Below are 71,689 nucleotides of genomic sequence, written 5' to 3' on the forward strand. Positions count from 1 at the left end.
GTCGTAGGTTCGAATCCAGCCAAAGTCTCACGCATGTCATGATACTGGTTTATCTGTTTAGTGATGCCAGGTATGCGACAGTAGCTGTCGAGCAGTATAATCATAATGGTCACGATAATGTTTCATTCTCAGGGGATTTATACTCAGAGTCAGATATATTGTGCTTTGTCGATATAGTGATGCTACATCTAGCCAGTACATCGACTTTCTTGCATCATAACTTCTGAACAGATTTGTCATAAATCACAAGATTGGTCTCTTCTGATTCTACGTGGCATACTAAGTCGAAATATATCACACTGTCCTGTGTCTGCCATTTTAGGCGTCGGCCATTTGGAATTTTCATAAAAACAAACTCCTCGTTCGCCGTTGCTCCTATTTTCATGGACATGTAATCAAATCATTTTCAGACCACAATCACCTTGACATGTCAAAATAGGACTGAATTACAGCTTTTTATACTTGGGTCAAATCTGACAACGCTTCCCACAGGAGAAACTGCTTGCTTATTTTATACAGTAACTGAACACAGCATTTCCCTGCAGTGAGAATAGCTCACTGGGATAAGACAGGTTCCTCTGAAGTGCAAGGTCATAGGTTCGAACCCAACCACAGTCATCAAGCATGTCATGATACTGTTTTATCTATTTAGTGAAGCCAGGTATGCCACAGTAGCTGTCTAACAGTACAATGGTAATGATAATGTTTCATTCTCAGGGGATCTATACTTAAGAACAGTCAGATTTATTGTGCTTTGTAGATATGTGTCCTCTTACCTCTAGGGGGGCGATCCCGTGTCTGACACATGTTAACTTGTGATACCAGCCGAATTGATGCCGCCATTTTGAATGAATTAATAAAACGTTTTTGTTCACTCCTCCTACAAAATGTATCAAATATTCACCAAATTTGGGACAGATTATCTTCAGACCACAATCACCTTGACATGTCAAAATAGGACTGAATTACAGCTGTTTAAACTTGGGCCAAATCAGACAACCGCTTGCCACAAGAAAAACTGCTTATATTTTTACCCAGTAACTGAACTGTGATTTGCAGCACTGAGAATCGCTCACTAGGATAAGTTGGTGTCCTGGCAACGGCAACGTCAGAGGTTTGAATCCAGCCAAAGCCGACGAGCTTGTCATGTCTCTGATTCTCTGTTTAGCGAGACTGTAAGCCACTGCAAAGGAAGCCAGGTACACCGCAGTCGCTAGTTACCTGTAGTCAAGCTACAAGCTATAGTCAATGCAATCCTCACACAAACTATCAAAATGATTTTAGATTTTCGAAACCTTTTGTCCGGTACAGCCATTCGAAATCGGCAGCAGAGCCACCAAACAGAAAGTTGTGTTGTATCTCAGCAAATCTTTGATGGATTCACGCCAAACTTGCTGCATGTACTCGGAACACTCTTCTGAGGATGTCGAAAGTTTCTTCTGGGTCATCTGACCTGCTTGGCCACCCCATTGCTGCTTGCAGCTATATTATTTAATTGTAAATGTATATGGTATTATCGGCTTGCTTCTGTGTAAGACAAGGAATTTTAGTTTGTAGCCTTCTCTAGGCTGTTAACAAGTTAGCTACTCAATGGCAGTCTCTAAGCAAGCTTGCTAATAACCGAATGCAAGCTAATGCCGGAGTTGAAAGGTTAGCTAACCTAATCCTACTAACCTTAAAGGTGACATGACATGCTGTTTTTGGATGCTTTTATATAGGCCTTAGTGGTCCCCTAATACTGTATCAGAAGTCTCTTTCCCGAAATTCAGCCTTGGTGCAGAATTACAGCCACTACTAGCAGTCCCACAATGAGCTTTCCTCAGAACGCACTGTTTTGGTGTCTGTAGCTTTAAATGCTAATGAGGAGCGGAGGGGCAGCACCATGCGCTAATGTTTACAATGGATGTATCGCAATGGCTGTAGCCCCGTTGCTGTAAGATGCCTCGAATTTGCCCATTCTCATCTGATAACCCTGGTTTGCAGAGGTACACACTCAGTCATTTCAATGAGGGGAAAGGCGGATATCGCGCGCGCCATAACAGCAACAGCAGAACGGTTATCCAAATAACAAAGAAGTGTACAACACTCACGTTACAGCATGTGTATTCACACACATACTTGATGCTATCTACCTTTCCATTAGCGACAGTAACTCAGCTGTTAGCTGCAGAGCTAATATTACAGCCACATTTTAAGGGTAGCAATTGTTAAGGATATTTAACTGGGTAGTGGAGAATAATACAAGGTTAAATATCGGACCAAGTTATTTGTAGTTTAATGTAAGTAATGATGCAATCACAAGATACACAAAGAAAACAACACAAGATGTTCGTAGTCTAGTACAATGAATCAGTCGATGATGCAACAGCAGTCTCACAGAAACAGAGTCTCAGAATAGAACAAACGAAGGCCTTCGTTGAGAAAGTGGTTGTGACAGAGATCAGAGAGAGTTCTGCCCACACCAAGTTCTGTCTCCCTGTCCTCGGGAGACAGGTCTTGTACCCCCCCCCAGAGAGGGAGGTCTGTGACAGGCGATTGGTCAGAAGACCATGGGGTGGGAATGTGGTTGTCCAATTAAATGTCCAGGGTGTTCATGGTGGCACAAGGTGGGCAGTCCAAGGATCTGGTGATGTTTGGAGAGGGAGTGGGTGGAGAAGACCCACAGGTCTACTCAGGGAGGGGGGCAGACAAGACCCACAGGTCTGAGGTAATCCAAGGGAGGGGGGCTCCAGGGAAGGGAGTAGATCGCCCCAAGGTCCTGATGGCGTGCAAGGAGATGGGAGCTGCGCCTCCAAGGAAGGGGGGGGGTCGTGTCTCCAGGAGAAGGGGTGAGGCAGACCAGGCCAGGGTCGATGATGTGTGGGGGAAGGTGGGGCAGGGTCTCCAAGGGGAAGGGGTAGATCATCCAGTGTGAAAAGGGGGGTGGGGCAGGGTCTCCAAGGGAATGCAGGTGGGGCAGGTGGGGCAGGGTCTCCAAGGGGAGGGGTAGTGTGAAAGGGGGGACAGGGGCAGGGTCTCCAAGGGAATGTGACCTCAGAACAGAGTATATCCAAAGGTGGTCAGTCTGGCTGATCTGACCCGTCCTTAAGCAGAGAAAAGTTACTGTCCCAACATTACCTTATCTCCCAAGTTGACACTTTTACTCCCAAGCGCTGAGAGGCCCTATTGTGGTCACTGCGGTCCCTGAGCATCACAAACTCGCCTCCCAAAACAGTCTGCCTGACATCGGCATTCTTGCCCACACACCGAAGTTACAATTTAGCATGATCTTACTTTACACAGATACATTTCAGCACAACCTTACTTGCACAGAAAGCATCCTGTTGCATGATCTCATATGTTCTTTATTAAATCAATTGATCACAGTTGGATACATGTTTTAATATATAGCATTACATAATATATGTGTATATGTATGTATATAAGGTAGTGATTGGTATAGCAGCATTGATTAGCAGTATGTTATCATTCCTTCACACAAGCTAGGTAACCATATACAGTAAAGCTACAAAATGATAAAGCGTTAGTTAACTTAGTTGTCCGAGGTTAGTAGCTGGACGAAGGAGAGTTAATACTGATCCAGAATTTAATTTCAGCAAGGCCAGTTTTGTATTAGCTCAAATTGGAGAAACAGTCGTGGCTGAAGTGTTTGGCACAGACAAACAAAACAAATGCGCCTACAACAGAAGTTGTGTAGGCGCATTTCCAGAGAAAATAAAATTAAGACACTGGGTCTTCAGAGGCTCGGATGAAGGAACTGTAAAAAGATTTTTGTTTTCGTTTGTACATCCAAACTGAGCAAATGTAATGCTTTGTTCGTTTGCAAGCCATGATATCTCTCGAGGATAAAAACACTGGCACGGTCGTAGCTCAGTTTCTTATGGGCGGGCCAGATTCTCTGGGTGGGCAAAGCAGAGAGAGGGGAGGTAACCTTCCTCCTTGTGACGTCACAAAGAGATTTTCAAACAGAGCAATTGAGCCTTCATTTTCTCAAAGGCGGAGAAGAACACCCAGGGCTTGGTTTACACCTATCAAAAATTCTAGCCACTGGGGGACCAAAGGCAGGCTAGGGGAACTCATATTAATGTTAAATAACCTCCTAAAGTGAAGTTTTCATGTCATGTCAACTTTAAAACGTGGGTTAGTAAAATGGAGATGATGGAAGATATGTTGGTTACGTTAGCTACTTTAAACTAGCTAACGTTACCTATCGTGGTACTTGACAGGGTCACATGTATTACTGTCACGGCTGTAGAACCCGTCAGGCTCCAAATATAAGCTAACTGCTAGCTAGCTAGCTAACGTTACAGGTAATGTAAACTACCTAACGTTATCGCTATCAAACCTAGCTAAATTAGGCGTTAGCCGGATGGTCACTTTGCACTTTTTTTTAAGGCAGCGGTTTTATTCAGTGTGTTATAGGTATGAGTTTAACGTTAACGTTAGAGCCAGAATAGTAGATGCGTTGAGGGAGCGACCGGTATCAGTGCGGCAGTGTGAGGGAAACACGCGAGGAAAAAGAAATAGACAAGACGATATAAAGTGAGTTGAAAAGTGTCCAATAAAACAGCAAGCTTTTTAAGACATGGAATGATTGTCTCTGGGAGTTTTTCCTTGTCTTCCTTGAGGGTTTAGGTTGGTTGAGGGGCAGTTCTATGGGCGTATGTGAAGCCCTCTGTGACATGCTTGCGTGTAAAAAAGGCTATACAAATAAATTTGATTTGATTCTCAAGAAAATAGAAGTACTTTTGTGCTGCACTTGAAAAACAATGTTGATGTCGATGTTGTGCTACACTGTCCTATTATCGGAATGAAGATATGTGAATTATGCTGTAGTTGCTGTTATGTCACTGTCTGGTAAAAGCAAGCATCCTTTGTATTCATTTGTACGAATCACTTTTAGTAGAACTATTCACTTCTGATTCTTGATTACGTTGTACTTGCTGTTATAGGTACTACTAAATGCACTATATGCCAATTAATTGTCATATAATCGTCTGGTAAATGAGTATAGCTACATTATTTTACAAATGTAGGATATATAAAAAGGCCCCTGCTCACAGGTCCCTCCTACCAGAATTCAGCTTCTATTTCCCTCTCAGTAAACTACTTGCCACACAACTGTTTTGTGTTTACAATCATATCCATTTTATAGATCCTGCTTCCCACAGCCTAGTTTGTGTCTTCTTACTTACAATGTACAGTGCTTGGTTTTAGTACCTGATAAGCCAAGCCTGGACCTTCCCTTTGTGAATGGCTAGTGAAAAACATCTAATAAATGATGACATTTCGATTGGTTCCATCACATTTATTTTAAACAAAAAACTATAATGATATATTTAACAAAAGGTAGAAAAAAATAAAGTGATAATTTAAATAAGAGTTTTAACAAGTCTGAGGCTTGATCATGAAAACAGGTCAGGGATGTTTATGGCAGGCATATTCCTTTGTTGGATTTTAGCACAACAGTGATGGAACCTTCTGAGGCAGCTGTCACAGCCAACCTGAGATTTTGGATAAACATTAACATTAATTTGTGGAATGATAATGAATGATCAAACATTAGGAATGGCAAAAACTGTCACTGTCACCTATAATAACATTACCACTTATACAAAGAAATACCAATGCTTCATTATAAATGTGTCTAGTAGTGAAAAAAGTATTGTATTCAATACCAGTTGACAAGCTATTACCCAGTTAGTGTCGCCATCCAGATTGTCCACATCCCCGCATAGTTGGGGTGTGTCAGATCTTATAGCCCCAAGATATGAGGGGGGGGTGGGGGGGGGGGAGGATTTCGGCAGGTATGATGAACAGTGTTGTCAAAATCCTACTCCCCCAGTAAGTTAAAAAGAAATACTGAATTGCTGCCTCAATAAATAGTTGATTCAAGTAGCAGTTGGTTTTTAGGATTGTTAAATTGGTGAGGTAGTGTGCGAGATAAAGAGAACTCATACACATTAGCCTACTGCAATGCATACAAGGTGAAAATAATGGGGCATTTAGTTGTATTAAACATAGGGATATAGGGTGTGGAAGAAAATACATTTGCTATGTGCTTATGCTGATCACAATAGCCATTTCCTTATCACCTGTTCATACAGCCAACTCCAGAATTACTGGCAAATTGGCAAATATAAGTGAACGATTTGTTAAAAAATTCTAATATTATATACACAGTAATATTTAGGAATTTACCAGCAGTCAGATGTTTTTAAATCCGAAGACATTATCCTACGTAATCAGTTGTGAAACGTCGCATTTGCACTACAATGCATTTCACAATGCATTTTAGAAACAGTATAATAAAACTGAATTCCCTGAAATGTTCAAATAGAGCTGTGTTTATCTATGTTTAATACAACTAAATGCCCCATTATTTTCACCTTGTATACATTGCAGTAGGCTAATGTGTATGAGTTCTCTTTATCTTGCACGCTACCTCACCAATTTAACAATCCTAAAAACCAACTGCTACTTGAATCAACTATTTAATGAGGCAGCAATTCAGTATTTATTTTTAACTTACTGGGGGAGTAGGATTTTGACAACACTGTTCATCATACCTGCCGAAATCCTCCCCCCCCCATATCTTGGGACTATAAGATCTGACACCCCCCCCCCCCCCCCAAATTATTTTGGTGGCTCCTCATGCCCTGTAGAGTGTGCCACAAAAAACTCTTGATACTAGTTGCATAAATGTAAAAGTTAAAAGGGGAGTAGGATTTTGGCAACACTTTTTCATACCTGCCGAAATCCTCCCCCCCTCATATCTTGGGATTATAAAATGACACACCCCAAAATTATTTTGGTGGCTCCTCATGCCCTGTAGAGTGTGCCATAAAAAGCTTTTGATACTAGTTGCATAAATGTAAAAGTTAGAAGGGGAGTAGGATTTTGGCAACACTGTTTTTCATACCTGCCGAAATCCCCACCCCCCACCCCCATATCTTGGGGCTATAAGATCTGACACACCCCAACTATGCGGGGATGTGGACAATCTGGATGGCGACACTAACTGGGTAATAGCTTGTCAACTGGTATTGAATACAATACTTTTTTCACTACTAGACACATTTATAATGAAGCATTGGTATTTCTTTGAATAAGTGGTAATGTTATTATAGGTGACAGTGACAGTTTTTGCCATTCCTAATGTTTGATCATTCATTATCATTCCACAAATTAATCTTAATGTTTATCCAAAATCTCAGGTTGGCTGTGACAGCTGCCTCAGAAGGTTCCATCACTGTTGTGCTAAAATCCAACTGAGAGGAATATGCCTGCCGTAAACATCCCTGACCTGTTTTCATGATCAAGCCTCAGACTTGTTAAAACTCTTATTTAAATGATCACTTCATTTTTTTCTACCTTTTGTTAAATATATCATTATAGTTTTTTGTTTAAAATAAATGTGATGGAACCAATCGAAATGTCATCATTTATTAGATGTTTTTCACTAGCCATTCACAAAGGGAAGGTCCAGGCTTGGCTTATCAGGTACTAAAACCAAGCACTGTACATTGCAAGTAAGAAGACACAAACTAGGCTGTGGGAAGCAGGATCTATAAAATGGATATGATTGTAAACACAAAACAGTTGTGTGGCAAGTAGTTTACTGAGAGGGAAATAGAAGTTGAATTCTGGTAGGAGGGACCTGTGAGCAGGGGCCTATTTATTTAGCCTACATTTGTAAAATAATGTAGCTATAGTCATTTACCAGCTGATTATATGACAATTAATTGGCATATAGTGCATTTAGTGCAGCTCCAAAGTACGTCTATTTTCTTGAGACAATCATTCAGATTTTACGAGTAGCACGACATACAAATCGTATAGGCTCTCAAGTGCAGCACAACATCACCTATATTTTGATGAAACATGAATTAAATAGCCTACTGACAGTTTCCTCAAAGCCTAAGACGAGGGAACCTATAGGCTTGTAAAAATCGCCTCGGTTCGTCAAACTACAAAGTACGTCTATTTTCTTGAGACAATCATTCGGATTTTACGAGTAGCACGACATACAAATCGCATAGGCTCTCAAGTGCAGCACAACATAACTTATATTTTGATGAAACATGAATTAAATAGCCTACTGACAGTTTCCTCAACCTAGGCTTGTAAAAATCGCCTCGGTTCGTCAAACTACAACTAGCAATACGCTAGGAAGGCAGTGCGCGTTGACGCGTAGGGGAGTGGGATTCTGCGGGGGAGTGAGAATTCGGTCCAACACCGGTATCAAAGCATGAAAGACAACAATGGCTTCGCATCAGGTCCGTAACGGAAACACATGAGGCCCCCCCACAGAATAAGCCTGAGAGCCCCCTCTAAGAACGCTCTAGAACGCTCTTAGAACGCTACTTAGAAGCTCTTAGCGTTAAGAGCTTCTTAACGAATCTTGGAAACCCGGCCAATGTCAGTTATGTAATATATTTTATAATTAAGCACTTTTTCTACTTTCTCTTTTTTTTGTAGTTTCACTCCATTTCAATGTTGTCAGCTTGATAGGAAGTCAATAAAGGAGCAAGGCTAATTTTCCTGGCTCTTGGAAAGGAGGCTCGCTGTAGGAAGCACAACACAGACAGAGCAGTACAGCTGTCAAAGTATAATATCATATTTGGGTGTGCTTTGCCTTCGGCAAGGGCTCAACCTTTGCTCTCTCACATATATATTATTATTTTTATTTATTTTTTGCCCCCCTAAAACTCAGTCAATATTTGGCCTACATAGACAACGTAGGTGTCAAAAGTTTCGTCTTGGTAGCGATTGAGTTGCTTCTATTGGAATTTACGTTCCATTGCATGGTTTAGGCTTAAGGCTTTTTGTGGCAAAAAGTGAAGCTAACGGTGGCTAATTTGCTAGCCACAGTCACTGACGTTACTAACGTCACTGCGTCACTAACGTCACGAAAACACGCGTGACTACCTTTGGCAGAACATTCGTTTCGCATCTGTTAACTTGGGGGATAGCTAGGCTAACTATAGCTTTACTGCAAGGCAGCTGCAGAAACGCCACAAGAAAAGAGGCCAGGGTGATAACTATTTACTCATTTTACTTTGTGATATGACACACAATTGTGATGTGTAATGTACAATATAAGCTGATATTATTAAGGAAGTACATCTACTTTCGGAAACAGTAGTCTACTATTTCACTGAAGTATTAGCATCATGACATTAGCCTGTGTTGCCCAGGCAACACATACTACAGTGGTCTATGATGTAGCGTTATCTGTTTTCAATCGTTAAAATAAACATTCCTCACATCTACATTTTCGTTGTAGGATTTATTCTGACATTAGAAAACGATTTGTTGGTGAAATTACCATTACCTGTGGTTTCAAACCAGTGTAGCTCACTGCAACGCTGTAGCTTACGCGAGACACACTACAAAAACATCTACACTACACAGCTGTTTAGGAAGTCAAACGGCGACAGAACATGTTCGGCACTCCCCTTACTTAAATCAAAAGTCTATCTAACTACTAACCTGAACTTCATTGCCACAGCCTAAACGTTGTCAATCTGTTCATGAAAATAATTAATTTCAGCTTAAACCGTACAACGGAACGTTAAATCCAATTCAACCAACGCAATCGCTAACAAGACGAACACAGCAGTAGTCTAGTACCATCTGCTAACTGAAAATATGCCCCCCAAAACGTAAATAAGCTTGACATTTATTTAGTGGAAAATCGCTCATTCATAAAAAGCTCACTGGTAGCGATCATTGTCAGTAACAACGCAAAATGCGATATAGCCCTGTGTGGAGAAGCTGCCCCGGTAAATTGTACAATTTACGATTTTGCGATTTTACACTAAATAAATGTCAAGCTTATTTACGTTTTGGGGGGCATATTTTCAGTTAGCAGATGGTACTGTTTGAATCGCGATTCCATCTTCTACTACCGGGTAACGTCGTAGAATAATCTTCAAAGGGGGTTCTTTATTAATGAATGAATGCAATGAGTAGGCTAAATGCCTGAAAATATCATGAGAAGGGAAAAACTTAAAATGACGTTTAAGTCATAGAGATTAGGTCAATTTTTACACCGGTCTGCCAAATTTATTCGTTTTGATTCAACGATGAGGCTGCCTCTTGCAGGGGAAATGAGAAGACATCTATTTCATTCTACACTTCACTCGTATTTTCAGTTGTAAATGAGCAGCAAAAAAAAAAGCTTTTAAATCTATGTAATCTTTATAAATAATAAGTATGCATTTTTATATAAAATATACAGAAATATCAGTTGTAAAAATGTCATTCAAAAACGGACCCCTGTGCAACCGACACAAGCAAGCACACCCTACAATTTCCCCAGAAATTGTACCCTCTCTAGTCTCATGTAGGTTAGTGCATGTGCACCAGCAGATACTATTTTAAAAGAAATGTTTGCATTAAAATAATGTATCATGACAGTTTGTATGATTTGGTCATTTATTATCACACTAGCATTTAATTATCACGGCAAACAATTACACTGCACTAAACTGTGTGGAAATGTAAAGTGAAAATAAGTATGATGACTTCCATTTACATTTAGCAGACGCTCTTATCCAGAGTGACTTACAGTAAGTACAGGGACATTCCCCCGAGGCAAGTAGGGTGAAGTGCCTTGCCCAAGGACACAACGTCAGTTGGCATGACCGGGAATCGAACTGGCAACCTTCGGATTACTAGCCCGACTCCCTCACCACTCAGCCAACTGACTTGAGCGAATATCATTCACGTCTTACTAAAACAGCGGCCACGCGAAAGGGAATGGGGAAACTGTTTCCTCTACTAAAAAATACAATGCGGGTCACGTGAAAAAAGGATCCAAAGACTCGTAGAAAGACCGAGTCGGGAAATGAACGAATCATTCGTTTCCTCTAGCTACCAGTACAGAGCCTATGCAGGTCACGTGAAAAATGATCCAAAGACTCGTAGAAAGACCGAGTCGGGAAATGAACGAATCATTTCTGTTTACTTGGACGAGCCTATGCAACAGTCCCGATGTGCGGCCACGAGAAAATGAACGAATAACTCTTTGAGAGGACTCGTTACTCCCGAGTCCTTGTAAGGATTCGTTCAAAATGAACGAATCGTTCACGAACGACACATCACTAGCTACGTGGTACAGTAATGTTAGCTATAGCAAACAGTACAATACCTGTCTCTTCTGGCAGATGAGTGCATCCTTCACTGGCTGGTCGAAAAAGACTTGTAATTTTGGGAAGTTTGGCATTTAATTCAGAAATTTTCTGTTTTGAATGCCGCTTTTGGGCACCGCTTTTAAATGTGCCTTTCATTTTTCCTACTCTACGCTACAGTTAGCTAACGCTACCTATTTGCAGTGGGCTCGCCGGTCTGTGTGACCATCTGACCTACTTCGTCATGTCACTTACCTAGCTAACAAAGAAAGCACAATTAAATATACTTGTCTTTATTTTTATATCAACTCTGGAAACACAGACAAGACAATAAGACATCCCATGTAATTCAAATTGGATAAAAAAAAATAAAAAAAACGGGGGGCCTGCCGCGCGAGGCCCCCCATCCCTGCGAGGCCCCCCCGCGGTGCGGGGGCTGCGGGGGTAATCTCTACGGGCCTGCTTCGCATGAAGGTGATGTCAAACGAGTTTGACCTGCTTTGCCAAATTTTCTTCAACGATTTGATTCGTGACTTTGCCTTCAAAAAACTAGACGAGTGGACTTAAACTAGTCCCACACTGATTATGGAGCCTATGTTCTTTTCAGTAGGCGGCCCCAGCCTGATAATTAAATTGTTCAATTGAGTTGTTTGTATATATGTGTTCGCTGGGCTGTGTGTGTGCACGCTAGACTGCATGTTCCAATTTATTTGACATTGTGGCTGGCTAGGGGTGCGTGTTACAATGTATTAAAATCAGTGGCGATTTCTTTAAGACTGCAAGGGAAGCTCAGCGTCCCATAACATTTCAAAAAATTAATGTTCAAATATTTACTATTGTGTTAACATTTTAAATGCGTTAGAACACGTTCATATCGAAGACGAGTTATTTCGGAATCAGCTACATATATTAGCAGGTCGACTGACTGATTTCCTTCTCATACATTCCCGTAGCGTCACAGTGCATTTCCCTGTTGAAGTTCAGCTTCCATGGACTTCAATGGGGCTGCTTTTAACAGTTTTTTTCAGTGCTTCGAAACTATACGGTCGATGAAGGCTGAGATTATGTCCCGCCTCGGACACTCAGCGCGTCTGGGGGTGAATGGAGGAGTGGGCTGGCCTGGACGCTGAGCTTCTGTGTGATGATTGGAGGGTCTGTCGAAAGACTGCGTCTCCTTTTGATTGACAGTAATTTTGTACTACAAAAAGTCACCGCAGCTGCAGCAACCTATTTCTTGGTATTTGCTTGGCGAAATTGCTAACCAATTTTCATCATACATTTCAGTTTAACCTAATTTCCACATTTCCTCCTTGTTTTGTTAGATCGTTCGTTCATTCATTCAGTAGGCTAGGCTAGTGTCGTAGGGGTGAACTAGCCAGTGAATAGCCAAATAAATAAATAATTTTTAGGATGTAGGCCGAAAATGATATTTTTGTCTGTCATAATTTAATTACCAATCCCTCCCTCTCTAATATATATTGATAAAAATCATAGTAATAAGAATAGCCTATATATTTACAAATATTTTGCGTGGGGGGGGGGGGGGGGGGCTCGGGGAGGCTTCTGCCCCGGGCCCCAGATGACCTTAACCTGGCCCTGACTGTAATTGCCATTAGATGGACTTATAATAGTTAAGTAAGTGAATGAATGTCAATGGGAGTCCTTGGCCTTGTTGAAGAGGCCAGTAGCAGATGGAAAGAAACTGTTCTTATGGCGTGAGGTTTTGGTCTTGATGGACCAGAGCCTTCTGTCAGAGGGGAGTAGCTGGAACAGGGAGTGACCAGGGTGGGAGGGGTCGGCCACAATCTTCCTTGCACGCCTCAGGGTCCTCGAGGTGTGCAGGTCCTCGAGGGTAGGCAGATTGCAGCCGATCACCTTCTCAGCAGTGCGGATGATACGCTGCAGTCTGCTGTTGTCCTTGGCAGTGGCAGCAGCGTACCAGATGGTGATGGAAGAGGTGAGGATGGACTCAATGATGGCTGTGTAGAAGTGCACCATTATTGTCTTTGGCAGGTTGAATTTCTTCAGCTGTCGTAGGAAGTACATCCTCTGTTGTACTTTTTTGGTGAGGGAGCTGATGTTCAGTTCCCACTTGAGGTCCTGGGAGAGGATAGTGCCCAGGAAGCGGAAGGACTCCACAGTGTTGACTGGGGAGTCGCACAGGGTGATGGGGGTGAGTGGGGCTGTATTCTTCCTGAAGTCCACAACCATCTCCACTGTCTTAAGACCATTGAGCTCTAAGTTGTTCTGGCTAGACCAGGTCACCAGGTTGTCAGCTTCCCACCCATTGTCAGACTCATCCCCGTCAGAGATGAGCCCAATGAGGGTGGTGTCAGCCGCAAACTTCAGAAGTTTAAAAGACGGATGACTGGAGGTGCAGCTGTTGGTGTACAGGGAGAAGAGCAGAGGGGAAAGGACGCAGCCCTGAGGAGATCCGGTGCTGATGGACCGGGAGTCAGAGGTCCAGGTGTGACCGGAGGAGGAATGACCGGGAAGGCGATGCTCGGTACAGCTCCGCGCTGCAAGAGAAGCCAAGCCGTGTGTCCCTGAACCCCATTTGTCTCTGGTCCATATTAAAATTGGTCAGTGCAGAGGCTGCTGTTGGAGTTTATCCGAAGCTTTCCATCAGCGTGGCTCTTCACAAAATCAATCCACCTATTTTTCCTTTCCTCATCAATAGGGAAATTAAATAGCGTTGCAGCGCAGCTGAAGTTCTTGCATCCAGGGAAGTTGCGGGTGGAGGGAGACATCCTGAAGCTAGCTAGCTAGCTGATGTAGGCTACAATAACAGTACAGCAGGAGGAGCCATTCAGTGATCTGACGTAGATGGGTCAAAATGACGTAGATAGGTCATTTTTTGGCTCCGCCCATTAAAACCTGATCTGAAAACGTAAGAGAAACTCTTCTACGGTCTAACTCCACATTTCAGTGCGACAACATTTTTGCGCTTTGCACATGCTTTCAGGAACTAATTTCACACGTATATAATGTACTGAGAAGCAAATCATTGAATTTGCTTTACAGGATCTTTAAATCTTAGAAGAAAAAGAAACACTGTCTGAACATTTCTGATCCAGTCAGTAGCCTAACAGAAACAGTATGGCACGGTCAGCCATAGTGTTCCTACTATATGTGTATCACCGAGGGGCATCATATCTTTTGTGATGAACGCTGTTACTGCTTGAGTAATTTAGTAGTACATAAATATGGAGTTAGGCTTTGAAACATTTCGATCAGTGATCCTGTCGGGTGTTATTTGGCTTATTTGACACAATGGTGTTCAGAATTTTAGCTATGCATCGTACATGGCTCTGTGGGGTTTCTTTTAGGGCCGAATTAGGTTGGTAGTGTTGCCCCGTGAGGTAGCAACGTTAGCCAGGCAGGTTTTGCACAATACTTGACACTGCGCAGCATCTTTTTTAAAGGCAAAATTGGCAAAGTGTCTGTAGTGTCAGGTTCTGTCGAGCCTGAGGCCATTGTACAGGTCAAGGTGTAACGTGCAAAGTTGATCCTTCGTCTGCAAACTGCGTTACTCTTGCGTGTCACGTGACCGAAGTAAAATCGCAGCCTTTGCGATTAGAAAAATCTTGTTTTGTCACATCGCATTATTATCGCAAATGCAATTAATCATTCAGCCCTAATTCCACAGATGACTTCCCAGTGAGTCAGTTCCAAACAACACATTTAGCAAATGACTACACAAAATTCTCTGCATTGATGAGTCTTTTGTGTTCTCATGGAAGACACTGCCATATTAGAATGCTTTTCTCAAAACACCCTCACTTGAGTAAACACCTGTTGCTTTTGAATTAGCAATCATAGATTTAGCAATAAAAGGGCCAACGGTGGGCTCTCCTTTTTTGAAGTACAATGTGTGTAGAAGACTTATTTTCGTTTTCTATTGTTTCTTCTACATTTACAAATCCAACTGTGTTTGCTGAGGTGTATCACTGTCAGAAAATAAGTCCTAAATTGAGTCTGAAGTAAAACTGAAACAAATATAGAGTTAGTGTTTACCACTCATCAGTGTTTTACATTAACTATGTACATCAGTGTTCATTTTGGTTTTTAGAAATGTGCATTCATTTTATGGTGAGAAGATAGTTTGAGAAGTTGTTTTGAATGCCGTGTTTGCATTTGCAAAAGATTTGTGGAAATTGGGATTCTGTGTGCATGTATATAGGCCACGGTATATTTATAGAAAGTAACAGTGAGCAATTTAATTGCTCATTGTTGACAATGAGCAGCCTCTCCAAAGTATTTTGAACAAAGACAGTTTCTGTTCACTGTATGATTAAATGGTTGGTTTTCACTATCCTAATGTTTTATAATCACACCGATTCATTGTAGCCTGGGCTATTTTGATGTTTCAACCTTGACTCTACTGCTGTTCAACCCGTCGAGGTATCGTTCTGACTACAGGGCATGCGCACCGTCAGGATTGATCAAAGACTAGTGCAGAATAATCCCAAAATATGATCAGGTTGTTGTAGTCTACAGTAAACCATCCACGTTAGTGTTTACAGTAATTGCCGCTTTGTGCGGTATACGGACAAGGAATAGAAGCCATACGATGAAGAAACGTTACGTGGACGTCAACAGGATACGCAAAATGAAAAAGATCAAATTTACAGAGAAAATTTCTGAAAGGTAGGGTAACTAATTAGCCGTTACACCATATTTGTTGCTGAAATGCTCGATCTTCATCACCATCATCTGTCTACATCTTCTATTTCAAATTGCCCTATGTTTTAGATTAGTCTACATTGTATAAAAGACTCGAGGCTAGACTAGAGGGTGCAGTCTAAATTTGACGCCCACCTGCATTGTTTACGTTGATGTGTTATCGACTGTCAACATCCACTTCTAGATGAATGCGCGCAATAGCCTACATCATTTTTGAGAATTCTACATTGTACAATTGATTTATATTCTTAATATTGACTAATGATGATTCATGCTGATAAATAAACCCATTCCTCCCAATGTTGTGATTAAGATGCATCCTTATTAGGGCTACTGTTAATTTTAAGGTAACCGTATAATATTTTTGCCTATTATGGCAATACAATTTACGTAATAATATGAGGGCCGATATCGTTTTATTAGCCTACAAAATAGCCTATATGACGATATGTGAGGCACTATGGTTGTCTAGACGTAACGGCAATCGGTTCCCAGAGACAAAGCGTTACGGCAATGGCGTGCTTTCAAGGGCCTATAGTTTTTTCTTTGAAAATGCATGATCGAGTCCTTTTGTGCACGTTACACATTTGGATATTTGCAAAGATTGAATTATTGGCCAATTAGGTCTACAATTGCGTGGCATAGCCTACTTTTGTGCTTGTGGAAAGGGAGGGGGGTGTGGAAGGGGGAGGTTTAACTAGCTCTTACATTTAAGGTTTTCTTACATGCCTTCTTCCTATTCTATAAGGAGCGTGTGCTTTCATTATTTAAGATGCGCATAAAAGACATTCAGAGACACTCTCAATGGCATATGAGCCGTTGTCATGGTTACCAAACAAGTGGGGTATGATAGTAGCCCCACAGATAGCCTAGCGCTGGAACAAAGGAGTTGTTGAAACAATAGCCTTTAGCTGTGTCAAAGGGGAAGAAAATGTGGTCTGAAATTAAAATTTTCAACGTAATGACCCTAGCCTAGTCCTTTGGCCCAATTCACATTAAATTGTTCTCTTTATACAACATCACGTATTTTATTCTTTGTTTCGCAGCGCCTACACATTTATGAAGTTCATGATTGTGTGGACTTTAGTGCTCCTGGCAGATTTCATTCTTGAATTCCGGTTGGAGTATCTTTGGCCTTGCTGGTTATTCTTAGGGAGCGTCTACAGTACTTTCCACTGTCATGGCCTGGTAAGAACATCAGAGCTTCTGATTATTTGAAAATAAAAACATGAAAATACAGAAGTCAATAATGTTAAGCCTCAGTCCATTTTCACTGAAGCAAATTCACTCTTTGTTGCAGGTTATATGCGTTGCATTTGTCTGTGCTGCCTTTACCCTGGATGTCTTTTGTTTTATTTTTGTTCCTCTAAATTGGCTTTTCTTTGCGGCGAGCACCTACGTCTTGTTCAATTACATATGGCACACTGGTGGGTATACTACGGTTCACTGTTGGATTATTTTTATTTGGTGTAATATATATATATTTTTTTTAAGTTCTTTTTTTTAACGTATCCTATAGGAGCAAATGGTTCCTTTGATTGTATGGAACAAAGGTCCCAAAGGAACAAAGGTCAACCCAATATGTTATGTCTATTGTATGTGACCTGAAAATGTTCCTATCGATACTGATTCTATACAGCTCTAATTAACCCTGAGTGAATTTGTTTGGTTCATAATATCAGGCCAAGATAATGTTAAATTGTGAAATGGATTATTTTTCTCAGAAAAAGGCATCTGTATGTCAACGGTGTCCCTGTGGATTCTCCTTGTGTATACCGAGGCTTCACTCAGACTTAAAGACCTAAAGAACTCCCACGCCAACCTGTCTCATCTCTTTGCTGCACACTGGTAGGTCGATTCAGCACAAAGTGCTCACAGAGGAGGCTCCCTCAAGCAGAACTGAAACAGACTTGGTTGGTTGCAGATCCTTTCAAGTGTCAGGGCAATTGTAAAATTATTCTGCTCTGAATTGAGTGGTATTACAGTAAACAGAGACCTACAAGATGTTAGATTAAATCACCAAGTAGTCTACTGGTAGAATCTATAGAGATACTCTTGTACTTTATTGCTTGTTGTGAATGAGTTGAAATAGTCAGTTTTTTAATTTTGTACAATTATGTAATATATGTATTGTGTTTCAATACTAATGTTTCAAATAATTGTTTGTAGTGAGCACTTGTAACTGTCTTCTCACTGTTTGTTTGACCCTCAGCATTGGGTATCCTGTTGTCTACCTGGGGTTTGATGCCACCTGCTATTTCAGAAGCATCTTTAAGATGAGGACACAGAAAGCGGTCCAAAATGAAAATGACTTCCACGTGCACCTCCTTCAACAGTCTCTGCCTCCTGGGTTGCAGTTTTACCCCAAGTCTGTCACCGATAGCAACGGCAGTAAGTATAGACAAGCCCAGACATGACTGTTTACTCCTATTGATATTAGGAAACAATTAGGATTATCACTGAACAATAACGCATATCTTTTGCAGAATTCTTTTTCTAGTTATTAAAATAGGATCTGTAAATCTTCATTGTGTATGATTAATATATTTTTTTAATAAAGATTTAGAATAATATTTAGAACCACCTACTTAGGTTAGACAGCAACATGGAGAAAAATGCTGAGAGCAGAACCAAGTATTCCAATGCAACTGTACTTGACGCAAATGGCAAATAAACTAGAATTTAGAACATTTAGTGATATTGCACTTACCTAAAGCATCATGTGTTGACATTTCTGTTATTCTAACAGATGTTAATACTGTTATTATGGGTCGTAAAATTAGTTTTTTTTTCTTTTCACAGACCTGAAGTGGAGGCCCAAACCTGAGTCCACCCAATATCAATGTCAAAACGACACTGTGACCACTGATGAAAGACACACAGTGGACTGCCTTCAAATCCACAGCGAAAGCCACGGAGCGCACAAAAGTGTGGAGACCAGGCCAGGTGACTTAAACCATCCATCACCGTCATCCAAAATCAACTGCAGTGAGTCAAGAGAACCCACTTCAGAAGGAGCAGAGACCTTAGTAAACCCCAAAAATCTACCTCAGGATGAGCAGGGCAGCAAAGCGCCCTGGCCCTCTAAGAGCTCTCCGCCCAAAGCGCGTTGGACCCCTGCTAACACGTCTGCAGGGCCCACAGGCAAGGGTGACAAGAAGCAGAGGCACAGCTCCTCCAAAACAGTCAGTCCCATTCGGGACACAACCGACAAGAATGTCAACGCCAACCACAATCCCCACCTTGAGCAGATCACCAAGTAGGTTACTGTAGAGCTTACATTGGCTAAATGCCACTGATCTGTAAATGTGCTTCTTTCTTTCATCTCCTTTTTTTTCCATTTCTTTCATCTCCTTTTTTTCATATCTCTTTTTCTCTTCATTTCTCATTTTATGTCTCTCTCTCTCTCTCACTTTGTAGACTGGAGCAAGAGTTCAGAAGGTTGAAGGCGGAGCTACAGGCCAGCAGGCAGAATGAGCAGGAGCTACGCAGCCACGTCTGCAACCTGACCAACAGTGAGAGGAGCCTGAGGCCAGAGGTGTCTCTTCTCAGACAGTCTAATGACCTGCTCCAGAGCAAGTGAGTGTTCCTGCCTGCTGGTTACTAAGTAGTACTGTCATGTAAATCCCTGTCATGATCATCATGTGTCTAGTTCTAGTTTCTCCCGTCAAGACAGACAACTTCTTTTTCCAAGTTGTATATTATTACATTCAAAACCCATTGGAAAAATGCATCTTTCAGGCACAGTTGTCCCAAGGGTATGCTCTGCATACGCTATGCAACAAATGCTTAGACTAGCTTGTAATGTGTGCATCAGGATTCTGTGTGTGACCAAGACCAAGCAGAGAGACAAACAGACCAGCGCAGTGCTGGAGAAGAAGACCAGAGCTGAGACAGAGGCAAGGCTCTCTGTTGAGAAAATTCTAGCTGAACTTCAGGCTCAAAAACTGGAGGAGGCAGCTAGCTGTGCCCGTAACATGACAAACAGGTACAGTAGCAGTCTCATTCTCCTTCTATTGTTTGTTTCATGTAAAACTGTTCATCACAACACTCTGTATTGTTCTGTTTTGTGCCTTGCTAATATTTGTCAATACAAAATACAAGACTAAAAGTCTAATTACACAATTTGATAAATGTATGCTTTTAAGTCATAATCCACAGTTTTAGTAATTTACAGTTCGGTAAGGTGGTGCTGTTTCAATAGTTGTTAATCATGACCAGGCAACCATACTCTAGGTTTACTGTCAATTCTGTAGAGACTGATATGTTTCAGTGAAGATGAATGACATGCAATGTTGTTTTTTCTGTGTGACCTACCCACCTTGACTTTAAAGAAGTCCCCCTCTACTCAAAAGCTTTTCTCCATCTTCTACACCAGGCAGGAACACGCAGAGAGCCTAATGTTAAAGAAAAAAGCTAAAGATCTAGAGACAGAGTACAAACAACTACAACTGGAGTTTCAAGGGAAAGAGGGTCGTGTAATAGCTCTAGAGCAAGAAGTGGAGGTATTTTCTATATACTTTATACACATGAGTGGATTATTTGATAATGTTCGTGTTTGAATTTGTGACAGTGTTGTGTGGACCTTTTGTGCGATGCTTGTTGAAGTGGTACTGATTTGTCTGCAGTTTCAGAGATGCCCTAATGTAAATGTGAGAATTTTTGTTTGTCACCAATTTGAGAATGCTGTTTGTGGAATTGAATTCTGAGTAAGGGAATGCCGCTGATGGCCGTGATTTAGAATATTTTTATTTTTGTGTCATGTCAAGGCATCCTGAAGGTGGCACTTTCAGGGTTCCCACACATCCTGGAAAACAGTTTACCAATTTTCCAGTCATGAAAAACACATGTAAAATATGAGTAAAGAAAACATCTTGGAAAATCTTATTTTACGTTTTCTGAGAATGAACCACTAGAGTCAGAGTTTCAGAGTTTCTTAAAATAGATAACATAACCACCTGAAAGGGTTGAGTTCAGGGGCGTTGTTAGACATACAACTCTACTGGGGCACAGGCCCCTATTCATATCCATTTTTTTTCTTCCAAGCATGCTGCGCACAATGCACTACTCGGCTATAGAAACTCCCCTTGCTTAACCCACTATACAACAGTTCAGGGACAGCTTTCGCAGAGACATCAATAGTTAATGCGAGCGCACACGTTTTTTCGCCTTCATTTGAGCACAAATACTGTTTTTTTAGAGCTTCATGTAATAGTTTTTATGTTTTTGTCAAAATAAGATGATCGGTAGGCCTATCATTTAGAAACTTTCTTTAGTTTTGTAATTATTTCTTAGCCTACCTCAATTCTGACTTGTGTGCCGAGTGGCTATTTGGCAAGCTCAGAAGAGCATGCTGACATGGAATTCTGCGTGCATCGGTTTGTGTTTTCGATTAAACTGCTTTGATTTTACAAGCGTTGATTGGGATACTGCATTGACTTTTTCCGGGATTATCAATCTAAATTAATGCACAGACTAAAAGTAAATTGTTAAAACTCAAACTTGAGATTTTACTGGGGCACTGCAGATTTATAATGGGGCACGTGCCCCAGTAAAAAGGGTCTAACGACGCCCCTGGTTGAGTTATGTTCAGGAACATGCTAACAATGGATCACAATGGATCAATCTGTCATCGTTTCTAAGCATGTAATAGATGATTTCATAGATACGTTACAGCCATCGACTGCACATCTTTTAAATCAGACTTCCACAGAGAAGAACACAAGGGTATGGTGCGATTCCTCTCTGTCACACCAGCTAGGCCATCGCTGGAAATGTCTTGAAAAAGTCCTGGAAAGCGATCTTTAGAAAAGAGTGGGAACCCTGACTTTGTCGTTGCATCTGTCTGTATAGTATGCAGATTGTTTTTGTAAGTATGAGGTATTGCATAATTTAATGTCTTTGTTATCCTCTTTCACTGTGGTGATGTTTACCCCATAATGCATGCAGAATCAAAAGCCAAGCCTTTCATAAAACAGTGAACGTCTTTCACACAAGTACTTTTCAGTTTTAACAAGGAGAAAAATACACTTCCCTCTACCACCTTGTTGTCCATTAATCTTGTGAGACAGCTGGATATGCGAGATCAGGACCATGTGAAAATCCATCTTGCCAACATCCAATTAATCCGTTTGTGCCCAAACCACAGTGGGCTGAAGGACCAGTCAGCATCCTATGAGGAACTACTGGCACCTGCAAGTGTTTTTGAAGTTAGCTAGTGAGACAGATGATTCATCCAAGTATTTTGTGAAAATGCCAGCCCTTTTCCAAGGACGACTTCCCAGATAGTTATGTGTCACAAATAGGGTTGCAAAGGGGCGGAAAGTTTCCGGTAAATTTCCGGAAAGTTTCCACGGGAATTTTGGCTCGTGCCAAAGTATTTTTTTTTGTAAAAGCATATAACAGGGAACTTCAATGTAGTTGAGAACAAGACTATGCACGCCTAGCTCAGCTGGACCCTGAATGCAGCTGTTTGGGAACATTGTCTGCCAGAAACATAAACCTAAACGTAAAACGTTCTGTTGTTTTTGAACGTCTTTGTCATCAGTGTTGCGTCTGAACATTTCAGCCCTATGCCTGGCAAGTGTGAGAGCGCCGAATTGCGTAGAGGCCAAGAGCGGTATTGCAGACAGAGATTTCAATTATAGCTTGCAACATATTGAGACATTTTTGGAGATGTGAACTTAGTTAAAACTTTTTTACTATGAACTGAAGTATTTCATGTAGAAAGTGAACTTTCCCAACACTGTTTGTCATTACCTAGCATATTGATATTGACAAACATTTCTAGTTTATTCCCGTTAATTCCCATATATTCCCGTTAATTCCCGTGGAAAGTTTCCAACTTTGAATATTCCCGGAATTCTGCAACCCTAGTCACAAACCATCTGGTGAGTGAAATTAATTGTCCATCCTCAAAGATAATTAATTTGTATTTTTATGAAAATCTCCCTGACTGAAACACAGAATGCCCCCTGAGAAAGTTTTAATAATGTGGTCATTGTTTTTTGAATGGCTGGCATACCACTAATCCACCATCACTGTTGAAAACTGTTTTGTGGCGCTTTGGTTCCTAAATTAGATCAATTAAAACAATTCAATTTAAGTTACTAAAGTTAGTTCAGTTATGTTTGACATAAATACAGTAGAAGTTTGGGGAACCAAAGCGCAACCTCTGAGGCACTGATCTCTCCTCTGTCAGTTGTCTGTTATCTATAGCTGTCTTCACTCTGTTCTGGTCTCAGGCGATGGTAAGGTTCCGCTGTGTGGAGCAGGAGACCGAGGTGTTGCTGTCTGCCCTCGCCGCCCTGCAGGAGAAGGCTCAGCACCTGGAGTACAACTTGAGCGCTGAGACTCGCATCAAACTGGACTTGTTCTCAGCTCTAGGAGATGCGCGCAGGCAGCTAGAGATAGCACAAGGTCCCCAGTCCTCTCACCCATTTTTTAAAACTGTTAATTTAGTGTTCTGTATGAACTGTTTTACTTGACTATACATTGTAGCACACTCTCTGTTTGTCCAGTAAAAAAACATTGAATATAAAACACAAAAGAGTTGAGAGAAAACATTCTATTAACAAATGTCTCTGCCTTACAGGGAGAGTGATGAAGCAGGACAAGGAGATTGGAGAGATGAAACAGAAAATTGCGGAAGTCATGGCTGTCAGTCCAGGCATGTCATACTTGACCCCTCGCCCGGCTGTGCCACAGTACCTCACCAAGTTCCTCAACTCTGAGCACTACATGCTAAACCCACGAGCGCTCATGTACCAGTGTTTGAAGAAGTGAACCATCCCCTAGTCAGAAGCCCCTGGAGGACATCATGGCAGTCCTTGGCAGGTCCATCTGGAGCAGAGAGGACGACACTAAGAACTTCCCTGACGATGTCACAGAGCTCAACCTCCAGCAAACAGCCTTAAACATTCATAGTACATCTTCACAAATCTATGCTTTGGCAAACAAAATGCCTTTGGCTGCACAGCTGGTGATGAATTAAAGAGATATCCTAAATTGATGTTGAAAATCTTATATTGAGTTCCCTTGACATGAGGGAAGACAATTTCATTGTCCTTTTGGATTTCCAGTGAAGAGTAGTAGATACTATGCTGGTGGTGTGTAATGGGTGAAATAAGACTATGTTCAACTTACATTAAACAATGTGAACTAGGCCTGGTGGAACCCCTATCTCTTGGCAGCTGTCTGTTCTAATGTTGTATTAAGTTTATAACTGTATTAATTGGCTGTTACGTTGTATAAACAGCTTTTATTCAACCTACAGTATGATCTGCAAGTTGCCCAACCCTTGGCTCAGTCCACTGACCTTAAGGTCCTTTGGACAGTCATTTTACAGACAGAACAAACCGCCCCAAGTACCTGCCATCTTCAGTGATCTGAAAGGATGCTGTGGTGTTTTAATGGTAGATGTTACATTTGTCCATAGAACAGTTATAGATACTTTGGCCATTGTGAATAACATGGGCATAATAAGGAACTGAGTGGACCAAAAGTACTAGATGTGCAGCATTTGAGAATTTCTCAAAAATTGAATTTTTGTGCCTATTACTTTCAAAATGGGAAGTAAACACTATTTAACGTAAGACAGTAATGTGTTTGAATTGAAGTGCTATGTACTGTTTTTGTAGTCTTTTTTAAAGCAGTGTAAATAAATAAATAACACCCTGAATTGTTTATAAATTGGGGAATTCAAGAAATAGATGTTGCAATTTTGGTATCTTTTTGTTTAGATTTAATGTTTACAGGATGTTTTTTACGATTTTTTTTAGGTTTTATGTAATTTTCACATGAAAATGTACTGCTTACATTTACAAGTTAATGTGTTTGACTCAGCATGACTTAAATGTTCAATAATATAATTCCTATTTCTTTGAGCACAATATGTGTGACCTAAAGTTGTGCAGTGCGTAACATACTAGTTACAAGGGCTAAAGTTTCTTGCTGAAAATATTTTGAGTCAGCAAATTAATAAATAATTTTAATGAATCGCCTCAAAATGTTGTCAGTTTTATGTAAAATAATACAGGCCAGTTGACAGATTTTTGGAGGCACTTTCTGTACTCAATTAAAGCACTTACCATGTATTTTATGGCACCAAAGTCCATTGGAAAGTCTAACATTAAGTACTATAAGTTTGTTCTTAATAGACAATACATCAAACACCATTTCAATGCATCTCTATAATTCAGCTGTGGACCAGACTGCTCTTAATGACTCAAGGACATATAGTACGACGTATAGAACGAGTACAACTCATTCAAGGTTTGAGGTAGTAACAACAGCCTCAAACCATTCCACAACTGCTAGAGGTTTTTGCTCGGTGTACATCACTTCAGCACTTGTTTCTCTGGGCTGACTGTATTTAAATGCCGTTGGTTTGATGCTGGTTTGTTACCAGACTGTTGATGACTTTCAGTTTAGTCAACCAAGTATTATTGTGCCAGAGTAACAAACGCTGTCCTTTCGTCTAAGAATAAACAAATACATCTAACGATAAAACCTCAAGTTCAGAATTTAAGCAAAATGTGTGCCCAACTCCTGGTTAACACCAAGGACTTTATGTGAAATATAGTGCCTGACAGACTAAATTTGGTTCAACGGGCAGAACTATTCCATAATTTATCGGGTTTAATTTATCGACCACATTTTCTTATCAGACCGATAACATTAAAAATAAACATTTATCAGCCGATACCAATATGGCTGCCGATATATTGTGCATCCCTACTTCAGTATCATAAACGTTTCAGGTGTTACCTGGTGTCCCACAGGGCTCTGTCCTTGGACCCCTCCTCTTCTCCCTGTACACCACCTCACTTGGACCAATCATCACCTCCCATGGCTTTTCCTACCACTGCTACGCTGACGACATGCAGCTGTCCCTGTTGTTCCCTGTGGTGAGTCAGGTGGCTGAGCGGTTAGGGAGTCGGACTAGTAATCCGAAGGTCGCCAGTTCGATTCCCGGTCATGCCAACTGACGTTGTGTCCTTGGGCAAGGCACTTCACCCTACTTGCCTCGGGGGAATGTCCCTGTACTTACTGTAAGTCGCTCTGGATAAGAGCGTCTGCTACATGACTAAATGTAAATGTAATGTTCCCCCCAACTGATCCGGGGATTCAGCTAGAATCAAGGCCTGCCTCACTGACATCTCAGCCTGGATGACCAAGCACCACCTCCAGCTCAACCTTGCCAAAACAGAAATTCTCATCATCCCGGCAAAACCCTCCATCTCCCACGATCTCTCAATCACCCTGGGATTGGCGATGTTGACCCCTTCATCCTCTGCCCGGAACCTTGGGGTTACCATGGATGACAAGCTCACCTTCACGGCCCACATTGCTGCAGTCTCCCGGTCATGTAGATTCACCCTCTAAAACATCCGGAAGATCAGGAAATACCTGTCTGAGCATTCCACCCAGCTGCTAGTCCAAGCACTTGTCCTCTCCAAGTTGGACTACTGCAACTCTCTTCTTGCCGGTCTCCCAGGATGCGCAACCCGCCCTCTCCAGAGGATTCAGAACGCAGCAGCCCGCCAGAGGCCTGTTCCATAAAGCGAGTTTACCGAATAAGCCAGACTTATGTCAGTTAGTCAGACTAATTTCTAGTTCATTCGGTTCCATAACGCTATCTCAACGTAGTTCGAACTCGGTTACTATGGCAACTTAGGCTGCGAAACTAGTCTGGTCCGGGGCAGGCTAAACTGTCAGGCTTAGCGTGACTTGGTGCTTAACCAGACCTTCCTGTAACACTGACCCAACGGGAAAACGATGATTTACCACGGATATTCTCATTTTCTTATTCTCATCAGTTCAATATGTTCAACATTGATAGAAAATCAACTTAAATACCCTACAACATTTAGCCTAATGCATTAAACGATGATGAACAATGATTTGATACACGCCACGTTAAACGTAGCCTATGGCTTGCCTAGTTTGTGATTTCAAATGTTTAGGCATCAGGCATAGGCCTATCTCAATCTAAATGATCTGAGTATAATTAGCATAGCTGTATAGTTGTTAACAGTAGTATACAATTGCAAAACAAACCTAAATCCATAGGCTACATCTATATCCTCTATTTTCCCGACACAACCATGTTAAAAAGTTAGGCTATTGGGTAATGTATTGATTAATAGTAGGCTATTTATTTAAAACAATGTCAAAAAAGTAAATTTACATGTGTTTAGAGGGTGTCTGTTTTTTAATCAACGAAGTAACTAAAGGTCTAAAAAAGGACCGTGTGCATTGCTTTTGCCGTGGTGGATGCTTAAGAATAGGGTGCACGCGCAATTAGCTTGACTACTTAAATCTGACTTGAATTAGTAGGACTGCTTGAGCTGAAATTGGCCTTTAAGGAACCGCTTTACATTTACATTTAACAGACGCTCTTATCCAGAGCGACTTACAGTAAGTACAGGGACATTCCCCAGAGGCAAGTAGGGTGAAGTGCCTTGCCCAAGGACACAACGTCATTTGGCACAGCTGGGAATCGAACTGGCAACCTTCAGATTACTAGCCCGACTCCCTCACCGCTCAGCCATCTGACTCCCTTTAGCCTCGCTTGACTTGTTAAGCTAATTCAAGTCTGGTTTGGGACTGTAAGTCCAACTTATTTGAGCGGCCTTTATGGAACAGGCCCCTGATCTTCAACATACCCAGACGCTCCCATGTTTCAAAGTTAGGTAAAAAACCTTTTTGTTTAGTCAGTTCTATGACTGCTAAAGTGTGTGTATGTACTTTTAATGTAAACCTGAAGCGTGTGTCTGTATATGTGTCATACATAAATTTAACCTTTTGCTGCCTAAGCCAACATTCCAAACATTCCATATGCTGTTGAAATATGATATTCATATTAATATGCAAATTTTATGAATTTTCATATTAAATCATACACCTTAACTGTTGACACCATATTGAAGAACAGAACTAGGGGATTTTTATGATGTGAATAAATATATGATTACTTAAGGCAAATCATATTTTATCAAGGTGATTTCAGGCAGCCATTTTTTACAAAAACTTCTCCATCCACCATACCTCATCAGACAACTTCATTTTTAACCACTTTAATTACAAGATGGAGGAAAACTTTGAGCAGGTGGAATATCCACACATCTGTGGGCAATGTGGAACAGAAGATAGATTAGAAATATCATATTTTGATTAAAAGTTATGACCATTCTAGTGACTACATGGAAACACGTGGAAACATGGGGGAAACCTACATTTCTCTGCCCCAAAAGTAGCTAGCGCTATGGCTGGATACTCCTCTCGATAACTAAAAAACGTTGGAGTTTCTTCCACAATCGACCGAATTGGCCAAACAAGGCATGTACATTTAGCTTACAGTGTATATAATCTAGCTAGTTAATGTTGTTTTTCTAAGTTTTTTAGAAATCTGCTCAAATCGAGGCTAAACAGTGCTACTAACGTCATTACTGCCTGTCCTGCCGGACACGGCAGAACGCGAGTTTTTTTCTGGAAAAAACTCGCATCACTCCCACAAACAAATTCTTCGTATGTAAAAAGTTTAGACTTTTAATTGACAATATTGACAACACATATTAATAAACTTGTCTTTACTCAGAATATCGTCTCAGATTTCAATTCGAAGCTGTAAATCTAACACTGTAGGCAATCTCCCATGGTCTCCGCTCTGGCTCCGCCTCGAAAAACAATGGCTGCCGTTGCAGACGATACATTTATTTCCCCCTCCCAGTAACCCCTTAACCAATGATATGTACTTTGAGCTTAACTTGTCATGAGTATCTGGCAGTTTTCAGAAATAAAATCGGTGATTGGACGGCAAAGATATTAAGGCGGGTCTTATGGGTCTTTTTTGACCCATATTTGAATGGGCCGGCTAGATAGGGTTAAATTACAAATAAAGCTTCTATATGTCCATGGAGGCCCGACTTGATTCTACAAATAAAGTAAACCTGTTACTGTATATTGTTACTGTTATTGTTACTGTTACTAGTTTGAGACGACGGGGGACGGGGCATTCTTATTCGTATAAGAATAACATATTTTAGAGTTTCTCTTCCCTGGAGCAGATTTCATGTTCCAACCGAAGGGGGCTGGCGCTATCTTAGTGTCTGCTCTGCTAAATTACTGCACTAGTCCACACTTGACCGGTGGGCACCTCGTTCTAATATTACTGTAACTGTTAGTTGCTCCTGGCATTCTCTAACCCCTGCTCTCCTCTCTCTGTCCCGAATCCACACATCCCCTGTGGTGTGGGGGGTTTGAGCTGTCAGCACCTGCCGGGTCATCAGTCTGCCAATGTTGGACCTGGTCGCCAGTGGACATCGATCTGTGACGGTCTGCCAAAGCTGGATCTAGTTGCCAAATGGGCACCAGTCTCCCTGACGGACAACAGTGAGTCCCGTGAGTAAACAGTGAGTTTATTTGAATAGGTGTTTCAACACCCATTGACACTTCCCTGTTGTATGACTATGTTTAGCCTGTGTTCTGCAGCTCTCTTTCACTGACCGTCTCTGGAGGAGAGAATCCCTCACTGAATTGCTCCTCCTAAGGTTTCTTCAATTTTTTCTCCTCTAGTGAGTTTTTCTGGGAATTTTTCCTTGTCTTCCTTGAGGGTTTAGGTTGGTTGAGGGGCAGATCTATGGGCGTATGTGAAGCCCTCTGTGACATTGCTTGTAAAAGGGCTATACAAATACATTTTTATTTGATATTACCCCGCTCTTCATCTCCCTCCACTGGCTACCCATCACGGCCCGCATCAGATTCAAGAACCTGGTACTGACCATCCGAGCGGTGAACGGGACTGCACCTGACTACATCCAGTCTCTCCTCCAACCTTACACCTTCACTCGCCACCTTCGGTCTTCTTCTGACAACCATCTGGTGGTCCCACCTCTCAAGAGTGCCCACTCCCAACCCAAGCTCTTCTCCTGTCTGGCCCCCCAATGGTGGAATCATCTCCCCACCTCCATCAGAGACATTGTCTCTCCACCTTCAAGAAAAAGGCTAAAGACGCACTTGCTCCGGAAGTACAACGGTACTTAGGAAAGATTTGTTGGATCAGATGTTAGTTTATTTCCTCCAGGAACACTTATTGAGGGACTTGTTGGTTAGTTGTAACTGATTGAACTACTGTGCTTGCTGTGAATTATATTATTGTTGCTTGCTTTCCTCCAGGTACACTCTAGCACTTTCGAAGTTCATGTTGTTTAATTTGTAATGTTTAACTACATGCTCTTCTGGTTTTTCCCATTGGCACTTATTTGCTTTTTACAATGTATGCTTCACTGTCGATTTGAAAGACAATTGGACTGTCCTGAACTATCCCTCCCCCCCCCCTCTCAACACAGTGACGGCACTCTCCATTCACGAGGGTGAAGTTAACAGACTCTTCAAGAGGCAGAACCCACGCAAAGCAGCTGGGCCAGACACTGTCTCTCCGGCCATCCTCAAGCACTGTGTTGACCAGCTGTCTCCGGTGTTCACCTACATCTTTAACACCTGGAGACATGCCATTTGCCAGTCTGTCTCAAGTCCTCCACCATCATCCCTGTGCCCAAAAAGTAATGACTACAGACTCATCACCCTGACCTCTGTGGTAATGACGTCTTTTGAGCGCCTGGTGCTGGCACACCTTAAATCCATCACAGACTCTCTACTGGACCCCGTGCAGTTTGCCTACAAAGCCAACAGGTGTAACAGGTCTGTGGACGACGCATTTAACATGGTCCTCCACTTCACCCTACAGCACCTGGACTCCCAAGCATCCTACGCTAGGATCCTGGTTGTGGACTTCAGCTCTGCCTTCAACACCATCATTCCCACCCTGCTTCAGGACAAGCTCTCCCAGCTGAATGTGACCGACTCCACCTGCAGGTGGATCACAGACTTCCTGTCTGACAGGAAGCAGTGCGTTAAGCTGGGAACACAAGTCTCTGACTCCCGGTCCATCAGCACCGGATCTCCTCAGGGCTGTCCTTTCTCCTCTGCTCTTCTCCCTGTACACCAACAGCCGTACCTCCAGTCATCCGTCTGTCAAACTTCTGAAGTTTGCGGAGGACACCACCCTCATTGGGCTCATCTCTGACGGGGACGAGTCTGATTACAGGTGGGAAGCTGGCGACCTGGTGTAGCCAGAACAACTTAGAGCTCAATGCTCTTAAGACAGTGGAGATGGTTGTGGACTTCAGGAAGAATACAGCCCCACTCACCCTTATCACCCTGTGTGACTCCCCAGTCAACACTGTGGAGTCCTTCCACTTCCTGGGCACTATCCTCTCCCAGGACCTCAAGGGGGAGCTGAACATCAGCTCCCTCACCAAAAAAGCACAACAGAGGATGTACTTTCAACGGCAGCTGAAAAAATTCAACCTACTAAAGACAATGATGGTGCATTTCTACACAGCCATCATTGAGTCCATCCTCACCTCCTCCATCAACATCTGGTATGCTGCTGCCACTGCCAAGGACAAGAGCAGACTGCAGCGTATCATCTGCACTGCTGAAAAGGTGATCGGCTGCAATCTGCCTGCCCTCGAGGACCTGTACACCTCGAGGACCCTGAGGCGAGCGAGGAAGATTGTGGCCGACCCCTCCCACCCTGGCCACTCCCTGTTCCAGCTACTCCCCTCCGGCAGAATGCAGCGGTCCATCAGGACCAAAACCTCACGCCATAAGAACAGTTTCTTTCCATCCGCTGTTGGCCTCTTCAACAAGGCCAATGGCTCACACTGACTTTAACCACTATCTTCACAATGACACCTTGCCACATTGCAATTTGCATTTTTTGTACTATCTGTATTTTTAGATTGTAAATTATGGCTACTTTATATTTTATTCTAAATCCCCTTAGTATTAGCTAGACTTTGTTCCTTTTGTATAGTTAGACCACATATTTAAGCTTTAAGATTCCTATATGTTTAATATATGCACCTTCCTGCAAAAGTAAATTCCTTGTTTATGCAAACTTTCATGGTGATTAAATCCCTTTCTGATTCTGATGTTTTGGCTACTCGCAATGTTTTTGGCGTTGTTTATGATCATTGACCTATGCACTTTTTGTATAGCTCTCACTTGGACGTCGCTTTAGATAAAAGCATCTGCTAACTGAATAAATGTAGGTGTTTTATTTGTTTATTTCAGGTGTAGTAAAAAAACTATAGGGGAGAGATGCTGCAGGAGAAGATGCAGCAAAGGTCCAGCATTACTAACAGTAAACGAGACACACGCGGTAGAGCCCAGCGATACATAACCTATGTACAAGTGACTATGAATTTAAAGAAGGTACAATGGATCAACAGCATATGACCCACTGACTTTCAATACAAGTTTGAACCTAACTGGAACATCTTGGATACACACACCCATCCAAAAATGTAGAAACAAAAGGTACAGCAATTTGAAAGGTACATAATTGAAACTTTATAGTAGTGCAAACTATCATCGAGTTGTGCCTCGATTTAGGGGAAAGTGGGTAATCAGAGTGGATGGCCCATATGGAAGAGTACTGTAGTGGATCTGTGATGAAAAGTAATGCCAATAAGACAAGCATTCCAACCCATTAATTTGATCACTTATTTGAAGTAAAAAAAACAAAAAACATTTTAAATCACCGATGTTGGCACAAGAACACAGAAATAACTATTAGGTGTGTGGTTAATCTTTGGATTATGTAGACTATGGTAAAATAATGCACCGCATATTTACAGTGGAAGGCCAATTCATTTCTCGAAATTCAGGCCATTATGCCAAGAGTATACTCCACCATTTATGGCACTGACATATTTTTTAGCTGTATTCCTATTCCTGTAAGAGCAGATATGAGAACTCTCATTTACACTGAAAAGCACACTGACTAAAATAACAGCCATCATGCTGAAAGTGTCCCCTTATGATAGACCATACTGTTCTGATACAGTATGATTGTTCTAGTGTTCCGACTCATCATGGATTTGCCCCTGTTCAGTAGCTATGGTGGTTTGGGTATGGATGTGGTGATTAGTTAGCTCAGATGTACAGAAAGAACATAGTAGAATAAGAAATTTGACAGTAGCATATCGACACCTTTCATTCATCAAAATCAGACGCCTCACAACACCATCAACACACTTGCATACGCAAGGACACGGACTTCGCTCACATACAGACAAAACTATTCAACAGATTAAAACATTCTTAATACTGACTGATATATGGCCTGCCTCTAAAGTTACGACTGGGTTAGTTTCCTCTTCTAAAACAGGAGCAGATGGCTACACTGGAAACAAATGCAGTAGTACAAACAGGACAGCCACCTAGTGGCTGAGTCAGAAATCTGGTCTAGGAGAAGATCAAGCTTTCCCCAAATCCTTTGAGGGCAGCAACAGTCTTGCTTGAGAGAGGGGGGGGGCATCCTCTGCTAGGAGGAGACTGTGACTGGGTTCAGGGAACCATTACGACTATAGAACTTGGTGAAAGCCTCTTCCAGAACTGAAGCCAGTTGCGGCTGATCCCCCTGGGTGTGGAAACAGAGAGAGAACATCAAGAACACGTGCGTTGTGCTTGTGGCCGTGGTGTGATGTTCCTCCCCTTACCTCACTGATGAACCCCAGCTGCACCAGCTCCACGGTCAGCTCCTGCACGTTCTCGTCTGTAGGGGAAGAGGCAGAGACGTGAGCTACACCACCAGTCCTCCACCCCTACCAGGAGACATATCGTGGGGATTACTTACTTGGTAACAAATCACAACTCAAATGCCTGTTTAACTTGTCCTCAAGTTTCAGCAACAATGTCAGCTAAAGAGATGAGAGAAATTAAGGTTGGACACAAAAAAAGCTACAAACTCCCTTTAAGCAAAAGCATTCAGATTTGTGAGACAGTCTTACGTGATGTTTGGCCCCCTCATCAACAGGTTCTATATTGCACTGCATCTGCATTACCTGCAGAGGAAGGAGGTCAACAGAAGTACTTCAGAGTTCCAACCGTAATATTAGGGCTGAACGATTTCGGAAAATAAGATCATTGCGATTAATTTGAAATTGCGATTTAATATGCGATTATTATGATTTATTATTAATATAGATATATACTAGCTTACTGATCTCCAGTCAGCAACATAACACACAAAACTAAGGAGAACATACCGCCTGTAGCCTACCTCATCGAAAATATTTTGGTAAATCAAAGCTAAACTAGCCCTTTCATGCATGAATTATGACAACCTTAGTTTGGATTTTTTCCCCATGTGTTTTTAGTCCTCTTTAGGCATACAAAAATGCAGATGAACATTATTTATTTTATACACACATTTTTTATAGTAGTATAGTTTTTGTCCACTCAGGTGGACAACATGCGTGCGGGTGGTAAAAAATAAGAAACTGAAGAAATATGGATTAACCAAACCAATGAGAAAAATAATATATTATGCTGTTAAAACTACTGTGTCACATATTATACCATCTTTCTCAATGAAATGCATCCTTGCCATGCATGGTTCCCGTGCTCCAACACACCTGATTCAAATGAATGGTCGTTATCAGGCTTCTGCTGAGCTAGATAACAACTCAATCATTTGAATCAAGTGTGAGAAACATCTAAAACAGGGGTCTCCAACCCTGCTCCTGGGGAGCTACCTGCCTGTAGGTTTTAGCCCCAACAATCTAGCACACCTGAATCTAATAATTAGCTGGGTGATCAGGGAACTAGTGTAGAATAAAGTCAAATGAGTGTTGTTGGAGCAAAAACCAACAGACAGGTCAAAAAAACACAAATCATTGTAACAGCCCAAAAGGTTGTTGCAGATGAAGTGTTTTCAAGAACATCAAAGTTGCAGTACTAGAATAAATTGTGGTTGATTTAAAGCCAGTGACTGCCACTGTCCAATTTAGTGGACAGATGATCAATTGTAATTTCCTCCCAAAATAAAAGCAATACTTCGAAGATTTTACAATAGTATTGCTCCTTAGTAGTTACTTTATGTTACCACATTTATTTACCTACGATGGTCTACTTCTATAGAAGGATTGGCAAGATATTTATGCCCTAGCTAGCGTTTTTGAAAATCCGTCGGCCATCTTGGAATTTCGAAAATTTTGTTTCACTTAGAACAACTGGCCAATGGGTAGCAGTCTATGGGATGACGCAAAAGCGTCCACTAGAGTGGCTGATGTGCAAGTAAACCACCAAAACCCATGCATATACAAGAAACAGAATTTTGAATAGCTGTCCACTTTAGGGACCACTATGCGTGAAAGGGCTAGAAACGTAAGCTTTAGTTGCACTTTCTTAACTAAAGCTAGCTACCTAGCTACTGTTTCGGAAAAATAACACGCGCTGTGGATACAGTCGGAAATATTTAGAACTCACGCATCTAAAGGTTAAATCTTAAAAGAAAAAGAGACACTGTCTGAACATTTCTGATCCAGTCAGTAGCCTAACAGAAACAGTATGGCACCGTCAGCCATAGTGATCCTACTGTATGTGTATCACCGAGGGGCATCATATATTTCGTGATGAACGCTTACTGCTTGAGTAATTTTGTAGTAAGATACATTGAGTTAGGCTTTGAAACATTTCGATCAGTGATCCTGTCGGGTGTTATTTGGCTTATTTGACACACCGGTGTTCAGAATGTTAGCTATACATACATGGCTTGTGGTGTTTTTTTTAGGGCCGAATTAGGTTGGTGGTGTTGCCCCGTGAGGTAGCAACGTTAGCCAGGCAGGTTTTGCACAATACTTGACACTGCGCAGCATCTTTTTTTAAAGGCAATATTGGCAAAGTGACTGTAGTCTCAGGTTCTGTCGAGCCTGAGGCCATGATCGTACAGGTCAAGGTACAGTGTAGCGTGCAAAGTTGATCCTTCGTCTGCAAACTGCGTTACTCTCGCGTGTCACGTGACCAAAGTAAAATCGCAGCCTTTGCGATAACAACATCGCGTTCTGTCCCATCGCGATATTAATCGCAAATGCAATTAATCGTTCAGCCCTACGTAATATTATCAATTAAATATGTATTCTAAATAATAATTTTAATTATTTCATTAATTGAAACCCCCCCATCCAACTTCCCCCCTCTGTCCCTGCTGGCTGCAGGTCCTACCTTCCTGGTCTCCAGCTCTGCAGGCTCTGGGGTGGGCGTCTTCACGGAAGGGGGCAAGATGGGGGAGGTGACTGCCTCCTGCTGGGGCTGCTGGGGACAGGGCACCCCGAAGGCTGTCAGGGGGTATATCCCATTCCTGACAGCAGGGAAGAGAATGTGCTCAGGGAGGTCTCTATTTACAGTACACATGCTTTGCTGTATGCACAGCGTCACAGGTAACCTACACTGATGCACTCTAAAAACAATTATCCATACCTCACATCCTCCAGAAACTTGTCCAGCTCAAGAGCAGGAAACTGGGAGAGCCTAAGGCAGAGGAAAATATTGACATGCATAACAATCAGTGTCCTATCAGCAGTGGATGCACAACACGCATTGCAAAGCAGCTGCCCTCACCCTCCACCCCCACAGTGAATTCATGATGTCCTCCAAGAATTAGTTGGAAGAAATCTGCCTGTTTCAAAAACCAACAGCCGGACATCCAACACTCACTTCAGCTGAACTCCTTCCTTGCACTCCACAATCACAAGGTTGGGATCCATGTTCTTGGTCATCTCCTCTAAAGCGTTCTCTGGAATCATGTCTGCAAGATACACATTGTCTTTAATAACGTGTTTGTGTGGGCTGGGACAGTGAGAATGAGAGTGAGAGAAAGAGTGAGTGAGTGTGTGTGTGTAGTTCCTCACGCTGGTGGCTGACGATGCAGTGAGCGGCCAGCAGCTTGAGTAGGGGCACCTCGAACAGGGCTTGGTGGAACAGCAGCTCTCTGGGTGTGGGCCGCTGGAGGGGGGCTGCCTCCAGACACTTCTGAATGAACTCCTGCAGGACAGACACACAATGAACTGGATTGTGTGTGTATGTGAATGTGTGTGTAGCCAAAAATGGCAAAACACTTATGCTCCACGCACCCTCTGTAGAGGGTCCTCCAAAGACTGAATGGCACTGTTGATGGCTTCTTGAGACACGTAGGAAGACTCGCCATTACTCTGGATCTCCAGCACGGCCATCTGACGACACACAACGCAGACATGAAAATGGGGCCTTCACAGCATGACAACACACGCCCCAACACAACGGACACAGCTTAATTTGACACCGGATTGACTTTAGTTAAACTTTTAACTAGGTGGAAGTGAGTCCATGGTCCTCCTGTCAGGGAACTCTCCACTCACCTCTAAGGCACACATCCCAAAGGAGTAGATGTCCACGGCTGTGGTGACATCAGCCACCGCTGGGGAGAACACAAACAGTCGTTAATGCCATGTCTCACCGTGTCCATAGCCACCTCAGCAGAGCGGGGGACTCTTACCTCCGTACTCTGGAGCGAAGAAGTGTAGGCTCTTCTGCTCCTCCCGGCATGTCTTCACATGGTTGTTGATGGTGTCGGGGGCCACTGTAGAAATCAACAGTTCACAGTACAGTTAGGGAATGTAGGGCCTGGATACTTGGCTTGGCCAATAAAGTTGGCCTTATTTAGTTTTCAGCTTTGTTGCTATATTAATGCAAGAGAGAGCATGAGGAAGGTGGAAGAGGGAGAGAGTGCAGCAAAGGGCCTGGGCTGGAACCTGGGTCGCTGGGGCCAGCCTACTTGGTGTGCGTTTTTATTGGGTGAGCCAGGGGGACCCCCAACAGTACAGACTAGGGTGTGTGTGTGTGTGTTTGTGTGGGCCTGGGGGCAGCTGTGTATGAGATATTGAAGGTCTTAGAGGTTATGGCTAGCTGAGTTATAGGCTAACACCAACACTGTCTTTTTTCCCTTAACCAGTGCTTCCTCTATGTTGATTTTCTAAATTTCTGCCGCCACACTATCAAAAATAGGGCGGTACAAAAGGCTATCAGCAGTGATTGTTAGAGTGCATGTCGGAGAATAGCACGGACAGTTCATTAAAGCCTGTTATTTTATTAGTCTATAGTTCTTGCAAATTTAAATTAAGTTAACTGGTGATTTTCGTTGTTTGTATTCTTCACCTGCTAGCTAAATTGCACGTGGCTGTTGATTCGATAGCGATTGCTGAACACCCTTGCTCACGTTTGTATTTTAGGTGCATTATTATGCTGAAGTAGTTACACTGCATTAAGATAATGTAATTAATAGTGGGTTTATTGTTATTATTTGCTACAGAATCAGGGCTGGACATTAAAATGTTTGCTCACCAGCCACTGTGGCTAGTGGTTTTCCAAAGTTACTAGCCACTGAGCAATTTCATTAGCCAAAAATTGTCTATATTACCAAATGTTCTAGCCTCTCTGGAGTAAATATAAAAAAATGTTAGACAAGCTTTCTTCCAACTTACCTTCTCCGTCACGTGTGTTCGCGCGTCTATAGCTGTGTTCAACTTCATGCAGCCATAACATAACACTGCTTAACACTTATGGGGGTTTACATTGTCCCCTCAGTTCAAATGCCAACTGAGGGTTACCTGATCCAATCTTGATAAGGCCATTGTGCTGGATGAAAATGGTGTCACAGGTCAGGTTGCCATGGATGATAGGAGGGTCACAAGAGTGCAGGTAACTGGAGGGGACAAGAGGAAGCAAGTGTGATCAGAAAAAAGAATGACAATATCGGAAAGAGAGTGATCCTGTGTACTGAGCACAGTGTATGTGTGTAACTGACCTGAGAGCAGACAGAATCTGGGTGCACCATCGCTTCCATGCCTGACAACAGAACAGATTTGTTTTTAAACAACCATGATCCACACCAAGGTCTAAAATACAATTGAAAGGGGGTATGTTTGAGCTCTCAAAGTTTTGCTGCCCTAACGGCCGCTTAATCGGCAGGTAATTGCATTTGAAAACATTGCGCAAGATTAGAATTTATTATTATTATTAATTAATTTGTTGGTCCTCCATTCTTTCGCGTCAATTTCCCTTGTATCCTCTGTGAAAAACAAAATGAGTGTTACGATACCTTCTCATTCATTGTCTTGTGATTTTTCTTGGTCTTTTTCAGAAACTGTTTTAGACTTCCTGAGGACATATATTCCGTGATGAAAATGACCTGCAATACACCATACAATTATAATAAAACCTTCCTCTGTATTTTCATTTCTAGAATTAACAATGTTAGTAGTGAAGAATTTTCCTTACCCTGGCTCTATTTTCCTTCACATCAGCCCAGTACTTATGAAACTTCACAATGTTCAGGTGCTCCAACTGAATCAAGTTGTCGAAAACGGCTTTGACCTTCTCCTAAAAGTGTTAAACAGAAGGATAAATTATGTTTTTGAGGAAAGATACTACTTCATTGATCAGGAAGTAGTCCCTTATCCATGTAATTGGGACTTAAGATCAACACTTGAATCTTAAGGGCAACTTTGCTCTCCAGTCTACAGAAAAGTATAGTATTACCGGATGTTTCATTATTTAATTTAATTAAGATCATTATATCCAAGTCGTCCTTTCATTTGAGTGGACATGTAAGTGGGTTTCTTCTGAAGCTGAACAGGCAGAATGTGCAATAGTTTGTTACCCTCTACTATGTAAGATAAGAGCGTCTGCTAAATGTACTATATTGTAGTTAATAGGTACTTGATGTCCATCCATTGTAAACAAATGTCTTCTTGGTTGGGAGGGGGAGGGCATTAAAAGATCTACCGTTCTCTTATTCAAAGTTTAGTCTGTGAACTGTTGTTAAACTGCGCCACCATGTTGATTTGTAGAACAGCTGGACGACTAGCCTGTCTGAGCCAGCCACGCTGACGGCTTAGAGACTATCTCTCAGAGAAAGGTTAACCAAGAACCACGGGCCAAAACATGGTTTCAACATCTACTGCATAAAGATCATGCAACAATCTTTTAATCAGGTTCCTCCTTCTGCTGCTAAGAACAATTTTAGTGAAACACTTGCACAAAGGGTGTGCTTTGTTAAGGGTTTGGCAGCATCTGATCCAAACAACTTAGAAACTTAAAGACTTAAACTTAAAGACAGAATTTGAACATGAATAACATCAGACAGGCCAAAAAGGTATTACAATAATCAATGTAATTGCAAAGAAATTTAATTATTACATTGTGTTTCCCTCCAACTGTGAAATTTATTGTTTTCTTAAAGAGCTTGGCATTTCCATGCATTTTACTGATGTCAAAACTTAAGACGGCGTTTTAGGGGCCATTGTAGGTAAAAAAAAAAAATAATAATTACAGAGACGGGCTACGAATATTCGAGAAAAGAAACCTCAAGTATTTTTTTTTGGGGGGGGGGGGGGGGGTCAAATCACTTTGCATGGTCAACCTCATCAAACCACAGATGCCGCCGCTTGCCATGGGCTACCTTGCCTGCAAAAATGGATGACCTTATCAATGCTTTTCTATTGGTTTTAGCAATAAGGAAATACTCACGATTTTTGCCCAGAATCACCACACTGTCATAAGCATCTGGACTTTGAAGAGACATTACCGAAATGCGTAATTAAATGAAATGGGCCTATTCAGAAGGAAACAACCTAGTACAACTGATTTGGATGAGGTCTATACGTTTTGAGCTAATTTGTGACTTTATAATCTCTGAGAATCTTTGAGTTTTTTTCTCGCTATTTTACAACTTTTTTCTCTGAATATTACCCCCCCTTTATTTATTTTTTTACAATGGACCTAATACGCAGTCGTACTCTATCTGCACATTGCAAATGTGCACTATATGAAACCCTAACCCACAAAGGACATCTATCATTCCAGCAATCTGTGTGTGCGCCATCAATTTTATCACAGGCACTGTGCACTAGTGTATTCCATGTAAAAACTGTGTAGCCTTATGTCATCTAATGTGTATTAACATCACAGTGAAGAGGGTTAGAGAAGGGAAGTTTTTAAATATAGAAACATTACAGAGCATATTATTGTTCTTTATTCATATTATTGCAATTATCTATGTGGACACACCTCCTGCAGTTTGAAGTTCTTTCTCTCTGAAAACATAACCTCGTTCCACACCACCTCCACGCCCTCTTCAGTGTCCATGGCCAAGTACGCATTGTCAATGCCTGGGACATTGCGCTGATTCACCTAAAACAAATAGAGCAAATGCTGTAATGTTCTGCTTTTGAATGTGAGATGCAAATCTTGTAGATAAGCTCAATTACTCTTTATCCAAAGGTGTGTAATAGGTCTAGTGTACCTCCTCTCTGCGTTTCTGCCAGCGTCCACATGGGCTTTCCTCCAGAATCTCTGACTCATCTTCACTTTCCTCTTCCTCATCTTCAGTCGCTGCAGTTGGGGGAGGTTGTGTCAACGTGGATGCTGGGGGGGAAATGGATGACACACTCTGCGTGGTAGAGGCAGCAGCCCCTGACTCCGGTATCCCCTCCTGTACGGAGTCCACAGCCTGCTTTCCTTCTCCCTCTGACATAGCTTACTTTCAGGCTAGACTGCCTGCTGCAAAATGAAAATGTGTAGGATATGTTAAGGTACAAATCTGAAGCGTAAAAAAGTACCATTGTCAGTAGTTCAACTACGCTTGCTAACTACTACCCACTGCATTATAACACATTACATAACAGTTTGATAAAATATTTCAAATAGTGCGTCGTAGAATTACATGGCTTGTGTCAGCTGAGGAATTGCATTTTAATTGTATAACATCACATTCCTTTGATGTGAATGCTTTAAAACATGTCATTAGCCACCAAGGAAACACACAATTTGAAGTCGTAAAAATGAATGTGCACTTACATCTGCTTAATACATCTAGCAAAGAGGTCCACCTGGGATTGTTGTTAGCTAGTTAGCTAGCTCTAGCTTGCTGAGCCAAGACTCTTAGATTCTAGCTAGCTACTAGGGCCTGATCGTCTGGCTAGATAGCTAACTAGACTAGCTGTTCAGCTCTCGTGTCAAATGTAATGCACCTCTCTAAATTGTAATGTGTTGCCAGGTCCGCCACCAAGGACTTGACGCGTTAAAAACAACTATGTTGTTATCCTTTGTCGACGAGGTGAAACTGACTTTGACTGGAAAATTACAGATTGCCTGCTGTAATGATGGTGTAAGCTAACCACCTAGCCAACAAAAGAGTGCCTCTTTTAGGAACTCTTACAACTAACCATAGCTAGCACATACAGCTACTTGCTAACAATTGGTATCATTGTGGTGTCATTTAAATTAAATGCTGACAAGGTAAATTAGACTCTATAGCTAAATGAAGTCCTCTCCAACAAATGTAGCCAATTTGGTTGTTAAATCGTCTTTATCCTCGAAGAGCGGCAGAGATGTCGCTGCGCCAGCTCTGCAAGCCAGGGCGGCGTTGAATTCGCATCAACCACACTACTGTTGATATACAACTGCGACACTTTATCCGAAATTATTGAAATGTTACTTGTACTAGTGATATTATATACATCACCCTAACCATGTAATCCCAAAAACACAGCCAGAATGTTGCCAGCGATGTAGTTCTAAATCTAACCGTTTCTACACCTGCGCGACAATGGCGGTCAGCATATCACAGCACACTGAGCACAGCATGCACTCGATAGGGAAATTTCGTTTTGCGTCAAATAGTGATGGGTCGTTCGCGAACGATCCGGCTCTAAGAGCCGGCTCTTGAAGGTGAACGTCGGGAGCTGGCTCGCATATCTGAAGAGCCGACTCTATTTTTAATAGATTAATACAGCCTATGAAAACTAACTAAATAATTATGATATAATGAATTTTAATTGTATTTAAAATAATTGACTAATTCAAAGAACAACAAAAAAATACTTGTAGGCTTAAAGGCGCACACGATCATCCTCACATTCTGTTCCTGTCAATCCTGCATGAGGGAGGGCCGAGCCAACTCACACAGTCAGAGAGTAGTCAAAACTTGGAGGAGAGCCACGACAAATCAATGCATTTTTTAAGATATGTGTTTACGGTCGAGTATGATTTCATTTCATAATTTAATTCAAATGGTTTTTTCACACCTATCATAGTCAAATTCATAGTTAAAACATGTATTTTTTAAAGAGCCGTTCGGGAGCCAAAAGAGCCGGCTCTTTTTTGTGAGCTGAGCCATACGAGCCGGCTCATGAAAAAGAGCCGGAATGCCCATCACTAGCGTCAAACATCACGCCAAAACGCTGAGCAAAATGGGTAATTCAACACACGGAGGGCACCCCAAGAGACACGAAGTATTTAGCCTACTTGCTACTGGTGAGGATAGTTTGTCTACAGAGGAAATTAAATCACTAACAAACCAGAACAAGTTTCAAGTTTCTACTTGAAACGGGGGTCCTGCAACATTGTAGCAGATAATGTCTAATATAGAGAGAACCATATATATATACAGGGCTCTCAAGTTTTGAAGACAGGCAAGAGTGACCCCCCCCCCCCCCCCCCCCAATTAATGAATGAATTACTTTTTACCTGACATCTTTGAAAGACATATGCAGTGATTAATGCATCCATGGCCAGGATATAATTATAAAATATGACATGATTTTAAAAGTGACCTATAACATAAACTATGCAATACATGTATTTAGTGCTAATAAAATTATTAAGCCTATTTGGAGAGATGTTTATAATGTGACAATATGTCAGTCATTGTGTGATAACGAAAATATGACTAGGCCTAGAATACTTGTTCTGAGCAGGTGTTGTCAGTGAACAGGCTGTAAAACTGTTGGCTAAGTTACAGACACATGAAAAACTGATGCTAATTATCTGTGAAACATTTTCTAACAGCAGTCAAGTTGTCATTGTTTGTGTCAAACAAGTTGTGAATTTGTTGTAACATTAAAACAGGAGATCATGACTTAGCCTACTCTGTGCTCAAAGTGATGCTCGAGCTCCAGTGGTTTCCTGTGGTTGAACGAAACTTTCGGAAGATGTCATGAATCACGTGAACAATTCCAGGATATGCTTTTTTCATTGGTTGTTGAGTTAAATCTTACCCAGATACAATAGTGCTATTTTCTGATTGGCTATTGTGTAGCCCCTTTCAGTTTTTTGATCAGTTGAGCGCTGCGGCATATTAAATATATTATAAATAGTTTTTCCGCGTGAGAAATACAATGTGTGGCGGGAGTGCGTGACAAAGGACCGAAATGAGTGACTGTCACGCTCAATGCGTGACACTTGAGAGCCCTGTATATATAAAGACTAGATGTCTTACGACGGAGACTAGAACGTCCGCACATGGCGTCCATCTTGCTACAGTCAACTCGCTCACCCATAACATTGTGTTGATGCTACATGTACTTTTTAAATGACCGTAACTTGCTCAACTTTCACCCGATTTTGAAACGGTTTGGTTTGTTATCAACGTCAGAGATGTCGTTATGCCACTGCATACTTATGAAAATGTATGTTTTTTTTTATTTTAAATAACATACATTTGGAGTTGAACGTCCGCACATTGCGTATAACAGCAAGCACAGCCAGCAAGGTGCCTCAGCGAGAGACACCTGACCCAGCTGAGTTTCTTGCTGACCATGGGCCCGTTCTCCGTACATCGCTTATTACATCCGAGATCAAATGACACATCCAAGATGACATCATCTTGCTTATCATGATCTGGCTAATTCGGTTCTTCGAACACACTTGTTGTTTATGACAGAGAATGTCTAATATAGAGAGAACCATAGATATATATATCTATGGAGAGAACTGCCACTCTCGGGAAACTTCCGGGTTCTGAACTGGTTGCAGTTCCACTCTAGTTCCATATGAGGGCGCTAACGGTCGAGTGCAGAATGAATGGAGGTCTATGGAGCTATACCCCTCAAAATCCACTTTTCTCAGGATATAATTTTTTGTCTAGTAATTTGAATTCTGAATTCTAAAGGGGAGGCAAAAAAAAAAAAACACACCGCTGGGTGATAGATTTTTTAAAAGTCGCCTTACTGTTCTAAAAAGCCTTTTAAAATGTAATTGACGTCATACACATTGTACGGCCTGAGATACTGCTTGACGGCAAGCTCTGGTTACTTCCACTTTTCTCTCGAGGCATCGACAACACAGCTGACAGGTTGGGCTCTCCCTGTCAATACACATGCTAGAAAGAGTTTTGGTTTGCTAATGTTGTTGCTAATGTTGCTAATACTCTGACATTCTGGTTCTGCTTCGGATGCCATCAAGCGGGATCTCTGGTCGTAGTCAGTCCTTCACTAACCAATCAACATTCATTAGCAGAATGCTAGCGTGTTATGGGCAACAACGACTTGCCCTGTAAGAAATCGAAAGGACATAAGTACTCGTTCATTCAACTTTCGACCTGTAATCCATGTTGAACATGCAAAAAGTACAATCAAATCTGAGATTTCTCAACGACAATCAGGTGAAAGAGACAAATTTAGCCGTTTAGCTCCATAGACTCCCATTCATTCTGCACTCGACCGCGATCACTCCCAGGGGAACTCTGGTGGAACTGCAACAAAATTAGGTACAATGGGGCTTAATAGGGAGTGGCCAGGCTCTCTTTAAACAGGCTCTCGTTGGTCTAAAAGGGGGTATGTATCGATAGTAGAAACCTTGATCATCAACGCTGCTATTGGCTGCTCACATAAGTCTATGGCTGCTCACCGTGGCCAAAATGAGCGCCCTGTTTTTTCCGCAACAGAGCAACAGCTTGCTCGAAGGTTACTCTGAATTTGAAGAATTTATCAGAATGCCAGGGAACACCTCAAAGTCTGCAAAATCCAAGAAAGAGGGCTGGCAAAAAGTAGCAGACCAAATTAAATGTAGAGGAGTGACGCGTTTTATCGCTTATTATAGAAAGCTAGGCCTATGTTTTTTTTATTTTCATACTTTCATATTTTCATTTATCATCTTTAATGTCATATGATGTGGATGTGGTTTCAACAAATTTATCATGTAAATGACACCCTCACAAAAAAACGATAGGCTATCCTCTCAAAAAGTACAGGCTAGCATTATATCGCGCTGTGCTTAAGGAGCCTATCTATCACGCAATGAACAATTAATTCGGTTTCATGTTAAATTCTGCTAATTATTCTTGCACCTTCTGCAACAAGTTCCTGTAGTAAAAACGGACAAGACATGTCTGTGACAGACTTCCTGTATCACCTCTGCTTGTAAAGCCTCAATCTAATCGCGTTTACATAAAATAAACCTGCTCCCGAGCAGGTTTAAGCTTACGGACCTGTTGCTATGACAGCAAGTCCAGGATGAGCTTCGAAGAACCGAACAATCCAAGATAATCACAAATCGTCAACAATCAAATCCAGCTAAGTTAGCGACGTACGGAGAACGAGCCCCTGATCGACACTCCAAGTGTATTATACCTGGGAGAAGTCCGTCTTTTGCAGCCGACATGCGCAGTTGAGCATTCTTGACAGTGGTGTGACGTAGGGTGATAATTGGTCTATATATCCATAGACGCCCCATTGTCTATGGGGGGTGGATAGGTATGGGGGGAGATTAGTGTATGGGAGGTGATTTATGGGGGGTGATTAGTGCCCTCACACACTCGGACAACATACACTGCGTACTAGTTTTGCCCACAATGTGCTTGTCGTCTCAGCCTTTTTATCATTGGTTCTCAATGGGGGTGATGGCGGCGACGTAGTACGTGAGGGAACTTTGATAGCGGCGACGTATATGGCGACGTTATCTTTGTAAACGTTACATTAGTGCGTGACGTGTAGGCCTATGGGGTATGGGGGGTGATTAGTGTATGGGGGGTGATTAGTGCCCTCACACACTCGTCAACATACACTGCGTACTAGCTTTGCCCACAATGTGCGTGTCGTCTCAGCCTTTTTATCATTGGTTCTCAATGGGGGTGATGGCGGCGACGTAGTACGTGAGGGAACTTTGATAGCGGCGACGTATATGGCGACGTTATCTTTGTAAACGTTACATTAGTGCGTGTGACGTGTAGCCCGTCTGACAATCATGGAGGCCGCTACGCCAAGCGTCTGCAATGATGGACGCCCCTACGCCAAGCGTCTGCAATGATGGACGCCGCTACGCCAAGCGTCTGACAATCACGGACGCCGCTACGCCAAGCGTCTGCAATCACGGACGCCGCTACGCCAAGCGTCTGACATTATGTGGTAAGTTAGCTATGCTATTATGTGGTAAGTTAGCTATAACCGGTCTCAAGTTGGCAACTGTATGCTAAGTGGCTAGCTAGCTATCAATGGGAGAAAAACCTGAAAGTACATGATCAAGTGTGGCTATTTCAGCTAGCTAGTGTTGGGCTGTATTTGCAGACCTGAATTAGACTCCGAAATGACCATAGAAAATTGTGTTGTGTGTAAATATAGTTTGAAGCAAGTTTTCATGTCATGTTTGGTATCAATTTCGTATTTTATACATCACATGATAGTAATCAACAGTAATGTTTTCAGTGTTTTAAAATGTAGATAGCCTAGAGTTTTTTCATGCAGAGGCCCAAAATGTGTTTACATATTCTCTTGTCTTGCAAAGGCATATTTGGCTTACTGCAGCCAAGTACCGGTGATTGACCATTTGAATTTGTATGTGTCAGGCAATTGTTTCTTCATATAGCCGGCGTCGCTATTTTAGTATGCAGGATGGGTTTACAAAAGGAGAAGCTAAACCAATCACTGAGTTTGATTAGCCTCCTATACTTGCTCAGGTTAGGTGCGCTATGTTTATTTGCATTTAAAATACCTTTGTTAATGTTTGCTCTGAAGGTAGCGTTTGTTTCTGTATTGATTTTGTTACATTGTCATAATGTATTGATTATCTTACTATTTTGATAATAAACTATGTTTTTGCATTTAAAGTTACTTGTCCTTGTGCCTGCTTTCAATGTTTGGACAATATTATTTGCTGGAGTCCTAAGTCACTATCAAGAGAGAGCCTTTTTATGTGTCCCTGACAAACAAGAGGTGAATATGAGTTGTATGTGCTGGTTTTAAAATGTAATACCATTTCATGTACTAAATGTACATTTTACTAAATGTAAAAGTTAGTGAGGATGAGGATGACTCAGTCCATGCCAAACTTCTTCAGTCTCCTCAGGAAGAACAGGTGTTTCCGGGCAGCTTTAACTACCGTGTGAGCAGACCAGGTGAGATCATTGCTGATGTTCACCCCGAGGAACCTGACGCAGCTGACCTGCTTGCAGCTGACCTGAAGCAGCATGCTCCTCCTCCTGCCGCCTCCTACAGTCCACAATAATCTCCTTAGTCTTGCTGACATTGAAATTGTCCTGGCACCATGATGTCAGGGTATCAACCTCCTCTCTGTAGGTTGACTCGTCACTGTCAGAGATGAGGCCCACAATGGTAGTGTCGTCAGCAAACTTAACGAGCAGGTTGGAACTGTGCGTTGCAAGGAGAGCAGGATAGGGCTGAGCACACAGCCCTGGAGGGTGCCTGTGTTGGTGATCAATGTGGATGAGGTGCGGCCACTGATTCTCACCACCTGTGGCCTCCCCGTCAGGAAGTTGAAGATGCACTTGCAAAGGGAGGTGCTTAGTCCCAGGTCCACAAGCTTGGAGACGAGTCTGGAGGGGATGATGGTGAATGCTGAGCTGTAGTCAATGTACAGCATCCTCACATACATATTCTTTTATCCAGGTGGGAGAGAGCGGTGTGCATAGTCAGGGTGATGGCATCGTCTGTAGACCTGTTGGACCGGTATACAAACTGCATAGGGTCCAGGGTGGGAAACAGCGATGAGCAAATTAATGTTTTGACTAGCCGCTTGAGGCACTTCATGATGACAGAGGTCAGTGCTATCGGGCAATAGTCGTTCATGCAGGTGACCTTGGTGTTTTTGGGCACAGGGACGATGGTGGTCCTCTTGAAGCAAGTGGGGAGTACAGACAGGCTGAGGGAGAGGTTAAAGATGTCTCAGCTAAATATAAAAAGGTTAAAATCAGACTATTATTGTTATTAACAATTGTTATTGTTGATTTATTTGTTGTTACTTTTAGAACATACAATAATAGCATTTATAGGCCTACAATTACTTAAATGTGTAGGCATCATTATTTGAATACAAAAAACTGAAACAAGTCAGGAGTGGTTATAGTTGTTTGATTCAATATTGAAGAATTACATGAATTAGAATATTTGGGTTTGGGTATTGTGTGCCGTGTTATATGGGTCTTGATCTGGTCTGGGTCCCCAGGAGGTATAGATGTACATTCATAGAATGGTCATATTTTAATGGAAAATTCATGAGTCATAAGCCTCTTAGACATTGTATTCATTGATATTAGCAGACACTTATACAAAGTGACATACAAATATGGGGTTTAGTGCTAGTTGGCACAGCAAGTAAACTAACAATTTAGTGTAATTGAGAAGGATATATCGATACACATTTGTACTTTTCTCCAAACTATCATATTCGATAACACAGGCAAACTGACAACTTCGATTGGGGACTGGGATGTGAGGAAAGGCAAAAACCAATGACAGCTAGCCTGCCTAGCCAGCCAGTTGCACAGTTTGCTGAAGGCTTTTAAAATTATTGTTACAAAGTAAAAACGAATGGGTGAAACTTCTTTGTTAGTTACAACTTTTAATTGACAAAATTGACAACAGATGTAAAAAAAAACTTGACTTTAATCGAAGGATCGCCTTACATGGTCACTTCCGGTCTCACGAGATGATAATACCGATATGGCATAATGGTGAGCTAGCTGCTTATCTTCCTAGCTATCCACATAATGTCAGACGCTTGGCGTAGCGGCGTCCGTGATTGCAGACGCTTGGCGTAGCGGCGTCCGTGATTGTCAGGCGTAGCGACGGTTGTATGTTGTTCTGGTGTGTGAGGGCAATAATCATCCCCCATACATAACGGGCTACACGTCACACGCACTAATGTAACGTTTACAAAGATAACGTCGCCATATACGTCGCCGCTATCAAAGTTCCCTCACGTACTACGTCGCCACGTCGCCGCCATCACCCCCATTGAGAACCAATGATAAAAAGGCTGAGACGACACGCACATTGTGGGCAAAGCTAGTACGCAGTGTATGTTGTTCGAGTGTGTGAGGGCACAAATCACCCCCCATACTGGAGTAGGGCACTAATCACCCCCCATAGCCGTAAGGTTTTTTTATACTTTCGAACATGCGTCGCCGCGACGTCGCCGCCGGTAGAAGTTCCTTACATATGGAACGCCGATTGTGCCAAAACGTTTGAATTCTCGTTCGTGTACAGACGTTACATTTTAACGTCTGTACACGGCCATTTTTTACGTCTGTACACGTTTTGACGTCTGTACACGTTTGGACCATCTATGCTTCCATGCTATAGACAAGTTTACGCGCCAAATCCCAGGGGGCCGCCATAACTCTACACAAATGCCATAACTCTACCCAGTCAAAGGAATAAACACACAGGAACATCATGAACATTCAATGGTCTTGCCAGTTATCCTGGCAAAACATGTAGCATAATGTTCTTTATTTATTGCCAGGACACGGTCCAAGTAGCCTAGACATACATAACATTGAAAGCTAATTCGTTTGGAATTTCTAGGCTATTGATGTTACATGTTGATGTTCAGCCTATTCAATTTAACAACTTCAGAAGGACAAGACAGGCAGTACACTGTTATCCTTATTTAAGTGGCTTGTCACTGCCTGAAGTGCCTACTTATCTATCTATTCTTCCTATGAACCCGGTTATGACAGCTTTAAACATTTACATTTAGTCATTTAGCAGACGCTCTTATCCAGAGCGACTTACAGTAAGTACAGGGACATTCCCCCGAGGCAAGCAGGATGAAGTGCCTTGCCCAAGGACACAACGTCAGTTGGCATGACCGGGAATCGAACTGGGAACCTTCGGATTACTAGCCCGACTCCCTCACCGCTCAGCCACCTGACTCCCTAACCCTAACTGGTTGGCTACACACCTCATGCCGGGCTTTTACAGATGTGTGTATTGGCACTTTGAAAGGTTTGAATTATTATATCCACATATCAATGTATAATTATTAAATCCACTGCAACAATAGGACAAAGGAACACCAACAAAATGTGAATAGCCTACAAACAATAAGCATACTACTGTAGTATAACTAACAGGCTAGAGGCGATTCTAGGTTTTAAAACTGGTGGTCGTAGCACTCTATCCACTTGATCAGGTGCTTTCTCGAGTGTTTGCAACCAACTACCGCACACGTCGTTCCCGAACCACTTTTCTTCATGTTGTAAATTGTATATCCTCTTTGTCACTGCGATATCAGTGCTTTGTCGGCACAACGGAGCTAGCTAGCAAAACAAACCCAGCCCGCCAGAACGGAAGTGGATTGCATCGAAGGGAGGAGTTTAGGAGGTAGAGCGGAAACGGCTCAAAAACTTGTCTATTGGTTGGGACCAACATAGCCACCCCCCATTTTGACCTAGTGTCTGCGCTAGGCTGTACGTAGTTCTACTGTGATCATGTGGGCTCTTTCGTAGCTATTATTTAGTATTTGGGACAGTCCATTTGTGTGGGGAAGAAAAATTGTGCGGTTTATCCTGTATCACACTTCAGTCCAGTAGGTGGCGATGATGCACCTATACCTTGTTTGCTAACCGCCATTAATAGAACCAAAGAAGAAGACGAACACGTTGTGTGTGACTTTGAATTCTGGTGGAGGCAAATAGCAGAAAATGAGACCACAAACTTTCGGAACTTTAGAAGCATGTACCCGACATTTGTCTTCAGATGACCAGGATTCTATACAGACTGTAGGGATGGGCGAACGATGCCTTGTGAAGCTTTGGTGGTTTCTTCCGGATTGTGCCGGCCCAAAGAGCCGAACTATCGGCGCATTGAAAATGAACAGCGTCATATAGAAGCCGTTTAAATTGGCTGAATGAGGTGTAGTGGTTGTCTCCGACGGTAGACTACCCTACGTTATTTAATATTTTAATTAAGGCTACATGTGTTTAACCAGCTACACCACCGAAAAAGCCGTTACTTATCGATGCGGGTGGACGGAATTTATACGATACGGTTTTTATATCAATTAAACTAGATTACACAGATTTTTTCTTATTCTTAACATTTGTGATATGTAGGCCTATTGTGAACTATGGGACTTTATTTTTACTAATTATTATTACTGTTGACAATGTTGACGAATCATCAACATTTGTTTTCTGTGCACTGTATAGACCTACCTAGTCCTATCATGTTACGTTTCATTTCAATAAAATAACACAACACTCAAGTGCACGGATTTATAATTATTACAATACGGATTTGGCTAAATAATAATGACTGATGGAAGAAACTCGAGCGATGCCTGGTGCTGCTTCTCTGGCAATGTGAGATTTGTCTTTAACAAGAAGCAGTGGCTTCGTTCCTTCTATGGCTCTGGTTCAGGAGCCGAGTGCACCAGCTGGGCGTAAAAAAGTTGGTCTTAACTCCTACGTCGGTCTTAGTTACGTCCGACTTTGTGATTTGAATTTACACCGAGTGCACCAAGCTTGACAGGCCACGGTCGTAGCTACGCCTGGTTTTAAGATGCGCGTCCTTGTGAAAATGCGAAAGCGTCGATCGTTGCCAAGCAACACATTTAAGAGCCTATCCAAAGCGCACTTAGCTAGCCTATCTCCCTTCAAAACTATGGAGGACTAAAAGTGCCACAATGAATTAAATAAATACACCATTAAATAAATAAATACACCATTAAATATTTACTTAAATGTGTCATGAATTAATTAAAATACCAATTAATTTAATGTAAAATACATATAATTATTTCACTATTTAAGTATTTCATGCTACATTTCATGCTACATTTCACAACGAGTTGTGTTGCAGTGCTTCATTAATTGTGTTATCTGTGAAACTCGCCTATCAAAGTCAGTGGGTGGGGCTAGCGCGAATCTAGTTTGATCCATTGCGTTGGTCTGAAGTAGAGTGCCTGGATAGAGACGATGGAGGATCTTCATGAACTTTCTAGGGAGTTGGTGAGAGACATTTTAGACTTAGCTGACGATGTGGAAGCAGGACCTGCTGACCCAGAGCATGTAGCGAGTAAAGCAGAGGAACTTCTTGAAGTTATTGGGTGTGCTCACGCCTTCGGCGAGCACAACCATTGTTCTCTCACATATATATTATTGTTTATTTTCGCCCCCCTAAGGATCAGTCAATATTTGGACTACATAGACAACGCCTGTGTCAAAATGATGTCTTTGTCTCGATTGCGTTGCTTGTATTTTTATTTACGTTCCGTTGCACGGTTTAGGAGGTTACAATGTTTGTGTGGCAAAAAGTGCCTTTAGTCAACGAAGGGTAATCAGTGCTAGCTACGTCACCACCTCAGCACACGTTAGCAACGACGCATGGATTGATGTGCTGTTGCACAGCGAGTATCGTATCGTGCCGTGGTGTACTACTACTAGCAGCATACATGTACATTTAAGCAAATCAAGACTTGCATGTACAGTAAGTAATGTCACATTAAAGAATGTATTTAAACTCAAGCTTGTGTGGTGCGTCGCTGGCTTCAGTGCCACAGCCTAAACTTTATGTCAAAAGAAACGCAATGGATCAGACTAGATTCGACTAGCCCCACCCACTGACTTTGATGGGCGAGTTTGACAGATAACACAATTAATGAAGCACTGCAACACAACTCGTTGTGAAATGTAGCATGAAATGTAGCATGAAATACTTAAATAGTGAAATAATTATATATGTATTTTACATTAAATGAATTGGTATTTTAATTAATTCATGACACATTTAAGAACACATTTATGTATGTAATGTCTATTTTAATTAATTAATGACACATTTAAGTAATTATTTAATGGTGTATTTATTTATTTAATGGTGTATTTATTTATTTAATGGTGTATTTATTTAATTCATTGTGGCACTTTTAGTCCTCCATACAAAACAAGCCATGGATTTAAAAAAGAAAGAAAAGGAAAATACATTTTACTGATAGAGAAATTAGAAAACTTCTAGAGTTGTTTACTCTGAATAGAAGCGTGCTCACGGGGAAATTTAATAATATCAACACAAACAAACAGAAACAATCAGCTTGGAAATCGATCACCAATAAAATTAACAGTGGATTTGTGCGATAACGAACAACTTTTTCTCGCCTTAATGTCCTTTCCATATGTTGCCTATAAACAAGACGCGCTGCATGTGCGATCAAACTGTTGTACATTATAATTACCATGGATATTAGTCCGATTTTCCAACTTACGCCTGCTCCCCACTAGGCGTAAAATGTACACCCAGGTGCAGCACATAAAGGGCTTAAGTCTAACTGGTGCACTAGTCGTAACTTTGTTAGTCGTAACTTTCAGTTCTACGTCGGACGTAGCGTTACACCCAGGCGTACGCCCAGCTGGTGCACTCGGCTCCTGACTTCTCATCAACACACTTAGTGCTAACTAACTCTTAAATAATGAGCAACTTCAAATTTACGCCGCTAAACTAAACCTTATAAGACTTTGAATATTGCGTTACTGAATGCGGTTATGTTACTGAAGCCAGCAATCTTAAACAGTTGTTTAACAAGCTTTGTTGTAGTTAACCTACCACTCGTCATCACACTTGTAGTGCTAGCTAACTCTTTAATAATGAGCAAGCTCAAATTAACGCTGTTAAACTAGACCTTATAAGGCTTTGAATATTGCGTTACTGAATGCGGTTATGTTACTGAAGCCAGCATCTCAAAGACTTGTTTAACAAGCTTTGTTGTAGTTAGCCTACCACTAATATATTTTGTCATGCTAACAGGTTGGAGATCATGGCGACGAGCGTTCGCTGGAGCAGAGGGCGACTGCTTCAATCTGAAGTGGTTGATGAAATGCTTTTGCTCAGCGAGTTAATTCGGGAAGCCAACGATCAGCAACAACAACGTGGTAATGTACTCGTCATATTTAAACATGATCTGAAGAAGCAAGATTAAAAACATGATGCCTCTAACATTTCTCTTGAACTGCAGTTGCTCCTGGTTTCACCGTACCTCGAATGGGAGGACAGACTGGAATCAGAAGAATCAGAATGGGATTTATTCGCCATGAAAGTTTGCACAGACAAGGAATTTGCTTTGGCTGGAAGGTGCATACAATAAATATAGGGACCTAAAATTTAAACATGTGGACTATCTATACTAAGGGTACATAAACTCGCAGTACTAAGTGGAATTAGAATTAAATAAAATATACAATAAAATAAAATATAAGTTGCCGTAGAGGAAGGCCGGTTTACCAAATCGCCCAAGAGCAGTTGCAGATGTTGTTGTCCTAACTTCTCTGCTAAACAGATTGCGGAGATCATGGGTGTCTCAAGAAGAACAGTGAACCGACGGTTAAGGTATGTGTCAATTGAAGGACTAGTTCAGGAGAGATCTAAATAATGTCACCCCTTTCTCACTGAGCCATACACAATTTTTCTTTTCTTTACAAAGCACATGAAACACTTCAGAATGACCCTTTCTATACATTTCATAAAGAAATTGATATACTGTGATAGCTAGAACTCTTTCATATCCCATATCTTTGGAGAAAAAAACTGTCATGCGCATGTACCACATAGCTGCCTTGTCACTGTTCCTTAAACACATTGTTTTGTTCAGAGTTACTATAAGGGATGAATGTAAAAAATGTATCTAAGTTCTAATATGTATACATTGTCTTCCATAGACAGTACATACAATTTCTCTTTTAGAGGTCGCTACACAGACCAGATGATGCACTTGATCTGAAGGTGCTGCTATTCGGAGTATGTCCCACAGGCTTCGGAGGAGAACATATCGAGTGGCAGGGTCAAATTCGCTGTGGCATCTTGATGGCAACCACAAGCTCATAAAGTAGCTTGTTTTACTGGGATTCGTTAATTTGCCCTAACTGTCCCTAGCAAATGACAAGCTGATTTTATCAGAATCAGAATGGGATTTATTCGCCATGAAAGTTTGCACAGACAAGGAATTTGCTTTGGCAGGAAGGTGCATACAATAAACATATACCTAAAATTTAAATACGTGGACTATCTATACTAAGGGTACATAAACTAGCAGTACTAAGTGGGATAGAATTAAATATACAATAAAATAAAATATAAGTTGCTGTAAATTACAATATAAAAATACAAAAATACAAATATTACAAAAAATACAAATCTACAAGATACCATTATTGTAATGCAGTGCAAAAAGCAGTGTGTTTTAAGCAAGAAGTCATTAGAGTCAGTGTGGTCCCTTGGCCTTATTGAAGAGGCCAACAGCGGAAGGGAAGAAACTGTTTTTGTGGCGTGAGGTATTGGTCCTGATGGACCGCAGCCTTCTGCCGGAGGGGAGTGACTGAAACAGGGAGTGACCAGGGTGGGAGGAGTCGGCCACAATCTTCCTCGCTCGCCTCAGGGTCCTCGAGGTGTGCAGGTCCTCGAGGTGTGCAGGTCCTCGAGGGTAGGCAGATTGCAGCCAATCACCTTCTCAGCAGTGCGGATGATACGCTGCAGTCTGCTCTTGTCCTTGGCAGTGGCAGCAGCATACCAGACGGTGATGGAGGAGGTGAGGATGGACTCAATGATGGCTGAGTAGAAGTGCACCATCATTGTCTTTGGCAGGTTGAACTTCTTCAGCTGCCGACGGAAGTACATCCTCTGTTGTGCTTCCTTGATGAGGGAGCTGATGTTCAGTTCCCACTTGAGGTCCTGGGAGAGGATAGTGCCCAGGAAGCGGAAGGACTCCACAGTGTTGACTGGGGAGTCACACAGGGGGATGGGGGTGAGTGGGGCTGTGTTCCTCCTGAAGTCCACAACCATCTCCACTGTCTTAAGAGCATTGAGCTCTAAGTTGTTCTGGCTGCACCAGGTCACCAGGTTGGCCGCTTCCCACCTATAATCAGACTCGTCTCCACCAGAGATGAGCCCAATAAGGGTGGTGTCGTCCGCAAACTTCAGGAGTTTGACGGACGGATGACTGGAGGTGCAACGGTTGGTGTACAGGGAGAAGAGCAGAGTAGAAAGGACGCAGCCCTGAGGTGATCCGGTGCTGATGGACCGGGAGTCAGAGACTTGTGTTCCCAGCTTAACGCACTGCTTCCTGTCAGACAGGAAGTCTGTGATCCACCTGCAGGTGGAATCAGGCACGTTCAGCTGGGAGAGCTTGTCCTGAAGCAGGGCGGGGATGATGGTATTGAAGGCAGAGCTGAAGTCCACAAACAGGATCCTGGCATAGGATGCTGGGGAGTCCAGGTGCTGTAGGGTGAAGTGGAGGGCCATGTTAACTGCATCGTCCACAGATCTGTTGGCTCTGTAGGCAAACTGCAGGGGGTCCAGTAGAGGGTCAGTGATGGATTTAAGGTGTGCCAGCACCAGGCGCTCGAAAGACTTCATTACCACAGAGGTCAGGGCGACGGGTCTGTAGTCATTATGTCCTGTTGGCCTTGGCTTTTTGGGCACAGGGATGATGGTGGAGGACTTGAGACAGGCTGGCACATGGCATGTCTCAAGGGAGGTGTTAAAGATGTAGGTAAACACCGGAGACAGCTGGTCAGCGCAGTGCTTCAGGGTGGCTGGAGAGACAGAGTCCGGCCCAGCTGCTTTGCGGGGATTCTGCCTCTTGAAAAGTCTGTTAACTTCACCCTCCTGAATGGAGAGAGTCGTCACTGTAGAGGGGGGGAGGTGGGAGGCCTCCTGGGTGGGAAGGGGTAGTTCAGAACTGTCCAATTGTCTTTCAAATCTGCAGTAGAACTCATTCAGGTCGTTGGCCAGGCGGGAGTCGTTAGTGGAGTGGGGGGCTCTGGGCTTGTAGTTGGTAATCTGCCTGAGCCCTCTCCAGACAGAAGCAGAGTCGTTTGCAGAGAATTGTTGTTTTAGTCTCTCTGAGTACAGTCGTTTAGCCTCCCTCACCGCCTTGCTAAACCTGTTCTTCGACTCCTTGAAACTGTCTTTGTCCCCACTCCTAAACGCGGCCTCTTTCTCTGACCTCAACCTTCTGAGTTTAGCTGTAAACCAGGGTTTGTCGTTGTTGTAGCTTACCCTGGTGCGTGTTGGTATACAGCAGTCCTCACAGAAGCTGATGTATGATGTCACAGCCTCTGTGAGCTCATCCAGACTATTGGTAGCAGTCGTGAACATGTCCCAGTCAGTGCAGTCCAAGCACGCCCGCAGATCCTCCATAGCTTCACTGGTCCACTGTTTTGATGTCCTCACAGCAGGCTTACAGCACTTTAGCTTCTGCCTGTATGCAGGAATCAGGTGGACCATGGCGTGGTCAGAGTGACCCAGTGCTGCTCGGGGGACCGCATGGTATGCTTTGCTGATTGTAGAGTAGCAGTGATCCAAGGTGTTTCCTTCTCTGGTAGGGCATTTGATGAATTGTCTATATTTTGGGAGTTCTTGAGTGAGATTGCCTTTGTTAAAGTCGCCTAGCACAATAACCAAGGAATCCGGATTTTCATGCTCCACACTCAGTATCTGGCTGGCGAGCACACGTTGAGCCTCGTTGACGCTAGCCTGCGGAGGCATGTAGACGCCAACCAGAATGAATGATGCAAACTCTCGTGGCGAGTAAAAAGATCTACAGTTAATAAAAAATGATTCCAGATCAGGAGAACAGTGCTGCAGAATCACTGTCACATCTTCACACCAGCCACTGTTAATGTAAAAACAAATACCACCGCCTTTCGTTTTGCCAGAGAGCACAGGGTCACGATCCGCTCTCAGCAGTTTGAAACCTGCTAGCTGTAGCGCAGAGTCTGGGATCAGTTCACTCAGCCATGTCTCCGTAAAGCACAAAACGGAAGATGAATGGAAGTCTCTGTTTTTCCACACCAGTAGCTGAAGTTCATCCAGTTTGTTGCTCAGTGAACGCACGTTGGAGAGAAATATCCCCGGTAACGCTGTGCGTGCCCCACGCCGACGGAGTCGCACCAGAGCACCGGCTCGTTTGCCTCTCCTACGGCGTTTCGCTGCTAGGACAAAGCCGAGGGTGGCTTTGACTATAATTCCCACTAATTCTGCCGCTGGAAGCAGAAAAGTGGGAAATAAATCCACAGGAGTTGTAGTCCTGATGTTTAGAAGTACTTCTCTAGTTAGAGAACCCCGGAAATCTTGGCAGAACACTGAATTAACAGACAAAACAAGACAAAAAAGAGCGCACCTAATGACCGAGGCAGCCATCATCGGCGCCATCTTGGATTTCTTTTTGAGTTTTGAATTTAAAATAAGATTTTCAGCTTCACATGAATGCAATAGAGGTTAGGACTTTTCTTTCTGTTAAACGCCCAACATGTTGCACAGAAATGTATACAAATCATTTTAGCTGCATTCAAGCCATTCATATTTTTTTTGTTATTTATAAAATAAGATGTGCAAGTGAAATCTTTTATTTTCCCTTCCTTCATCTCTTAGGTGGAGGATTGTAATCCATGGAGGAATCGATGGGTTCAGCCGACTGGTGGTTTTCCTGAAGGCTTCTAACAACAACAGAAGTGACATTGTAATGGACCTGTTTTCGGAAGCAGTCGCCCAGTTTGGTGTCCCATCCAGAGTCAGATGTGACTATGGAGGGGAAAACAACGCCATTTGTCTCTTCATGGATGTCTTCCGAAGATCAACCCGAGGGAGCATAATCAATGCATTGAAAGACTGTGGGGCGATGTCTGGAGAGGCGTGACAAAAAAAAACAAGGTCCTACGTAGTGTGGTCAGGTCTGTTGAGTTTATCATCGACAGGAAGTTCCCAGCCCTACAGGACACCTACCACACACGATGCCTCAGGAAAGCAGGCAGGATTCTAAAAGACTGCTACCACCCATCTTTCAGTCTCTACCCCGCTGCCTTCTGAACAACAGTTTCTATCCAAGGGCCAGCAGGCTTCTGAATGAACATTTAAATGGACTTTTCTCACTAGCCACCTTACATTGATGCATTTCTCACTAGTCACTTTACACACTGTCACTTTCAGCTACTGGTTGCACTATCAGCAATATTACACTAACTGTACTTGTCTTAGGTTAGTATAGGTCTAAGGTTAGTATAGGTCATTATCTGTATTAGAGGTCTAAAATATTGTATACTATTTTGTATATTTAGGAGGTTTATAATTTATTATCATTTTTCTTTTAGCTTATCATAGATGTAATCTATCTATCTAAGTACTTATTATGTTATGCCAGGTTGCTTTGCATTGTCTTGTCCCAAAAATGTCAGTGCCCAGTCTGACGTGTTCTGTGTACCTGACAATAAGACTTGAAACGGATGTTTACCACTCCTTGTTTACATATCTATATAGAAAATGAAGGAATCATTATTGCCAACAACGAAAGGCATCTTTGGGCTCTTCACTTCGTTTACCAGCCTAGTATAAAACGTGACCTGAGGACTGCCAGATACATGTCACCATATCATTTTTGTGCAAGGCTGTCTGACACAACGGTTGCAACATCACACTGGTATCCAAGGTATATTTGGAGCAGCCAGTTCCAGGGGGTGGCTGACCAGGGGGCGGTTGCACTTGCCTTTGACTGGCTACAAAGAGTTGTGGTTCCCCTAAACCAATTTCAACCAAGTGACGAACAGTTGGAACACCTCAGGCTACACACAAAACCTTTGGGTGGAGATAGAGACAGTTTGGGAACTGATCAGGTCCTCAATGTCAAGTCTTAAATACAGTGCACACACATAATTTAACTGTTGTAATCACATTGTCAATAGGCCTGGACTGAGTAAGCAGTCTCAATCACATCAATGTAATAAAGATGAGCAGACCAAATACAATTTTGTGTGTTTAATGTTATTGCATTATGTAACTGAAAATAGGATACATGTAGGACAAACAATATTCAGCCCTCCCAACGGATCAGCAGATCACATACATAACAAATTCTAAGATGAGTATCACGCCTTTGAAATCCATACATTTAAACAGAACAAAACACGTGTTCATGTAAAATAAAATTAATTTATGACTACATTTAGCCCTCCCCAAACTGATCCGCAGAACCTATTCTAACCTATTCCAAGCTACACCTTTTAAAGTTGTCATAAGTCTGGCCCACAGGTAAGTATAGCACCAGCGCGCATGTGTTTGCCTTTGGGAACCTGGCCAGTCCATCTTCTGGGTAGAGAAAGGCGAGCTCTGGCTGTACCGGAAATATGTAATATATACATGTTATAATCATAATAATAATAATTAAGCCTCTATAGTGCGTCGACTAATTAATTCCTAGTCAAGTCAATATATTTTACTGTAGCCTTGTTTTGTGGGGTGTTCGGCCTCCGACATAAAAACAAAAAAAAAGCAGAGAACTGATGTTTAAATATACAGTGCATTATGTACACTGCATAATATACTAACCCCCTTGGGTTAGAATATATTTCATAAACAACGTGTTGAACTTTATGTATAAATATATGTGACTGTAGCCTACACATAAGCCTACAATTTGTTTTTCTAGTCAACTAGACAAGCATTTCATGGCAAACTATTCAGTGTCATTCATTTTACGAAAATGATGCACCTCGACTGGGGAACAGGGATGAATGCAACCATAGCCTATAATGACTCCAAGCACAGAGCATGCAAGGAGATGAGGCAATGCAACATAGCGGCATGGAGATTAAATCTGATCACATTTGTTACATACTGTATTTGTTCTTACAGCCAATATGGCCCAGTTTCCCAGACATGGATTAAGCCTAGGCATTTTTCTCTTACTTTTGGACTAGGACCACAGGTTTAATCCATGTCTGGGAAACTGGGCCATTAATAATGTGCGCTCCTTGCTCAGGTTTAATTAATGGCACTCTGTTCCTTGCTCCAATAATTTACAACTCCGTTCAAACATGCTCTGATTAATGCTGGGTACACACCACAAGATAATCGGGCTGTTAGTCCTATTTTAGTCGCGGTCCCAGTTGATAGTGCACATTTTCCTCTGCAGGAGGATGACGGGGTTATATCGCCTGATGACAGTCTGTTGAAAGGTCGGCTGAAAAACTCTGAGACACTGCGTGATCTGGAGTCTGTTTGGTCACCTGTCTGAGGAGAGGGGTGCTGAGCTGTCTGCTGTTGTTAATGGCTATCCTTCTTTATTTGGTGATACACCTAGTAGAACACACTTGATGGAGCATGACATTGATGTGGGCGAGCCACAGCCAATCCGTCAGCGTTTCTATCGCGTGTCTGAGGAGAAGCGTAAGGTGATGGACGTTGAGATAAAGTATATGCTTGAAAACGGGGGCGCTGGGCGTCTCCTTGCCTCATTGTAAACAAATCTGATAAGAGTCCCAGATTTTGCACCGACTACCGTAAGGTTAATGGAGTCACCAAACCAGACTCTTTTCCCCTGCCACGTATGGAGGATTGTGTGGATCAGGTCGGTTCAGCCCGTGATGAGCTTTGGGTTGCGGAATGCACCAGCCACCTTCCAGCGCCTGATGAACATGGTTGTGTCTGGGCTTGAAGGATGTGCTGTGTACCTGGATGATGTTGTGATTTACAGTGATACTTGGGAGGAGCATGTGGTTTGTATTGAGCAGCTGTTTGACCACTTGCGTAATGCCCGTTTGACTGTAAATTTGGCAAAGTGTGAGTTTGCTAAGGCCACAGTTAGATACCTGGGCAAGGTAGTGGGGCAGGGGATTGTGCGGCCCCTTCAGGCTAAAGTGACTGCCATTGAGCACTACCCAGTGCCCACCACCAAAAAGGAGCTCCAGCAGTTCCTTGGGCTTGTGGGTTACTACCGCAGTTTTTGTAGGAACTTTTCTACGGTTGTCGCTCCTCTGACTGACCTACTCAAGGGTAAAGTAAAATATATCTGGTCATTGTCCTGTCAGCAAGCATTTGATAATGTGAAGTCTGTTCTTTGCTCACCCCCTGTTCTTGCAGCTCCATGCATGGATCAACCTTTCCAACTTAATGTGGATGCAAGTGATGTAGGTACAGGTGCGGTTTTGTCTCAAAGTGACACCCAGGGTGTTGAACGTCCTGTGAGTTTTTACTCAAAGAAATGTAATTCTTTTCAGTTAAATTATTCCGTTATTGAAAAAGAGACTGTCACTCATCTGGGCATTGCAACATTTTGAAGTCTACGTAGATTCCAGTGTTCCTCTAGTGGTCTACACAGACCACAACCTGATCACCTTTTTGCACTCGGTGCTTTGTCCAAACCGCAGGTTGATGCGTTGGATTTTGTTTTTGCAAGCCTACTGTTTGGACATCCGTTACATCAAAGGGGCTGAAAATATTGTGTCAGATGCCTTGTCGAGAGCACCTTGCTCTTAAGTTCTGTATTCATTTTGTCTTTGTTTTACCTGCTCTGTCTGTGTCTCTCTGCTTTCCAAAAGCGTCTCTCTGGGAACCGGAGTTACTAGGTGGCGGGGTTGGCTAAGGTCGGCGGTTCCAGGTGAGAACGTTTTTTTTATGGGTGGGGGTGTGACGACCCTCCCCTCCACTAGGTGTCTTCTCTCTTTATTGCTGGCTGTCTTTCAGGTGTCCTGTTGGAGTGATGGGTCATCAGGCCTGATGAGCCACACCTGTGGGCGATCTGGTTATATCAAGACTACTCTTCCAGTTCGGGGGGAAGCCCTTCCCGGTTGCAGACGGCTGTTTTTCACTGGGATATTGACTTCCGCTATTCGTTAACTTAGTGTTATAATAAATACCTATTATTTTGGTCATCCCTCGTCCGTCTCCCTCATTTGTTGACAAAGCTCAGTCAGGCTGCGTCACAGTGGTCTCTCACATTATAAAAATCTTAAAAGATTAAAAAAATATTTTTGTGTGTATCCAGCATAACACAGGTCTCTATCCTCTATAGACCTGTCCTGCATGTTTGAGATGTTTCCCTGCTCCAACACACCTGATTCAAATGAATGGGTCGTTATCCATCTCTGCAGAAGCCTGCTTATAACCATTCATTTGAATCAGGTGTGTTGGAGCAGGGAAACATCTCAAACATGCAGGTCAGGGATGCCCTGAGGACCAGGGTTGGGAACCACTACTACTGATAGGTTCCCATCCCTATCCTGGGGGAAAAAACCAGACCCTGTACATTTTCATTTACTCTCAATTACATTAAAAGTATTTTGTACATTCCCTGTGTTGGATATTACTTGTATATTGCCATGGGTATTACGTGTTTTATTTCTTGAATACGGCTACTCTGTGTACTGTCCAGCAGTCTTCAACCGTGTGTATTCCGAATCTGTTTTATTGTAATGTTATTTTGCTTGCTGTTGCGCCACAATTTATCCTTGGGTATACCCATCACATTGACCAGAGGCTCTGCCCTTACTATTTGTGCACTCACACTGCTATCTAGTGGGCATTTTAACAAACTTAAATGTATACCTTTTTCGAAATGTGAATATGATATAGTATACAAACGTAATTATTTTTTCAGTAGCTTACAAAATAGCCTACAGTTGTTGATAATGTCACTGCCAATTTATATTAGCCTATTTCTTAACCTTAATTCAATCAAGATTGGTTGAGTGTGGACAGGTTTTCTCTCTTGCAATCATCGTTATCTGGTTTCCCCTCAGAAACAAATGAAGCGGTAGCACCCAATTTTAAACGTGTACAGACGTTAAAAACCTGTACAGACGTTAAAAACGGCCGTGTACAGACGTCAAAACGTGTACAGACGTCTGTACACATTAAAATGTAACGTCTGTACACGAACGAGAATTCAGACGTTTTGGCACAATCGGCGTTCCATATGGTTGACACACGGGGGCATCTTAATACTTGCCCACTAGGCCTTCCATATTAGGCTGCTCCTTATCCTTCTCCTGGTAAGCCTAGGAATGTCCCTTTCCGCCCCCCATACATTGTCTGCTTCAGAACATTGCTGCGACGTGCCAACTCGCCGCCATCTTGGGGAGGTAATGACTCGCCTGTAAACAAACGCAAGTGAACGGTGGAGCTGCGGCTTTTCTGGTTAAAAAGCACTTTAGCGTTTACATTTCTCAACCGATTCCATTGAGTCGTTTATATATTCAAGGGTCTACGTGGATTATTGGATTATAGCTCGGTCGAGTACGTTCAAGCCTCAGTTTGATATGCATGACCTCACTCTCGGTTAGTAAGTAGTTATTATTGCCCTCCTCTTACGTCATCTGCGGTCTGATACGGATACTAGACGAAGACTACACTCTTTGAATCACTTGTGTTGTTATTTTGTGTTGGAATTAAAGCCATTTTAGCAGAACCGTGTTGTCCGCTTTCTATCAAAAGTAATAGGTTGCTAGGCAACACCTGAAACACCGTGAGAAGACTTGAGAGATAGCTACAATTAGCCTACCATTCATTTTCATTTACAAAATGAAAAGAGCTAAAAAATGCCATATAATAAACAATTTACTAACCTCGACCCTTCGGTCATGCCGGGAAATATCAAACCTCGGCTTTGCAGTATCAACCTAAACAACTTACTAACCTCGACCGTTCGGTCATGCCGGGGAAATATCAAACCTCGGCTTTGCCGTAACTTAACTATCGAGATTCTAAGTAACATGGAGACAAAACTTTTTTTGGTACTCCACGTAGATCTTAAACCTTTGAATATATAAACGACTCACTGGAATCGGTTGAGAAATGTAAACGCTAAAGTGCTTTTTAACCAGAAAAGCCGCAGCTCCACCGTTCACTTGCGTTTGTTTAGAGGCGAGTCATTACCTCCCCAAGATGGCGGCGAGTTGACACGCAAGCCTAGGGCCAATGGGGCGTCTATGTATATATCTATGGAGAGAACTGCCACTCTCGGGAAACTTCCGGGTTCTGAACTGGTCGCAGTTCCACTTTAGTTCCATATGAGGGCGCTAACGGTCGAGTGCAGAATGAATGGAGGTCTAAGGAGCTATAACCCCTCAAAATCCACTTTTCTCAGGATATAATTTTTTTTCTAGTAATTTGAATTCGAAAGGGGAGGCAAAACAAATACACACTGCTGGGTGTTAGATTTTTTGGAAGTCGCCTTTCTGTTCTAAAAAGCCTTTTAAAATGTCATTGACGTCATACACATCGTACGACCAGAGATATTGTTTTACGGCAAGCTCTGGTCACTTCCTTTTTTCTCTCGAGCTACCGACAACACAGCTGACAGGTTAGGCTTTCCTTGTCAATACACATGCTAGAAAGAGTTTTGGGTTGCTAATGTTGTTGCTAATGTTCTAAACATTCTGATTCTGCTTCTGATGCCATCAAGCGGGATCTCTGGTCGTAGTCAGTCCTTCACTAACCAATCAGCATTCATTAGCAGAATGCTAGCGTGTTATGGGCAACAACGACTCACCCTGTAAGAAATAGAAAGGACATAAGTGCTCGTTCATTCAATTTTCAACCTATAATCCATGTTGAACATATAAAAAATCAAATCAAATCTGAGATTTCTCAACGACAATCAGGCGAAAGAGACAAATTTAGCCGTTTAGCTCCATAGACTCCCATTCATTCTGCACTCGACCACGATCACTCCCAGTGGAACAGAATTTGGTACAATGGGGCTTAATAGGGAGTGGCCAGGCTCTCCTTAAACAGGCTCTGATTGTAGTCTTAAGATGTAGGCTGGTGAAGGAATGGCCATTTTCTGCTGTTAAGTATAATCAGAGCCCGTCTAAGACCACGAAAAGGAAAAAGCAATGTCCGCTATGTTTTCTTTTTGATTATGGCATTAAATGTGCAGTCTTGAAGAAGAAAATGCAAATAGAATGATTGATTACTAATTTTATTTATGAGTCCTATAATGCTGCCACATTCTTAAAATGAAAAAGCATTTCTGCAAATGCATTTAAATTTTGGTCACGATTTGACAACAGGGTTCACGTCACGAGCGGTGACGTCCGCGAGAGATGTGCTGTAATAGGCTAGTATGGAACATTTCTAGAGACGCAGCTGGTGCTTGGATAGGCTGGATCCAGCTTAGATGTTTTGTTTCAGTGATGGTACATCCCAAACTTATTTATTACTATAATGTATTACTTCGCTCAAATGCAAGTTATTGGTACCATACATAAACAATTCATTTAATACTGTACAGTTTCCACAGTGACAGTAGGCTATAGCTTGAGTAAGTCACATCACAGAATGACACACAAAAGAAAATATCCGTTCAGAATTTAGGTGGTTACGTTATGACCAACGAATGACGTTCCTGGAACCCCCCGAAAGTTTTTAACATAATGTCATATCATAACCAACCAAAAGTTTAAAAATAAATGTCTATAACAGACTAAATTGTGACCGTTAAGGAACTTTAATAATGTCCAAAGAACGTCCTAAGGACGTCCTAATGATAACGTCACGGTATAACCTATAGGGGACCAAATAGGAACTTCAACCAACGTCCCCAGGACATCCCTTGTTAGCTGGGATGAACCTCTCCAGTCTGGATTGGCTGCACCACAGCACTGAAACTGCATTAGCCAAGGTAGTCAATGATCTACTATTAGCCTCTGACACAGGCTCTATCTCTGTCCTGGTTCTCCTAGACCTAAGTGCAGCATTTGACACTGTGGATCATCAAATTCTCCTGGAACATATGGAGAACTAGGTTGCGATTTCTGGTACTTCACTTCAGTGGTTTAGATCGTATCTATCGGACAGATCACAATTTGTCCACTATAACGGCCGCTCATCTAGGAGCTCCACTGTAAAATACAGAGTACCACAGGGTTCTGTCCGAGGCCCTCTGCTATTTTCTTGGATGACAGCAAATGTCCTTCTTCTCAATTCGGATTAAAACAGAGGTGCAAATTTTTGGACCTAAAAAATACAGAAATAATTTATCCAATCTGACCTTAGACCTAAACGGCATCAAAGTCTCTCAAAGCCAGTCTAGGAGTCACAATGGACCCAGACCTCTCGTTTGAGTACCATATTAAGCAAATTACCAGAATTGCATTTTTCCATCAACGTAACATAGCCAAAATAGTTTCCTCTCAAAGGATGATGCTGAAAAACGAATACATGCATTAACATCCAGATTGGACTACTGCAATGTATTATTCTCTGGCCTCCTAAGTACCTACTTAAAAAAATTACAGCTGGTGCAAAATGCTGCTGCTAGACTACTGACCAGAACCAGAAAGTATGATCGCATAACATCTACTCTCGTCTCTACACTGGCTCCCTATCCAGCCAGAGCTGATTTCAAAGTTCTACTACTAACCTACAAATCTCTGCATGGATTGGCACCACTATACCTCTCTGGTCTTCTTGCACCTTATCACCCCGTGAGGACACTAATATGTCAAGATGTGGTTCCCCAAATTAATAAAAAGAACTTCTCATATAGAACACCTCTTCTCTGGAACAAATGTCCTGTCTCAATTAAGGAGGTTGAGTGTTTCCCCTACCATTATATTAGGGGGGTGCCCCGCCCCCCCAACGGCAAAAATATTTTATTTTAATTTTTTTATATAGAGCGCCCGATCACAAAATAAGTCATTTAAGGTTACCTTTCCTATAAAACAGGTCTATAGCTTGCTCTTTTATTAAACAAACTAAATGGCCTTATGTTATTTATCTTATTTACACAACGGCATAGGTAAACCTAGAGGAAACACTGCAGGCCGATACCTTTTTGTTTAGTCAGTTCTACGACTGCTAAAGTGTGTGTGTGTATGTACTTTTAATGTAAACCTGAAGTGTGTGTTTGTCTGTATATGTATCATATATAACTTTTAAATTATAAATAAAGCTTCTATACCGCTTTGCGACCCGACCCCCGGATAAGCGGAAGATGATGGATGGATGGAGCTTCTATATGTCCCTGGAGGCCCGACTTGAATTTACAAATAAAGTAAATCTGTTACTGTATATTGTTACTGTTATTGTTTCTGTTACTAGTTGGAGACAATGGGGGACGGGGCATTCTTATTCGTATTTTAGAGTTTCTCTTCCCTGGAACAGATTTCATGTTCCAACCGAGGGGGGCTGGCGCTTTCTTAGTGGGCTGCATCAAATACCCTTTTTGCTCTGCTAAATTGCTGCACTAGTCCACACTTGACCGGTGGGGACCTTGTTCCAATATTACTGTAACTGTTAGTTGCTCCTGGCATTCTCTAATCCCTGCTCTCCTCTCTCTGTCCCCCCTCCACACGTCCCCTGTGGTGTGGGGGGTTTGAGCTGTCAGCACCTGCCTGATCGTCGGTCTGCCAACGTTGGACCTGGTCGCCAGTGGACATCAATCTGTGACGGTCTGCCAAAGCTGGATCTAGTCGCCAAGTGGACACCAGTCTCCCTGACAGACAACAGCGAGTTCACGGTACCTTTCCTCATCCCCCTGCCTGTGATGCTGTGCCAATCACAGTCCCCAGCCCTGTGGCTACCTCTGCTTAAACTGACATTTACGAACTCTGACCCAAGTTGAACACTGGATTTTGGTGTTTCAACACCCATTGACACTTCCCTTTTGTATGACTATGTTTAGCCTGTGATCTGCACCTCTCTTTCACTAACCGTCTCTGGAGGAGGGGAACCCTCACTGAGTTGCTCCTCCCAAGGTTTTTTCAGATTTTTTCTCCTCTAGTGAGTTTTTCTGGGAGTTCATCCTTCCTTGAGGGTTTAGGTTGGTTGAGGTGCAGTTCTATGGGCGTATGTGAAGCCCTCTGACATTGCTTGTAAAAAGGGCTATACAAATACATTTAGATTTGATTTGATATAAACATCATCATTTCTGTATCTTTAGATCACAATTCATCAGCTGTTCAAATCTCTCTTGTCAACACAAAATTGGTAGACAACTCACAAAACAACGTATAACCCTTCTGCTAATCTCTGTTTCAAATATCTGGACTTCAGATCTGAATTCATTTTCAATCAAATTCCCAGAATGAGTAAAGGAAAACATGGACATATCAAAGGGAGATATCTACAACTTTCATCTATGCATCATTCTCGCATCTGGTGACTGATGTCACCTTCCGCCTTTTTAGACCCTTAAAAATGCTGCACTCAATCTTTAAAGTGTCCTCATGATAAACCTTCCCATAATGATCTCTAATGAGAATGTAAGTCACTTGGTTATCATTTCCTTTCACAGAAGCACAGTAGAAGCACAGCACAGAAAGAGTGTAATTTTGCTTCAAGCTTTCTTTGCAAATGTTTATCTGCAATATCATGTTTCAAATTGTGGTCCCTTGGTTGTTACGGTCAGCACTAAGAGAAACTACCTGATTGCAATTTGGACTTTGGCAGAACCTGCACTCCAAAGTAAACAATTGTGACAAAGGTGTTTCCACCAACCGGCCCCAAACAGCAGTATTGAAACAATCCCTGGCTGCAGTCCTTTGCCAGGCAGGTCCAGAGCTCACCCCTCTAGCTCTGCCCTGGAACATCTCCAGTATGACTATTGACACCTGTGACCTTTGTTCTAGCAAGTGTTTATTAGTATTAGAACAATTTGATTGTTCTCTAATCTAATGCATTTTCTATATTAATCTGCCTGCAGATTTTGTGGAATGTTTTTGTAAAGATTTTTTTAAAGTGTCATACAGTTTTGTTTTACCTTCATTACTTTTCACCAGCTACTGTAAAGCAATCAAGCTAATGCAAAAGACAGTACGATGCAGGATAATAAAGAGGGACTATGTCTCTTGGCTGGCCTGGGAACACCTCGGGGTCCCCCAGGAAGAGCTGGTGGAAGTGGCCGGGGAGAGGGAAGTCTGGGCCTCCCTGCTTAGGTTGCTGCCCCCGCGACCTGACCCCCGGACAAGCGGCAGATCAGTGGCGGTTCTACATTGAATTACACCCAGGGCGAGACGCCCTTCGCGCCCCCCCCCCCATTGAAATCAAAAGGCTGTTATGGTAAGACCGATTATGTTCTATACAGCTAAAACAGCCTGGGGTCAAATTGACACCAAACATAATTGGAGGGTTACATAAACATGCCCTTACACGCTAAATGTCTGTTATTACATGCTATATTAATACAACTTTTAGGGAGGAACACTTTTAGTTATGACGTTAAACTATAATTTGTCACGAAATACAGTTGTAGCAAATAGCAAATGTTCGTCTTTGAAACTACCTACTGATTTGAAAATTCCGTTGGCTAATTACAGTGCCTAACCTAAATAATGAAAATAAATAATAACTGAACTTGTAACAGTTTTGTTGCAAAGCACACTATTATGGTGAAATGTTATCTCGTGTTTGTTGAGTTAAAACCGAAATATTGTTGTTGCATAGCAAGCATCATAGCAAAAAGGCTAACAAACGTAAGAGTTAGCCTATACCCAACAATTAATATTAGCCCTTCATTCATGACATGGATACCGTAATAATCATACAGAGACATATTTGCATACCTTTATCTTTTTCTCGTTTCTCCTCTTCTTCTTTTCTTTTTTTTCGAAATTGGGCACCTGATGGCTTACTTGACCTTTTCCTGTCACGACCAGAAGTCAAGACTAAACCAATTCACCTTGGTGACCACAATCGTTGTGTTACATATTTTTATTAGCCATTTCACACAATAAAAAAAAACAAAAATGTGCAGGAACTTTAGGCCTATATTTATAATATTATGAATTAAATGTGCGTTATTTGGAAGAAAGTCCAGGTGCAACTGACTTTAGCCCACTAATTTAGAGTATTGCACTATACAGTGTCCCCCCCCCCCCCCCCCCCCCTTGTCCGTTCCATTTGGGAGACCCAGTCAGGTGAGCTGTCTGTCCCCCTCCCCTTTTTTCACACAGCTTCTGTGCACGGCACCTTCTCAGCAAGCAGGGGTTCCTGCAGCTGCCTGAAGGGGGCGCCAATTTTCCAATTCCCCACACAGTAAAATGATAGAAAAGAGAAAAACGCTTCGCGGGAAGGACACAACACATTCTCTCACTGCACTTGTGCCCTGCTCGAGATTATGCTTGTTTGTATTAGGCCCCTGCAAAGTCATGTGCTCGAAATACAGCTGGATCCATCTTTCTTCGTCAT

At 42.3% G+C, this 71,689-nt stretch overlaps 3 protein-coding genes across 6 annotated transcripts; 2 read left to right on the plus strand and 1 right to left on the minus strand.

The window, feature by feature from the left end:
• Nucleotides 1-15,708: 15,708 nt before the first annotated feature.
• si:dkey-12h9.6 (macoilin-2) lies at nucleotides 15,709-23,624 on the plus strand. Its single transcript, XM_067241806.1, has 11 exons — nucleotides 15,709-15,788; nucleotides 16,871-17,012; nucleotides 17,125-17,251; nucleotides 17,549-17,672; nucleotides 18,037-18,215; nucleotides 18,627-19,083; nucleotides 19,245-19,403; nucleotides 19,642-19,812; nucleotides 20,203-20,329; nucleotides 23,069-23,243; nucleotides 23,419-23,624. Exons 1-11 carry the CDS (start codon nucleotides 15,712-15,714, stop codon nucleotides 23,607-23,609), a joined length of 1,929 nt encoding a protein of 642 aa, XP_067097907.1. The 5' UTR covers nucleotides 15,709-15,711; the 3' UTR covers nucleotides 23,610-23,624.
• An 8,320-nt stretch (nucleotides 23,625-31,944) lies between these two features.
• On the minus strand, nucleotides 31,945-42,364 carry nrbp1 (nuclear receptor binding protein 1). 3 transcript variants are annotated; one of them, XM_067241900.1, is made up of 18 exons: nucleotides 41,574-42,364; nucleotides 41,020-41,276; nucleotides 40,785-40,907; nucleotides 38,994-39,095; nucleotides 38,815-38,904; nucleotides 38,521-38,561; nucleotides 38,324-38,418; nucleotides 37,213-37,296; nucleotides 37,076-37,134; nucleotides 36,812-36,910; nucleotides 36,590-36,722; nucleotides 36,396-36,486; nucleotides 36,159-36,209; nucleotides 35,904-36,039; nucleotides 33,689-33,742; nucleotides 33,535-33,598; nucleotides 33,398-33,453; nucleotides 31,945-33,318 (listed from the first exon to the last, which is right to left on the minus strand). In XM_067241900.1, exons 2-18 carry the CDS (start codon nucleotides 41,248-41,250, stop codon nucleotides 33,223-33,225), a joined length of 1,605 nt encoding a protein of 534 aa, XP_067098001.1. In that variant the 5' UTR covers nucleotides 41,251-41,276; nucleotides 41,574-42,364; the 3' UTR covers nucleotides 31,945-33,222. The 3 variants fall into 3 exon arrangements, with proteins under 3 accessions (XP_067098001.1, XP_067098002.1, XP_067098003.1); XM_067241901.1 differs by having other exon boundaries at nucleotides 42,247-42,337; XM_067241902.1 differs by lacking the exon at nucleotides 33,535-33,598 and having other exon boundaries at nucleotides 33,398-33,502.
• Nucleotides 42,365-54,506: 12,142 nt separating this feature from the next.
• LOC136948035 (uncharacterized) lies at nucleotides 54,507-59,526 on the plus strand. 2 transcript variants are annotated; one of them, XM_067242294.1, is made up of 5 exons: nucleotides 54,507-54,663; nucleotides 54,747-54,862; nucleotides 55,068-55,117; nucleotides 55,539-55,613; nucleotides 59,159-59,526. In XM_067242294.1, the coding sequence occupies exons 1-5, from the start codon at nucleotides 54,549-54,551 to the stop codon at nucleotides 59,421-59,423; spliced, it is 621 nt and encodes a 206-aa protein (XP_067098395.1). In that variant the 5' UTR covers nucleotides 54,507-54,548; the 3' UTR covers nucleotides 59,424-59,526. The 2 variants fall into 2 exon arrangements, with proteins under 2 accessions (XP_067098395.1, XP_067098396.1); XM_067242295.1 differs by lacking the exon at nucleotides 55,539-55,613.
• The last annotated feature ends 12,163 nt before the right edge of the window (nucleotides 59,527-71,689 follow it).

The sequence above is a fragment of the Osmerus mordax genome, chromosome 8 (assembly GCF_038355195.1).
Source record: "Osmerus mordax isolate fOsmMor3 chromosome 8, fOsmMor3.pri, whole genome shotgun sequence".
NCBI lineage: Eukaryota > Metazoa > Chordata > Actinopteri > Osmeriformes > Osmeridae > Osmerus > Osmerus mordax.

What these genes read in the sequence shown, in the direction of transcription:
- si:dkey-12h9.6 (XM_067241806.1), top strand. Translation starts at nt 15,712, where the DNA reads ATGAAGAAACGTTACGTGGACGTCAACAGGATACGCAAAATGAAAAAG. An exon ending in CATCTCTTTGCTGCACACTG is followed by an intron (nt 17,673 to 18,036) that starts GTAGGTCGATTC and finishes TTTGACCCTCAG; the next exon opens with CATTGGGTATCCTGTTGTCT. An exon ending in CACCTTGAGCAGATCACCAA is followed by an intron (nt 19,084 to 19,244) that starts GTAGGTTACTGT and finishes CTCACTTTGTAG; the next exon opens with ACTGGAGCAAGAGTTCAGAA.
- nrbp1 (XM_067241900.1), bottom strand. Translation starts at nt 41,250, where the DNA reads ATGTCAGAGGGAGAAGGAAAGCAGGCTGTGGACTCCGTACAGGAGGGG. An exon ending in CTTCGCTCCAGAGTACGGAG is followed by an intron (nt 37,135 to 37,212) that starts GTAAGAGTCCCC and finishes TGTTCTCCCCAG; the next exon opens with CGGTGGCTGATGTCACCACA. An exon ending in TTGGGATGTGTGCCTTAGAG is followed by an intron (nt 36,911 to 37,075) that starts GTGAGTGGAGAG and finishes GTGTGTCGTCAG; the next exon opens with ATGGCCGTGCTGGAGATCCA.
- LOC136948035 (XM_067242294.1), top strand. Translation starts at nt 54,549, where the DNA reads ATGGCGACGAGCGTTCGCTGGAGCAGAGGGCGACTGCTTCAATCTGAA. An exon ending in CGATCAGCAACAACAACGTG is followed by an intron (nt 54,664 to 54,746) that starts GTAATGTACTCG and finishes CTTGAACTGCAG; the next exon opens with TTGCTCCTGGTTTCACCGTA. An exon ending in GAATTTGCTTTGGCTGGAAG is followed by an intron (nt 54,863 to 55,067) that starts GTGCATACAATA and finishes TCTGCTAAACAG; the next exon opens with ATTGCGGAGATCATGGGTGT.